Genomic DNA, 69,599 nt, shown 5'->3' with positions numbered 1-69,599 from the left:
AGCTTGCTGGGGGGTAAACGGTAATGACTGGGGAAGGCACTGGCAAACCACCCCGTATTGAGTCTGCCATGAAAACGCTGGAGGGCGTCACCCCAAGGGTCAGACATGACCCAGTGCTTGCACAGGGGATACCTTTACCCTTTGTGTAGCAAAACACCTTTCCTGATTCTTCCTTGCAAATTGAATCCTGGATCCTTCTTGCAAGGCATTGGGGCAGAGGGGGGGGGGGATTCCACATCATGCAATTCCTCCCCTTTGAGAACAGAACGCTTTCAGGGGTAGTCAAACTGCGGCCCTCCAGATGTCCATGGACTACAATTCCTAAACGCTGGCATGGGCTCATGGGAATTGAAGTCCATGGACATCTGGAGGGCCACAGTTTGACTACCCCTGGAAATCATGACCACTGCTCCAGCTTTGAACTTCATGCTTCTCGGGCCCCTGGTGTCTGTCATGCTTGGTTAGGAGTCACCCATCTCGCTTTGCTCTCCCATTAATGTCTCCGTCTCCTCTGGTCCCCTTTTCTTGCCCACCCGGTCCAGGTGCCAGGGCTGCGAGGTGGTCCTCTCCAGCATCGAGGAGCAGGTCAGCCGAGCAAATCAGCACAAGGAGCAGCAGCTGGGCCTGAAGCAGCAGATCGAGAGTGAGGTGAGCGCTCCGCCGTGCAGCCGACCCTCTCCTCTGTCTTCAGCCACCATTTGGGGGGGGGGGGTTGGGGGGGAACACATGGACTGCCTTGAGAGCCAGCGTGGTGTACTGGTTAAAGAGTGGCAGCCACTAATCTGGAGAGCCGGGTTTGATTCCACGCTCCTTCATGTATGGCCAGCTTTTTTGACCTTGGGCCAGTCTCATAGAGTAGTTCTCTCAGAGCTCTCTCAGCCCCACCTCCCTCCCAGGGTGTCTGCTGTGGGGAGAGGAAGGGGAAAGTGTTTGTGAGCTGCTTTGGGACTCCTTTGGGTAGTGAAAAGTGTGGTATAAAACCCTAGCTCTTCTTCCTGGGCCCATTCCACACAGGAAGGATAATGCACTTTAGGTTTTCCTGTTTGGTACAGAAAAATACATGTGCAAAAGCACATTGGAAGTGCATTATCCTACATGTGCGGATTGAGCCCAGGCCCTGCCAGGCACCCTCCCACCCACCTGCTTTATCCTGAGTAGAGCTCTGTATTTAGACTCCGAGAGCTCCATGCGGCATCTGCTGGTGTCCAGCTTTGCTCCCGGACCAAGAATGTTGCTTCCTTCCCAAATACAGCAAGAAGGGCCCATCAGCCATCTAGTCGTCCTTTGCTTACTTCCCAAAGTCAGTCAGCAGCTTAAAAACACAAGGCCAGGTGGTCTGTTTGCATGTCAGGCGGCCAGAGGGAACAGGGGCTTTGCAATTCCCACTGGCAGCGGATTGGGCACTCTTTGCATTCCTGCCAGGAAGTCTTTGTCAGCCGCACGGCCTGGGTGGCAGCAGATACAGGCAGCCCCATCCCTGCCCAGGGACGGGGCTGGCAGTCAACTGTGTATTTGGTCACTTGGGGAAATCTGCGATCAGACCCTTGTCTCGGTCAGCTGGTTGCAGGCTAAGGTTCTTTTTTGAAAAAGAAAGAAATCCCACGGCACAGTAAAGACTAAAGAGATGTATTGCTCTGCAAGCATTTGGGAACCACCGCCTGCTTCTTCAGAGAGATGGGGGATGGGGAAAACATACTGGGATACCTTTTTTCATTTTGCATTATGTATTTATCTGTCTTAAAGCTCACTTGAAATAAAAACTTGTTAGTTTTTAAGGTGCCACTATAGATTTTGAGCTTGTTTGGGAGACTACAACAGGCTAACACAGCTACCCCTTTGTGATCAAATGTTTTAAAGTGCTCACTCTCTCTCACACACACACACGAGAAAACGATGATATCATTAAACAGCTTCACTGAGACCGAAGCACCCAAGCCTCAAAGAAACTTGCCTGCCGCAACTCTGCTTGATGCCTTGTTCTTGCTTGGCTTTCTTCCAGTTAGCCTCTCCCTAGGGCTGAGTAATTTTCCCCCAGGTATGGCTAGAGCTCTGTCCTGTATTCAGAGGCACAGGAGAACGGCCCACCTTTCTGCAAGGCTGTCTCCTGCATCTCTGCATTGGTTGCTGCGCTGGACTGGTTTCCTTCCAGTTGGGAAGGGGAGCTAGAAGAGTCCCTCAGATGGAAAAATCCTCGGGATCACTTTGCTGAAGAGTGGGGAGGGGAAACGTGCTTGGGGAAACGGTGGGCATCTTTCTGCTGCCTCCATGAGGGAGTGCTTTCCTACTCAGCTGGGAAATCTAGCGAGATCTCCTGTGCCTCTCTTGCTCGGTCATGCGACTTTGCCCCCGATGTGACGAAGCCTTTTCGCCCTCCCTTTTTGTTCTCCCCTCTTCCCTCCCCACCGCCGCCCCCTTTTGGCCCCAGCAGGTTGCCAACCTGAAGAAGACCATCAAAGTGACAACAGCGGCGGCCGCGGCGGCGACTTCCCAGGATCCCGAGCAACACCTGTCTGAGCTGCGGGAGCCGGCCTCGGGCACCAACCAGCGGCAGGCCAGCAAAAAGGCTTCCAAGGGCAAAGGGTGAGGCGGAATCCTGGCTGACTCCTTGGAGGGCGGTGAGGAACGGCTTAGACCCCCCCCCCAGAGCGGGCGGAAGCCCTCGGGTGGGGCCGCTGGTGGTTTGGGCCTGCCCCCGCTGAAACTGAAGCCGCTTCCTTCTCCCACAGGCTCCGAGGCAGCGCGAAAATCTGGTCGAAATCCAACTAGCGGGACACTGGAATGGCTGGGGAGGACCAGCAGGTGCTCCCGCCCCCCCACATACAGGGCTTTCTTCTCCAACCACGGCGTCTTGGTCTGTGTGTCGCTCTCCCCCTTTCTTCCCTCTCCTGCCATGTTCTCTCCCTCCCTTGCTGTCTCACAACCCTTTTTACAGCCCTCCTGTTTCGAACAGCACTTCTCTTTCCCCTCCCTCCCCGCCTCTTTCCCTTGCCTCTCTCGCTCTGTACCCCGTCCCGCACCCCCTTTGTTATTTTCAGGGCGCATTTTGAAAGAGCCATAAAATGACCTCAAGTCTCTTGGTCGCATTTGCAGGGACGGAATGTCGTGGGGGCCAGGGGTAGGAAGGATCCGGGCGCTGAGGAGGGGCCTCGGTTTGGGGGTGTTTGTGTGTGTGACCCAGGACATCTTTGCTCCGTGAATGAGCGGGTGGGTGGGGTGATGCACCCTAACATCTCTCTTGTTATTTTTTTTTTCATGCTTTGCTCCAATCTGGAGGGGGCGTGCGTGTGTGTTTGGGTGGATTGTTTCTAAATAGTATAAATATATAAAGCGATTTTAAGAAAAGAAATAAATCTATGGACATATCGGATGGGCCTGTTTCTGCCGTGGCATTACTTTGGTTTCTCACCGGACGCTTCAGATGTGCCTCCCTTGTTCAGCCCTCGGCCCAGGAGAGGATTTCCGTGGGTTTCTGCAAAGCAGTGTGGTGTTCGAAGCTTCCTCAGGGTTCCCCTGAGTGTGGGATAGCAGTGGCAAGCTAGTGTGGTGTCCTGGTCGTGGCTGAACTAGGATCCAGGAGATCCAGGTTTGAATCCTCAGTCTGCCACGGAAGCTTGCTGGAAGGCCACAGGTCAGCCACAAACCCTCAGCCTAATCCTGCTTCATTGAATCATAGAATTGGATGTGTGACTCCAGGCATCTGGCTGTTTCAGAGGGTGGTGGAAAGCGGTGTCAAGTCGTAACTGACTTACGGTGACCCCATAGGATTTTCAAGCTGAGAGACCTTCAGAGGTGGCTTTCCACTGCCTGCCTCTGCTTGGTGGCCCTAGACTTCCTTGGTGGTCTCCCATCCGACTACTGACTAGGGCTGACCCTACTTAGCGTCCAAGATCTGACAAGATTGGCCTAGCCTTTGCCGTCAGGGTGTGGTGGTTACGTCCAGTGCCTTCTGTTTTCCTCCCCATAGTTTGAATCTCCATTCTGAGGTTAATTTCTGGCCCCTTCTGTCCTCTTTCCACACCAGGTGGATTATCTCTTGCACCTCTTCCTCTGCGCAGAAAACAATAGATTTTTCCATCTGTGGTTTTCAGGCTGCTTTCTTCGGGCATGCTGACTGATGGGATTTGTCTGCATCCACGTGTGGGTGGTGGTGATACCTGTGGGTTGCCAGAGACTTTCATGGAGGAATGAAAAGCAAGAAAAGCAAACCAGTTATGGCTCCATCCCCAGCAGGAAGTTGTGCATTGGACAACTCAGCCCGGGAACCTTTGCAGTAAAAACAATGTGGGTAGGAGGATTGCTCCAGAGCAAAATGCAAAACCGAAAGCCGTGTTGAATCAAGAGAATTCAACAAGCGACCGCCTTCTCCAGAGTACTTTGCGTCCTCTCCTCTCCTCTCCTCTCCTCTCCTCTCCTCTCCTCTCCTCTCCTCTCCTCTCCTCTCCTCTCCTCTCCTCTCCTCTCCTCTCCCCTCCCCTCCCCTCCCCTCCCCTCCCCTCCCCTCCCCTCCCCTCCCCTCCCCTCCCCTCCCCTCCCCTCTCCTGCCTGCCTTCATTATTCCCTCCCTTCCCTCCCTCCCTCCCTCCCTCCCTCCCTTCCCTCCCTCCCTCCCTCCCTCCCTCCCTCCCTCGGGGTTCTGGAGACCCTGATAGCTCCCCCCTTGGGTTATATTTCCCCACAGTCTTTTGTGGGAGGGGCTATGGTTCAGTGGAAGAGTCAGTTTGGCATGCAGCAAGCCCCAGGTTTGATCTCTGACATCTACCGTTAAAAGGAGCAGTTGGGAGGTGAGGTGAAAGACCTTTGCCTGAGACCCTAGAGAGAGACTGCCAATCAGAGCAGACACTCCTGACCTGGTTGGACTAATGGTCTGATTCAGTAAAAGCTAGCTGTGTGTGTGTGTTTGATAAACCTTGTTAGAATTTGGATTTAGCCATCGAAGACAATTCACTTGAGAGCTCACGGGTAACCTTTGAAACAAGTCCCAGCCCATGGGATACCCCGGCCAAGACATCCCACCTGACCTTTTGTCCTTTCTCCCTCAGAAGAAGAGTTGCTTTTTATACCCCACTTTTCACTACCCTATGTGGCTTATAATTACCTACCCTTTCTCTCCCTGCAAGAGACACCTTGTGACGTAGGCGGGTACGTTGGCTGGCTGCATGAAGAGGAGGAGTGGGGAATCAAGCCCTGCTCTTAACCGCTACATCAGTGGTCCCCAACCTTTCTGAGGCTGGGGACCGGCAGGGCATCGGTCCGTGCCCACGCATCGGGCCACGCGCCCCGCATCGGGCCGCGCCTGCGGGCTGTGCCCGCGCGAATGCGCGACCCGGCCCTGATTCCCTCTCCCTGCCCTCCCGCAGTAAGAAGCTTCCCGGGCCGCAAGCTTGCGGCCTGGGAAGTTTTTTACTGCGGGGGGGGGGGGGCGGGGAGCGGGAGCTGCGGCCCGGTGCCATGGCCTTCGCGGCCCGGCACCGGGCTGCGGCCCGCAGGTTGAGGACCACTGCGCTACATGACCGCTGGCTCCAGGTTAAGGAAGCTAAAAGGGTCCTAAGTAGGTGGTGTTGGCATCTTCCTGCTGGCTTCAGCTTCATCATTATTTTTTATTTTTTTTCCAGTTAAGTAAATAGACATACATAAAAAGGGGAAAAAAGGCAATTATGCATGAGATTTAAAGACCATTATTAATGATACATAATAAAACGATATGATAAAGGTCTAAATTATCCTCTTCAAATCTCCCCGTCTTCCAAACATCCTTAAACATTCGACATAATATTTAATATGGTTTATTACAATATCATCCCTATGCCGATACTTCCGTCATTACGGTTTATTTCCATACGTGTCCTACAAGCGCAGCCTATCGACAAATCTCCATCGACATTTGAACAAATACTGTATTTTGCGAGGATGCAAAAAAACAACTCGGCATAAATCACACTTCATTTTAATTGCCAAGAAAAGGAATTATCTGGATACGCCTCCTAATCCTTGATATAATTTTACATTCCCCCCCACCCCCCCAGCTTCATTATTCTTTAGTCCTTGAGAGAAACCTGCCGTTTCATTTTTTCCACATGTTCAGGCCTCATCAGGAGCCATTTCCCTCCCTGGCCCCAATACCACGAGGCTCCCAGTCTGGCCTCCTGAACAGTGCCCCCCCCAGAGCGGCTGTTGACATGGCGGCTTCGCCTCGCCTCATGAGAGGGCCACATTTATGCTTCGTTCCCTTTCTCCCTCTGTCCCGCTCTCCCCCTCGCCGCCTTCTTTCCCCCGGCCTGTCCCCCTTCAGGCCCTGCTGACTGGCGCGCCACAGTCCTCTTCCTCTCCCGACTTAAGCGTCTCCTCCCCGACTAGATGCCATCCTGAGGAGGCTGAGCGACAGCCACCCAGTTCCATGACAGGCAGTTAATTAAGCGGTGGCGCCAGCAGCTCCCAGCACCGTCTCTAAGCTCTGAGGAGCCACAGACTCGCAAGGTTTTGCAGGGGGCTTAATGAACCCTTTCCCAAGCGGGTGAGCGCTCGCCGGCTAATCTCTTCCCAGCCGAACTCGGCGGCGGCGGGAAAACGCGGCCCCTCACCCCGTCGAGCTGCTTTTTAATGCTGCAGTTACATAACCCCGTACAGCATGTGGAAATAAATTGGCCGGTTGGAAGCGTGCAAGCGCCTGCCCTGCGTGAACTGTCCTTCAGTACAAGGCGTTTCTCCATGCCAGAGAAACCGGGGGGGGGGGGAGGGGGGTGCTGTTCATAGGGGTACAATGCCCTCTTTTTCAGAAGATGAGCAGCCCGGCTTGCTCAGCACCTCACACACTGCCACTGACTTCCTGTGCAATGCCACCCTGTCTCCTGAGGTAATGAGCACATTTTAGGAGACACGTGCTCCGTTCACAGGGGCTGGAAGTGAGAAGGCAACAAGCCTGGCTTATGCTCTGTATCAGCTGAGCATCCGTTTTAGAACTTGACCCAGAATCTTCTGCAGGCGAACGGCCTGAGCCACAGGCAGCTGGTTCTCGAACCCACCCTGGCCAGCATGGAGCAATAACTAAGGTTTAGCCGAATCCTAGGATTGCCAGACCTGGGCTGGGCAGCTCAGGGATCCCTCTCCCCAAAAGGCACCACACTCGACTAACTCCAGCCGGCCAGTTTGGTGTAGTGGTTAGGAGTGCGGACTTCTAATCTGGCATGCCAGGTTCGATTCTGCGCTCCTCCACATGCATCTAGCTGGGTGACCTTGGGCTTGCCACGGCACTGATAAAACTGATCTGACCGAGCAGTAATATCAGGGCTCTCTCAGCCTCACCCACCCCACAGGGTGTCTGTTGTGGGGAGAGGAATGGGAAGGCGACTGTAAGCCGCTTTGAGCCTCCTTCGGGTAGGGAAAAGCGGCATATAAGAATCAACTCTTCTTCTAATGATCCCTGACCCCAAGGAAGTACATCTGGTCTTGAACAGGGTCAGGATATTTTCTGTCCTGGCCCCTACTTGGTGGAATAAACTCCCAGAGGAGATCAGGGCCCTGTCGGAGCTGGCACAGTTCTGCAGGGCCTGTAAAACGGATCTCTTCCACCATGCCGGTGGTTGGGGCCAATGAACCATTAACATCTACTGGGCCATGGATCAGAACTCCCCTTCAGAGATGCCCAGAGGAGAACACATGGGGTGTGCTGGAATTAATCAGTTGACCAGACAGCTGCTAACTCTAGTTTAAATGTTTTAAAATGTTACGTGGGGAAATGTTATTTTATTGATAGTAATGTTTATTATCGATTTATTTTTGTATTCGTATTGTTTTTTTACGATGTTCACCGACCTGAGCCATCAAAACACAGGAAGGCGGTGTATAAATTCAATAAATAATAATAATTTGGAGGGACAGAGCCTGGGGAAGGTTGGGTTTACAGAAAGGAGGGACCTTGGTGGGATATAATGCCATTGTCCACCCTCAAAAGCACCTGTTTTCTCCAGGGGAACTGATTTCCGTAACCCGGAGACCAGTTTTAAGTCTGGGAACTCCCCAGCCACCAACTGGAGATCGGCAACTTCACTCCCTTGTCATAATATATTGCTCCTCACAACCGTTTGCTTACTGTGGCCCATCCCTAGGAGTTATCGGTAGTTGAGGCAGCACCAAAGCTGCCCGAATCTCTATTGATGTTCACATTGGCAATGAGAGGGTTAAAACGAGCCCTTTGCACACCAGACAGTAGGAAAAAGCAGCCCAGTTCCACCATGAGGAGGGAGATCACGGGAAGAGAGAAGGGAAATGGCTGGAGGCTGGAGGGGAGCCTCTGGGCTTTTCTGATGCCTTACCACTGAGTCAGAGAACATAAAATATATCGCTCTGAGACGAAGCCGAAACCTCAGCCACATGAATCTTGAAGGCAAGAGCCCGCTGGGACAGCCTGTGCCGCTGTTCTGCCACCCCCGGATTGTGCATCTCCCAGCCTCTAAATTCCAGGGATGTTCCTGCCGAAACTGGTGGCTGGTGCAAGGGGATGCTGAATGACCGGCTTAGGAACACACAGGAACTGAGGATAACCCTCAGCTCACACATGGCTGAGTTCCATTCAAGCCCAGCCTGTTTGCTCTGCCACTTTGTGGATGTGCTTTCCTGTATCCAGTTGTAGCATGTATTTGAAAGGTTGTCACTTGGAGGAGGGCAGGATGCTGTTTCTGCTGGCTGCAGAGGAGAGGACACGCAGCAATGGGTTTAAACTTCAAGTACAACGATATAGGCTAGATATCAGGAAAAAGTTTTTCACAGTCAGAGTAGTTCAGCAGTGGAATAGGCTGCCTAAGGAGGTGGTGAGCTCCCCCTCACTGGCAGTCTTCAAGCAAAGGTTGGATACACACTTTTCTTGGATGCTTTAGGGTGCTTTGGGCTGATCCTGTGTTGAGCAGGGGGTTGGACTAGATGGCCTGTATGGCCCCTTCCAGCTATATGATTCTATGGCCTGGCTTGCTCCATTAGGGGAGATTTCCTCACTTTGCCATGCTCCATCCTCTTCCTCCAAATCTTTTCCTCTTGGGGGGAGAGGGGGGGCTTGTGCCCAATTTCCCACCGCCCCCCTCCTGCCCAGCACAGGGTGGAGGTGCTAATGGCAGTCTGATCCCTCCCAATCCCAGAGTCACCTGCCAAAGGTCTGGGCCACCTCCTGCCCTTTGAAATGCGCAGCCAGCGTGCCCCCGGTGATCCATCTGGCTAATGGGAGGCAGATGGCAGCCTGAAGCCATGCAGAGCGGTGGCAGGATGGGAGACCCGAGGTCCTTCCCCGGATCCACAGAAAGGAAGGATGCCGCTCCCTTTGCAGCTACTCCGGAGGCTCTTTGATCTCGGCTGTGGGGAGGGGAAGATCTGAGAGCCTCAGCCATGGAAATGAGCCACGGCTTCCGGGCGATGTTTAACCCAGACATTACCTTTCCCAATCCCTCCTCTTCTAGGGAGAAAAAACAGAGGCTTCATGGGGGGGAGGGGGGCAAACAAGAGCATTGCTGTGTCCGGCAGGGCACCCTTGTCCACGGCTGCACAAATAAACAAGAATCATGCTCCTCAAGAAGGCAAACTGGTTTTATTCTGGAGGAAGGTTGTGTGTAGCAGACCCTTCTTTGCCAGAATTGAGGGCTGTAGGTTTACCAAAACAGACACTCAGGGCGAAGCTTGGGTCGCCACCCTCCAGGTTAGGTCTGGAGGTCCGAAATCACCACTGTCTCCCAACTACAAAAATCAGGTCTAGAGCAGAGCCGGCCGAACTGTGGCTCTCCAGGTGTCCATGGGCTACAGGTTGCTGCATGTTGCATATGCCGGCAGGGGTTCATGGGAATTGTAGTCCATAGGCATCTGGACAGCAACAGTTTGACCACCCCAGGCCTGGAGGAAATGGTGGCTTTGGAGGGTGACCTGTATGGCAGTATATAGGTCCATTCATTAAAACATGTCTGCCTTTCCTCGTGGTTCAAGGCTGCTTACCATAACGTTTGTAGTTAGAACTATGACAAAACTACCCCCCACCTGCCCAGCCTGCCTTAAAATATGTTTGCTGAGTTGGTTTTCTTACTTTGGGAAGGGAAATTAGAGGTCATAGTGTGATGCTTGGGATGTGATCATTGAATCAATCCCCCCAAAAATGCCATTTCCTTCAAGGGGTCTGATTTCTTTAGTCTGGAGATCAATTGTAACCCCTCCCCAGATCCTACTCTTCATCCCCAAGTCTCCCGACCTCGAGTTGGCAACCCTAGCGAAGCTACATGCCTGGCTCTGTTGGAGGAAGCAATTTTGGGACGGCAACAGCTTGAAGGAGCAAGAACAAAGCTGCCTGGTCCAGAGGAGAATCTTCTGTCCCACCGTGTCAGAGCTCCTTTCATCCTCACTGCCTGGACCCAGAAAGCTTTCCTCACATTTCGCCAAATGGAAGGGCAAGACAGCCTTTGGCTTGGCTGGAAGGTGAACATTCAAGAATGCAGCCTAGGAGACAGGGAAGGAGGCCCACCCCATAGGCTTGCCAACCTAATGGTGGCACCTGGGGATCTCCTGCTTTGGAGGGTGGCATTGTATGGCATTGTATCCTGCTGAGATCGCCCCCCCCCATCCCAAATCCTGTCCCACCCCAAAGTCAACATGTATTTCCAACTAGAATTGCCATCCCTGGGTTGGGAAATACCTGGAGATTTTGAGGTGGAGCTGTGAGTGGGTGGGATTAGGGACAGGGAGTAGAGTATAATGCTATGGAGTGCCCTCCACCCTCCAAAGGGAAATTGCTCTCTGTCACCTGGGGATGAGCTGTAAACCTTGGGGATGCCCAGGTCCCACTTGGGGACTGGCATCCCTATCCCAACCCAGAGTTGGCAAGCCTGTCTCCTGTGATCCCCGTGGGCCTGAGTGCATTTGCCACAAGGAGAAGGTGGAGGTACGATGGCTCAGACACTCCTGTCCTCCCCCTTCCTTCCCTCTCATCACAGGGTCACGGACCTTGTGGGTATTGTGGACGCTTTTGGAATGTTGAGAGCAGGTGCTGCCACAAAATGGCTGCCATGAGAGCTGGAGCCATCACAAAATGGCTGCCAGGGTTGGTGAGGTCTAGGATTCCTAGCTCCAGGTCAGAAAATACCTGGAGATTTTGGGGGTGGAGCCTGAGGAACGTGGGGATTGGGGAAAGGATTGACTTCAATGGGGTATGATGCCATAGAGCCCACCTTCCTAAAATGGTCATATTTTGCTGTCAACACTAGTGGGGCTAATGACTAATTGCTGAGAGGTTGCAATCCAGAATGGAGTAGGGCAGGGGTAGTCAAACTGCGGCCCTCCAGATGTCCATGGACTACAATTGTAGTCCATGGACATCTGGAGGGCCGCAGTTTGACTACCGCTGGAGTAGGGGTTATAGTGTCAGACTAGGATATGAGAGTCTCATGTTCAATTCCTCACTTTGCCAATCTGAATGCTTGCCTAGCCTATCTCACAGGGTTGTTATGAGAATTAACTGGAGGAGAGGAAATCAATGTAAACCCCTTTGGGACCCTTTAGGGGAGAAAAGTACAAATGAGGCAACGAAACAACTGTGCACCACTTTCACTGCCCCCCCCCTCCCCAAGTCTTTGATTTGAAACTTGGTGTAGTGGTTAAGAGCAGTGGCTTCTAATCTGGCAAGCTGGGTTTGATTCTCTGCTCTTCTGCATGCAGCCAGCTGGGTGACCTTGGGCTCATCACAGTCCTAGATAGTGCTGTTCTCACAGGGCAGTTCTTCTTAGAGCTCTCTCAGCCCCACCTGCCTCACTGGGTGTCTGTTGTGGAGAGAGGCAGGGAAAAAGATTGGAAGTTGCTTTGAGACTCCTTTGGGCAATGAAAAGTGGAGTATAAAAACCAACTCTTCTTTAAAACAGTGCAGAATATATGCCTTGGAAACTACCTTTCATTAGCAGCTGGATTTTTTTTGCAGGTTTATTGCTTTCCGGCTGTACTCCAGTTGGAGGGGTTTTTATCTTCCTCCTCAGCCCCAACGTGATTTTGAATTTTATAGACAAGGAGGAGGTGGAGATTAATTAATTAGTTAACATTTGTAAATCACTTGGAAGATGGAAAGAGCCAGATAAGCGCTGAGTGTTATTGCTGTAGCTGCTGATTTTAATTTAAAATTTCTCTCCATTTGCCCCCCCTTTTCCCGTCAGCTAAAAGATAAAGCAAGACAGAACAGAGCTCAGAAATCTCCTGTTGCTGCCACATTTATACAGCAGTTCCATGTTCTACTAGACATTTGCCTTTAAAGTACCCCTTGCTCAAATCTTACATTTCCTGGTCCTACAGTGGCCAAGCATTGATGTTATACTGAAACGCCCAGGCCCTATGGGAAAGGATCAGCCAGCCCATGCCTGCCTTTCTACATAGCCCAATTTCGAAGAAAGAAATCTTCAGAGACTCTGGACCAAGGACGTAGTCGACACACTGAAAATAAACAGTCACAGAGCTCTCTTAGACTCACCTACCTCACAGGGCACTTGTTGTGGGGAGAGGAAGGGAAAAGTGTTTGTAAGCCGCTTTGAAGGCCTTAGGACAGATTAAAGCAGGGTATAAAACCCAGCTCAGCCTGTATCAAATGGGCGTCAGTTACAGCAAGCAGATTTGGGTTGAACATTGCAAGTAACTTCCTAATAAGAACGGATTCCAGAAGCAACAAGGAGAGAGGGGTAGTTCTCCCTCACTAGATGATCTGGAAAATGCTGGGCAGCCATCTTTAAGGAATGCACAGTTTCTGGACCTCTTACATTGAGCAGGAGGTTGGAACAAGATGGCCTCTAAAATCTTTTCCAACTCCAATATAACAGATCCAACTCTGTGGTTTGCACCATGGGGAATTATCAAGAACAAGCAGAGGGCAAAGCCAGTAAAAAGAGTGTGGTGACTCACATTGGTCAGAGTTGCGCAGAATCAAGACGTGCTGAAGAATGTACGCAAAACCTCCCCACTTTGCATATTTGGCATGCATACTTGGCATGTTTTATAGAGTCTCTCAAAATTATGCCAATTCAACTAAAAATACACAACATGAATTATTATACAATCTGATTTGTATTGATCAATGTATTCTGGTTTTGCTAGTCCTGGAGAGGGCAAGGAGCTTTGCTGGACATGGAAGTTCCAACCCTGCCTCCTGAAGATTCCTTCCTTCCTTCCTTCCTTCCTTCCTTCCTCCCTCCCTCCCTCCCTCCCTCCCTCCCTCCATCCCCCTGCCTTGCTCCTCAACAAAGAGCCTAAATGGCTTACATCATTCTCCTCTCCTCTCCTCTCCTCTCCTCTCCTCTCCTCTCCTCTCCTCTCCTCTCCTCTCACAACAACCCTGTTTGGTAGAATAAACTAACAGAAGGTGCTTGGACCAAGGTCACCCAGCAAGCTTCCCTGGCACAAATGGGGATTCAAACTTGGGTCTCCCAGATCTGGCAATCTTAACCACTACCCCACTCAACACTATTTGTCCACTCCTCTGCGTTTTCAGGAGGTGTTAGCTGAATGTGTTAAGCATCAAATGTATTCTCAGCCATGTGAATTAAAATATGTTGCTTTGCCTGTCTGGCTACATGCCTAGTGCCTCTCTACCCACCCCACCCAAATAAAAACTGGATTCTTCTGCATTCCACAGTTGCAGTGTATATAGGGTCTGCTGGACCCGTTATCACGAGGCTGAGGGTCAAGGCTGGATTTTAACCAAACACCACTTAAGGATTGTTCTGGAGACAGACCCCTTTGGTGTATCATGCCGGGAAATCTGGCCCTTCCGTTTTCAAACATTTTCAGTGTCTCAGTTGGCAAACAACAGCCTGGCAAATCAGTTTAACCTCTGCGTTGGGCTGTGTAGTACGCAAGTCGGAGACAGGCTGCGTTTGTACGGAGTTGATAAAACACACCGGCGAAGTACGGACACAGCCGGCTTCCTCGTTGCCTTTATCAGGGGCTGGCGTCTCGCAGGCAAGATAGCCTCTGATTGGGGGCATAACCCTCATTCTTTGCCTGTTCGCTATGCTACCACTGAATAGGTGGCAGACTCTCAAACAGCTGTGCCTCCTATTGTATTGCTTCACAAAAAAATCAATCAGGAATTATTTCTTCAGGCTTCTCGAATGAAAAAGCACTCCCCATGAGCCAATTCCAGCAGATGGACTGCATTGGGGCAGAAGTGGCTTTGGTCTCCTTTACCAGGACAAAAGCGGACATTTGATCTCATACACCAGGGGTGGCCAAACTGCGGCTCTCCAGATGTCCATGGACTACAGTTCCCATGAGCTGGCAGGGGCTCATGGGAATTGTAGTCCATGAACATCTGGAGAGCCGCAGTTTGGCCACCCATGTCATAGATCTCCCTGCTTCCATGGGAATCTGCCAAATAGAGCTTTTGGGGGACATTCCATCATACCCTCCCCAATCCCAGGATAGAATTGGGGAGGGGGGGAATATTAGAGTATTTCTATATTCTCAAATTTTAATGGAAATCAGTCTGTAGGTTGTATTTTAATATTTGTGTAATTTTAAGTGTGTTGAGTCAGCCAAGACAGGGCAGAATAGAACTCTAAAGAATAAATGCAAACCTTTACCAAACAACTTACAGGATCATGGGAGGTGAGGGTACCGCTGTACTCTGCTCTGGTTCGGCCTCACTTAGAGGACTGTGTTCAGGTTTGGTCACCCCAATTGAAGAGGGATGTAGACAGACTGGAGCGTGTCCAGAGGCGGGCAACAAAGATGGTGAGTGGTTTGGAGACCAAGATGTATGAAGAAAGGTTGGGGGAGCTCGGTCTGTGTAGCCTGGAGAGGAGACGACTGAGAGGGGATCTGATAACCAACTTCAAGTATCTAAAAGGGTGCCATGTAGAGGATGGAGCAGAGTTGTTCTCTCTTGCCCCACAGGGACGGATCAGAACCAATGGGATGAAATTAATTGAAAAAAAATTCTGTCTAAACATCAGGAAGAAGTTCCTGACAGACTGGTTTCTCAGTGGAATAGGCTTCCTCGGGAGGTGGTGGGTTCTCCATCATTGGAAATTTTTAAACAGAGGCTGGATAGCCATCTGATGGAGAGGCTGATTCTGTGAAGGCTCAAGGGGGTGGCAGGTTACAGTGGATGAGCGATTGGGATGTGAGTGTCCTGCATAGTGCAGGGGGTTGGACTAGATGACCCATGAGGTCCCTTCCGACTCTGTTATTCTATGATTCTAGGATGGTATTCTATAGCTAGGGATCTCTTGGTAGCTTTGGATATAATTTACCACAATATCCCTTAAAACACCTTGCCAATCGGGGAGGGCTGGTGGTATTTAGGCCATGTATCTGCTCCTTCTCAATGGGTCGAATCCCATCATGAAGTGTTACCTTGGTGGTTCCCCATGAGAGATGTCTGAGAAGTTTCCCCAGAAGACATTTTTTCCTCTGCTCTCGCTTGGGAACATTCTGGAGAATTGAGGGTAGAGCCTGGGGAGGATGAAATTTGGGGAAGGGGGGGATCTCAGCAAAGTAAAAGGCCACCAAGTCCACCTTCCAAAGCATCCGTTTTCTCCAGGGAAACTGACTTCTCTCATCTGCAGGTCAGAACTTGAGGCCCCACCTAGGGTTGCCTACCCTACCTAAGAGCGGATCCAAGTCTCCGGAGGACACCCCTCCCCCCCCATCCTGTTCACTCTACTGCTTCCCTGTGCTGAACGAGATCCTTGAAGGTGCAGGCTGGATGTACTTTTGGAGCCCGCCCCACTTACAAAACCATAAATTTTGCTTGCTTAGAAGGCCCTTTTTCAGATTTGGCTGCTTTCCGAGCTATATTCTATGTTGGAACGCTGGCACCGAGACACTGTTGTCCACGAAGCTCAAGGCTAGGTTACTGCAATGGGATGTACATAGGGCTGCCCTTGAAGACAGTTTGGAAACTGCAGCTAGCGTGAAATTTGGACGATGACATCAGCGACCAAGTTGGCAAATAAACAAATAGATCTAATTCAGTCTCAAGAGGGAGTAGGGTAGCTACTCTCTAAGTAGGATCCGGAGTTCTCCCAGAATGGCAAATGATAGCAAGCTCACAAAGTTCAGTTCTTCTGGAGGAAATAGCAGATTCAGAGGGTGGCCTCTCTGGCATTACAAATCTCTGCTCTCTCCTTTCACCAAACTCCACCCTCTCCTGGCATCAGCCGTAAATCTCCAGCAGTTTTGAGCTGAGGTTGCCAACTGTAGGGTGGGTGTGAAATTTAATCAAGTTTGGTCCATCAGACATTTGCCTGTGGCACCAGAATTAAGTCAAAGATGTAACTTTTCTACATGCCATCTGTTAAATCCGTGGGTTCAGAGGTGGACACAGACATCGGTAGGGACTTGAGCTCTTTATTGTGAGCCCAGAATGGTGCAAGAAGAACTGAACCGAACCACACACACACACACACCGAAAAACCCCAATTTATATACACAAGCATTGGTCAGTTTCGGTTTTTAACTGAGTGGATCTGGCAGAGGGGATCTAGTCGCACATTGGTCAATGACATTGTGAGCCACAATCCTGCCTTGGACCTCAAGCTCGGTGGTCTACAGACACAACACCCTCTGTGGAACAGTTTCAGCGTAATTCCATGCAAAACTACCCTAGTCCAAGCCCATTTGGAAATCAATGTCTTTATTTCACTGTAACTCATCACATTGTTAATGAATTGAAGGGTGGGGGAGTAATTTAGTCCTAGGTGGTACTCAGGTGGTGGGGAACTTTGAGATTTAAGCTTTGCTGAACCATCTGGGACCAGTGACAAAGGTATTAAAGAATTTGTTCACAAATTCCAATGGTTCACTGGGTTTCAAAAGAGGAAACTTCTGAAAAAGTGAAGAGATTAGTCCATAGAAACTTGAAAGGGGCAGGGAAGACTAAAGCTTTTCAGAATGCATGGGCGTTATTGAAAGTCGCAAGAAGGGCAGACCTGACAGAACGCATTCCACAAACCACTTAAGAGGATGCCAGCGTGGTTAAGCCACAAAGTAAAAAAAGAGCAAGATGGCTGCTTTACCCAAATGAGAAGAACAAAGAGGAGCACAGGCCCTTGTAGAACAAATGCACGGAGTTGCTACAGCAAGGGGAAATGTGAATTTGAGGAACAGGACTTATTCAGACAAGCAATCATGTGTTTAAACTCATCATAAGCAGGAAATTAGCCAGTTGTTGGGCACTTCAATGAAAGTGTCGATTTGCTAGGCAGAGGCAGTGTGGTGGGGCGGGGAAGGAAAATTCCATGCTAGGAGTTATTAGAAAAGAGAGCGAAATCAAAGCAGCCAGTAATTCCCCTGGACAGCGCTATGATGCAGTTGAGTGCGGAATTCATGGTACAGCTCCATCCCTCCCTCCTGAAAAAATGCATATCATGGAGCAGGCAACCCCCACCCTCCCCAAATTTATTTATTGAGGACATTTTTATGCAGCCTCTCCAGGGAACCTGCCTTTGATCACAGAGCTGGAATATCTGCCTTATAGCCGAAAGCAGGACAGTTTGAGAAAGGTTTATAAAATTATGTAGAGTGTGGAGGAAGAAGGCAGAAGGAACTTCTGCTCCTCCTCCCATAACACTAGAACTTGGGTGTACCCAGATAAATGGATGAATAGTGGACAAAGGGAAGTTCTTGCCACAGGTCATAGTGACCGTCGCTGACTTAGGTGGCTTTAAAAGAGGACCAGACCAACTCATGGGGGATCGATTCAGCTGTGATTGTGTGCGTCAGGAACTAGAACCTCCATAGTCAGGGGCTGTGCACCTGTTAATGTTGTCATAGGAAATGTTATCTGTTATTTTCAGTTATGGAAACCTCGGTTATTGTTGTTTACCTGATTTTATGAATTGCACTGTACTATCCTTACATTTTGTATAAACCGCCCTGAGCTGCAAGGAAGGGTAGTACAGAAAGGTAAGAAGATAATAAATAATAAATAAATAAAAGAGAGGTGCCAGCCTCTGTACCTTGAAGGTAGATTTTCTAGAGGCAACCACTGGGGGGAAATGAGGCGCTGGTCTGATCCCACAGGGCCCTTCTGTAGGGATGTAAATACAGGTTGTAAATAAAACCTCCCTCTCCCTTCCAACCTGCAGTTCTTCTGGAAAATTAGAGAAAGGCATTTCCTCTGTGGGGGGGATGTGAGGATTCCCGTCTCTCTCTGCAGGAGGTGGGCACAGCTGCAGACGGATTCAGGTGTGAGGGGAGGGGAGAAGTCACCTGTCAGAGAAAAACAAGGCTGAGAAGACACAAGGTTATCCCCCTTAGTGCCCATTTAGTTTCCAAACTGTCGTCAGTCTTTCCTTCAGGCCCTTCCCCAAAGGCTTGGGTGGCCAACAGGACTGGAGAAAAAAAGCATCTTTCCCTTTTTAGCAGAGCCCTGATGTGTGGAAATGGAATTTTTCCTTACAGGGCAGCTAACAGCATCACTGGGTAAAATATACTCTCATTAAGCGTTAGTTAAAAGGGTAGGTGCGCTTTCTCTCTCCAGGTGGTTGGCAACCCATGATGCTAGAGTTCCCAGTCCCCCACCACACAGCCTGGCCTGAGAATGATGCAAACCCTGAAGGTGTGCAGGGGCCATTTCACCTGGCTGAAGGAGGAGTCGTTTCTCACCTTTGGGGCTGAGAACAAAGGAGGCAGAGCAAGATTCAAATCAGATGCAGCAGATTAAAGGCAAGGAAGGGGGCGCAGGGGGAGGGTCTGAGAACCAATGTGGTGTCGGGGTTAAGAGCAGCAGCTCCTAATCTGGAAAACTGGGTTTGATTCCCCACTTCTCCATGTACAGCCAGTTGGGTGACCTTGAGCTAGTCATAGTTCTGTCAGAACTGATCACACAGAGCAGTTCTCTCAGAGCTCTCTCCACCCACCTACCTCACAGTGCCTGTTGCGGGGAAAGGAAGGGAAAGCCACTTTGAGACTCCTTCTGGCAGGAAAAAGCGGGGTACAAAAATTCTTCAGACTCTTGAAAAAGCGGAAACAGACAAAATCCTGTTCTTGCTTCCGCTGAGTGGGGCAGGGGGGAGGGGGCACCAGCGGCTGTGGGGAGACTTTCTCCACTGACTTGGGTGCGCAGAGTGATGGATGTGACGTCGGGCGCAACAGAACCAGTGGACAGGATGGGACCTTCTGCGAGGAACAGGAAGGATCCCGACAGCCTCTACAGAAAGGTAAGGCATCCTGGCTCTTTTTCCCTCTCTGGCGGCGCAGTTAGAGCCACCCGGCACAGAAAGCAAAAGTGGTCCTATCCTGAAAATGGGAGGACGACACAGCATCCTTCTTCAGAGCTAGGGTGGTCTCCAGGGTGCGTGATATGAAGAAGCAGGGAATTGACTGTGGGAATCCACAGCAGACCCCCAGTTTTGTTTGGAACCCAAACAGAAAGAGAGCTGGGGGAGAGGGGTTGTACCGCGCTTTTCACTTTTGAGGAGCCTCAACGTGATTTACAATCGCCTCCCCTTCCTCTCCCCACAACAGACACCTTGTGAGGTAGGTGGGGCTGGGAGAGCTCTGAGAGGAACTGTGACTAGCAAAAGGTTACGCAGCTGGCTGGCTGTGCCTTGGAGGGGCTTAGAATCGCCATCCCTTCCTCTCCCCACAACAGACACCCTGTGAGGTAGGTGAGGTGGAGAGAGCCCTATGAGAACTGTTCTATGAGAACAGCCGTACAAGAACTGTGACTGGTCCAAGGTCACCCAGCCTGTGAAGGAGGAGTGGGGGAATCAAACCCGGCTCTCTAGATTAGAAGCTGCTGCTCTTCACCACTATGCCAAACTGTCTCGTACACACAATGCCTGAAGCTGCCTTATAACAAAATCAGACCTTTGGTCCTTTGAAATCTGGTTCTGTCTACTAAAACTGGCAGTGGCTCTCCAGGATCTTGGTCAGAGGTCTTCCACATCACCTACAGCCTTGTCCTTGTCAGTAGAGAAACCAGGGTTTGAACCAGAGACCTTCTGCATGCCAAGCTGATGCTCTACCACTGAGCCACAGGCTCCTCCTGAATAATTTTGTCGTGAGCTGGGGATGTGCAGAGTAATGGGTCGTGGGTCAGACTAGGACCTGGGAGAATGGGTTCAGATCTGCCCTTACCCACCTCACCGGGTAACCCTGGGCCATCCAGTCTCTCTTGCATTCTAGCCTACCTCGCAGGGCTGTTGTGAGTATAAAATGGGGAAGAGGAAGCCATGTAGACCACTCCAAGCTCTTTAGAGGAAAGGCAAGAATAAAAACTACGAGAGCCATTTCTTTCTTCCTTTCTTTGTTGGGGCAGTGGGAGAGGGAGGGAAAATTGATGATTTTATCTCAAGCAAAGATCCCGGTTTTATCTGTTTGTTTAAATCTTTATCTGTGGCTTCGGGGCTTCTAGACATTATTTCTCAGTGCCCATCTGCGCACTTGCTGGGGGGGGGGAGCAGAATGTATAATTTGGAGTGGCGGAAATGGGGAGGAGCAAATTACTTGGGGATGCAAAGATAGAGACATCTCCGCCGACCCCCTTTCTGCGGGGGGAGGGAGGCAGAAGGACAGAAATTTAAGCTCCGCCAATCTCAGCGGGAGCCTTCTGAATAAACATGCTTCAGGCTATTTCCTAAAGGCACATTAAACGCTCAAAGTCCACAGCATTCACATGTTTTACCCAGTCCCGCTAGAGTGAAATTTCAGGGTCAAGAGATACTTCTAGTTGTTGTGTTTTGCCACCAGGATTTTCTAGGCAAGACATGTTCAGAGGTGATGTCACGACCCTGGTGTTTCCTGGAGGTCCCCCCATCCAACTCCTAGCCAGGTTCAACCCTCCTGAGCTTTCTGAGATCCGAGTTGATCCAGCTAGCCAGGGCCACGCAGGGCAAGGGCAAGACATCCTACCCACTGCAGAAAAGACTTCGGTTTTGCAACCCTTCCCTCCTTTCCTTACAAATATGGAACGCTTCAGATGCCAGATTCCAGTGAGGAGCAACGCTGCAGGAGAAGCCAAAAGACTAACACAATTTGTGACTTCCTCTCTCTTTTTAAATTTTAATTCAGTTTATCGACTGCACCTGCCCTGCTAGCAATCTCAGGGCGGTTCACGGCATTTTAAACCGGACTTTGGTAAAATGCAAAGTCCAGTGAAAATGATAAAAACTTTTATCACCACTAAAAAAAGTTCCTTCTTCCCCACGCCACCATTTTTTTCAGACGCCTTATCCGTATTTCAGCCATATTGATGGTAGTGGGTGGGTGGGGGTGAGGGGGGGAGGCCGAACTAGGGGAAGAGAGTAGGGAGGGGAGTTCTTCTTCTAAATCGCCCCAGCTTCAATGGAAGAGCGCCATTTTGCAGGCCCTGAGTTACTCGCTCACTTCTTCAATCTGCCCCAAATTTTGATAGTCTTAAAGGCGCTATTGCAATGGACTCTTGCTTCTTTCTACTGCTACAAACAGGCTAGCTCGCTCGTCTTGAACAGATTCTTGTGAAAGGGAGTCTCTTTGCTGGGCCCAGGGAAATCTAACCATCTCTTGTAGGATTGGCAATGATCCTAGAGGGAAATGAGTTCTTTAATTAATAGGATGTTATTTACCAGGCAATGCTCTTGATTTTCACACCAAATGCGTAAGTTGCCCATTTCCCACATGTTAACATTCTAAAAGGAGCCATCTTTTTCAGCCCAGAGACTCCCATGGATTAAGAAGGGTGTAACTCTGCCTATGAGGAAGAGTGCCTGCACTCAAAAGCCCACGCCTTGAATAAATCTTTGTTGGTCTTAAAGGTGCCACTGGGCTCTGATTTTATTCTGCTTATTAGGGTGGCACTAGAAACCTTGGCTAAAGAGAAAGGGTCTTTTTTCGTCTCCAGGCCTTTCGGCCATCCTCTCCTCGTTATCGTTTTATTTATTTTAAACATGGGCCTACCTCCTTTTGGACACCCCTTCCACCACCAGAGCAAAAGCAAAACAGCCAAAATAAAAACTACTCATAAAAATGAGGCAATGTTTAAAATGTCATTTCTCCCAAGAAAGGTTGACAAGCTCTCTGTGGTACCTGGAAATCTGACACCATTACAATTGATCTCCAGGTTATTGAGATCTGGAGAAAATAGCTGCTTTGGGGGGTGCCTGCTATGACATTATATTTCCTGAGGCCCCTCCCCTCCCCACCCTCTCCAGCTTTCGCTCCCAGAACCTCCAAGAATCTCCCAACCCAGTGCTGGCAACTGTTCTCCCAAGCAATCTCCCTAAAGAGAGATTCAAGTAGATAGACAAAAGGGGATGTTTCACCACGTCTAAATCAAAGCAAAGCGGAACAATTCTTTAAGTGCAGAAGGAGGCAGTTTGCATTGTGAACACAGAAGTAGGGCTTGATTTGATGACCGGACATGGCCGGAAGATGAAACAGGGTGAGACAGACGGAAAACAGACAGGGGAAGACAGGAGCTCCATAACTGGATTGCCCCCAGGATATTTCTGATATTTTCAGTCATGCAGTTCCCAACTCAGATTAAGGGAGGGAGATTAGGTTTGGAGAGATACACATTCCGTTAAGGCTACTGATTTCTGGCAGAACCCAAAGGATAGTTATTCCAGCAAGGTATTTGTGCTTAACATCTTCACAATGCTGCATGTTTGTGGGATACCTTCACGATGCCATTGACTAATTTGTTTTCTCCTTACATTTGTACTCTGATGACTCCCATTTAATTATCTGAAGGAGTGCCCATGCACCCAAATGCTCATACCCTGAATCAAAACTGGTAGGTCTTAAAGTTGCCACTGGGATGCCAGCCATGGTGGTGCAGCCAGCATTCTAGGGGCTGGGAAGACGCCACGTTACTTCTGGTTGTATAACCAGAAGTGAGGTCACAGTACTGGGTGACGCTCTAGCAAGCACTTCCCAAAGAACTCTCTTGTTTTACCATAGGGTTTGGGGGGCTACTACATATAGTTGACAGCTTTGGGTTGGGAAATTCCTGGAGACTTGGAAGTGGGTGGGATTTGGGGCAGGGAGGGACCTCAGTGAAGTCTAATGCTATGGGGTTCTCCCTACAAAACAGCCTTTTCCTCCAGGGGAACTGACCTCTTTAGTCTGGAGATGACTAAAGGAGATCCCCAGGTCAAACCTGGGGACTGGCATCCTTATTGCTGGAAGATGCTGTGGCAGTACTAGGCTATCACCTCCCTCATTTCTCCTGCGATGGGGAGCAGAGGGACCAGAGGTGGGGGGCAGGAGGCCTCCCGATCACAGTAGATTTTTGACAATTGGATGGAGAAAGGTGGTTTGCCTCTGCCTGAAAACTTTTACATCCACAATCACGACCAGTTTTAGTTTTGCGGACTGCCTCTGATGCGTCTTGCTTCTGACAGCTTCTCCCAGGTTTTAAGGAGGAGCCAGCTGACCTCAGCCAATGAGAACTATTGGACTGGGGCAACAACCAATCAAACCCAGGCATCTATCCCATTCCCAAGACCGGTTGTTTGTCCACTCCGGCTTGAGGAATTCCTGCAGATTTGGGGGTAGTGCCTAGAGAAGTCGGAGTTTAAGCAAAATCTGATCTCTGTGGTATACCATAGAACAGGGGTAGTCAACCTGTGGTCCTCCAGATGTCCATGGACTACAATTCCCACAATGCTGGCAGGGGCTCGTGAGAATTGTAGTCCATGGACATCTGGAGGACCACAGGTTGACTACCCCTGCCATAGAACCTATCCTCTGAAGCTGCCACTTCCTCCAGGGGAAGAGCCAACCGCCATAATCTGGAGATGGTTTCTAATTCCTGGAGAACTCCAGGCCCTGCCTTGAGGGCTGGTAACCCTGCTACCCTAGACGTGTGGGGAGGCTGTGCAGATGCCACTCGAAAGAGCTGGATGAGGGACCTCTTTCTCCTGCTTGGCTTGTAGGCTCTCACCACGTGATTCCCCAGGTTTTTGTTCCCTGGCAGCTAGGGAGGGGTGTCATAATACCAAGATGAAGGGCAGGGGTGGGGGGAGGAGAGATGAGTCAACTTCTGAGCATTTTCAAACAATGGGAGATCACGCATGGGAGGGAGGCGTGGACTCCAGCAGACAGAGCAATGGGGGAGGCAGTGTGAGGTCAAACAATGTATTGTAAGGCAAGCCCACGGAGGCGAATTTCGGTGCCTCGATCCCACATACTGTCAAATCATTGCATTCGGTAGTAATTCATCCAAATTACTGAACAAGCCCTGGGTTCGACGTTAGCAGATACTTGTGCAGCCTAGCATTTCCTGTTCGCTCAGAAGGATGCACTTCCAAGGCAAATCCCCCCTCACCATTCTGCTAGGAGGAAGAGCTGTTTTTTATACCCTGCTTTTCTCTCCCAGAAGGAGTCTCCAATCACCTCACATCCTCTCCCCACAACAGACACCCTGTGAAGTAGGTGGGGCTGAGAGAGCTTCTGAAATTCCTGCTCTGTGAGATCAGCTCTAACAGGACCGTGACTAGCCCAAGGTCACCCTGCTGGCTGTATGGGGAGGAGCGGAGAATCAAAACTGGCTTGCCAGTTTAGAAGCTGCCGCTCTTAACCACTACATCACACTGGCAGGGGTGGCCAAATTGTGGTTCCCCAGATGCCCATGGACTACAATTATTACGAGCCATGATAATTGTGGTCCACGGACAGCTGGAGACCCGCAGTTTGGTTACCCCTGGCCCAGAGTGTCAAACTGAGGGACTCCGATGCGGCTAGGTGTGGTCTTCAAGGTGCCACTGGACTCTGAATTTGTTCTGGGGGACTCCGGTTAGAATCCCTGCTCTCTGCCACAGAAGCTTCCAGAAGCACCACCTCAGCCTAACTCACAGGGTTTGTTCTGAGGACAAAATGGAGGAGAATGACCTCAGTTGGTTTGGGTCCTCGTTGCGGGAGAAAGGCCGGGTATAAATGAAGATGATTTTTTTTTTAAGGGCATGACTGGCCCATGTTCAGTGATATGGGAGTTTTCAAGGTGGTGGTTTGCTGCTGCCTGGCGAGTGTACCTTGGTGGTCTCTTTTCCAAATAACGTTTCTGCTTCCACTCCTGAGATCTGACAAGATCAGGCTGCACCACATAGGGATGCCAGCCTCCAGGTGGAATTACAGATCAGACTGACAGCATCGGTTCCCCTGGAGAAAATGGCTGCTTTGGAGCGGGGATTTTATGGCATTAGGCCCCAGGGAAGTCCCTGTCCTCCCCACACTCCATCTCCAATCTCCAGACCTGGAGTTGGCAACCGTTCCCCTCACATCCCCCACTGGTGGCCAGGGAAGACCTAGCAATAATAAAACGGTGGCATTTCCCTGCCAGTAGTCATAGCGATGGACAGCAGCAGGGGTGATTTCAAAAGGGGATTAGACAGATCCATGGCCGAGAAGGTCCATCCGTGGTTACTAGCCACGGTGACTCAAGGGCAATCCCCAGTGTTGCTGTGATGAAACACTGGAGAAGTACTCGGCCTCTCTGCCCTGTTGTTGTTCCTCCAGAGCAGGGGTAGTCAAACTGCGGCCCTCCAGATGTCCATGGACTACAATTCCCAGGAGCCCCTGCCAGCATTCGCTGGCAGGGGCTCCTGGGAATTGTTGTCCATGGACATCTGGAAGGCCGCAGTTTGACTACCCCTGCTCCAGAGGAACTGGTTGGACACTGTGTGAGGCAGGATGCTGGACTAGATGGACCCTCACTGGACTGATCCAGCAGGGCTCTTCTTATGTTCTTATCAGAGGAAGGCCTTGGCCTCTGAGCCCTGTTGTGGGCCCTCCAGAGGAATTGGTTGGCCCCTGTGTGAGGCAGGATGCTGGACTACATGGACCCTCACTGGTCTGACCCAGCAGGGCCCTTCTTATGTGTTTACGTCCTTGTGACTTTCAGCGATCTTCTGCAGGAGTCAGCATTAGTGACTCATGGTTTATTTTATGGAATTTGTTGGGCTGAGCAGATACTGTTTATGAATATGTATATAAGCCTGGCGGGCAAGCAAAACGGAAGAAAATCACCACAATATGCTAATGGCTTTGACACACGCTACCCGACAGGTTCTCATGAATACTTTTCGGTCCTGCAACCTGATTTGCATTTTGCGGCCTACAAATCTGCCGTCTCAGACGGTCCAGTCTGACGGGCGTTTTCAGAGAAACGGCTTCTTGGGTGGAGATTATATAATTGACTCAACTCAGATGATCTAAGCAGACGCTGTTGGCAGAAGTTTTCGAACAGCGGGGTTGGATTGCCAGAATGAGTTACCCTGATGAAGGGGGCTTTTGACTCTCAAAAGCTCATACCTTTGAAATCTCGGTCTCAAAGAGCCAGCAAGGTCTAAGTGGTTAAGAGCGGCAGACTCTAATCTGGAGAACTGGGCTTGTTTCCCCGCTCCTCCACTGCAGCCAGCTGAGTGACCTTGGGCTAGTCACAGTTAGAGCTGTTCTCACAGAGCAGTTCTCTCAGTGCTCTCTCAGCCTCACAGGGTGTTTGTTGTGGAGAGAGGAAGGAATGGTGACTGTACGCTGCTCGTAAGGTATCAGTGGTCTCAAATCTTTCTCTTCTACTACACAACACAGCTACCCACCTGAATCCACTCTAAGAAAGCCATCTCAGCCAAGTCCGTACTTCCATGACACACAGGATGGTATGCTCCAGAGTGGGAAATACCTGGAGATTTGGGGCAATGGACCCAGAAGACAGTGGAGTTTGGGAGAGGGGAGGGGCTTCAACATGATTGTAACACCATAGAGCAGGAGTGGCCAACCTGTGTCTCTCCAGATATCCATGGACTACAGTTCCCATGAGTCCTTGAGCTGGGCTCATGGGAATTGTAGTCCATGGACATCTGGAGAGCCACAGATTGGCCACCCCTGCACATAAAGCCTAATTTCCAAAGAGGCCATTTTCCCCAGGAGAACTAATCTCTGTCACCTGGAGATTAGTTGTAACGGTGGGAGCTGTCCAGCCACCACCAAGAAATTGGCAATTGACAGAGCCTTCTTTGTCGTGTGCCACATGGACTTGCCTGATGTTCTTTCTGTGAATTTCTGAATCTTCTGGGTTCATTTTGTTCCTCTTTCTGCGGCTTGTGTGTTTTATGTGTTCGGTTTTTCCCCACTGGGGCTGTGAGAACAAGTCCCCGGGGACAACCGCTCTACCTCGTGAATTATAATGCAGTCTCCCATTGCTCAAAGCCTCGGCTTCATTCCTGTTTGATGACAAATGAGTCTTCCACGGACACGGCGGCGCTTTTCAGAATAATGTCAGGGGGAGGGGACCAGGTCCTTGCCCCCAGGAACTTACAAATACGGATTTCAGCAGTGAGGGAAGACAATAAAGGCTGGAAGGTAGAAATAACTTAAAAAAAAAGAAAGCTAGAAATAAGGATAAAGAGACAGATGGGATATTAATGGTTCAGATGATCCTTTTTATGACACCATCTGTGGTGGCTACCCAGCAACAAGCTCTGCCGGCAGTCCCAGAACCCTTTTGCAGGCAGGAATATGACGGGGAAAGCTAAAAGGGGTGTAAATAAGAGCTAAGCTTACACTCTCCCAAGGTAAATGCCACCAACACAAGCTAGCGTGGGCCCCTATGAATTCAGAGCTCTCTGCATACCCTCCATGAATGGAGGTCCACCTTCAGCCTCAAAGCAGTCTTCCAAGTCTCGTCTATTCCACGGGGACAGATGGGGCATCAAGACTACACAAAAGGAAAACGAGACTTTTAGATCTAGATCTGAGTCCAGCCGCACCTTAAGAGAGAAGATTTTCAGGGTAGAAACATACGAGAACACGTGGAGGGAGCATACGCATGGACACTTGTTCTGTGGCCAATGGAAGCACATGGATGTTTCACTGTCTAGCTATGCATACAAACACACACCGTTTCCATCTCACCATAACTGAGAGCCACCATAGCTTAGGGCTTGCGTGTCAGGTTAATCCAGGCTTTCTCAGACAAGGTTTCGTGAAATCCTGGGCCTAGTCTGCACGCGATAGATAATGCACTTTCCAGGTGCTTTAGAAGTAGATTTTCCGGTTCCGTACATGTGTGCGGAATGGGCCTTGGGTTTTCTTGATGGCCCTGGAAGGGTTTCCTGAGTTAATTTTTAAAATATATTTTAAATTGGTTAAACATTACGCTGGAGGGCGTCACCCCAAGGGTCAGACATGCACAGGGGATATATTTACCTTTTACCTTTATGACCATATATGGTCACGTTGACCCCCTCCCCCTCTCAAAATGGCCAATGTTGGGCCTGGAGGGGACGGGAAAGGGAGGGGCCCCAGGTGGGCGTGGACAGAGCTCTGCTTACCAACCATATTCTGCATGGTCGTGCCACTTCTGGAGTTTCTCGAAGCCTCAGTGGTAAAGCTGAGAAGGGTGGAGCCAGGGTCTGCCTTGGAAATCTGTGGGATAACTGTGTACCTGCCACGCTCTTAGCTTCACAGGTTTGTAAGGATAAAAACTGATCAGGGAAGAGAATTGTAAGTATTGATGCGTCCACAATGGAGGAAAGCGGGCAATAAACACACTACAGTACCATATTTACTTAATATTTCCTCCTCCTCCTCCTCCTCCTCCTCCTCCTCCTCCTCCTCCTCCTCCTCCTCCTCCTCAACAAAACCCAGTCTTCCTTTCAGGTAAATAGAGTAAAGGCTGCTGAAGGTATTTGAAATGGAGTTAACTTTAACACCAGATTCATTGTGAGATGAGACGTTTTGTTACAGTATGCATTTTTATCCCGTCCTTTTGCCGAGGGGGTCCCAAAGAGTTCTTCCTCGTTATCCTCACAACAATCCGGTGAGGTAGGCTAGAAGAAGAGGTCAGCCACTGAATGTCATGGGGAAGTGGACCTGGGCCTGCAAGATCTAGTTCTATGATCTAGGCCAGAGGTGGCCAAATGGTGGCTCCCCAGATGCCCATGGACTACAATTCCCATGATCCCCTGCCAGCACATGCTGGCAGGGGCTCATGGGAATTGTAGTCCGCAGGCATCTGGAGAGCCACAGTTTGGACACCCCTGTATCTAAGCAATTGCAGTCCTCAAAAATTCCTGAGACATGTTAGGTTTGGTTCACAAAGACATCCTGTGAAGAAGAGGCTATTACCAATTGAATAACTACAGGGCACGGTTGGCCAGGAAACAGCAACGCATTTTAATGGGAGGAGAGGTCTTCAGGCTTAGTATGCGACGTGCAACCATTTTCAGATGCGAAAAGTTGGAGGCAGTGGCGGTGATTTAGAGAAGCGGGAGAGTAACAACAGAATTAGCCTCGGGTGGGCAAGAGCCAGGAGTTGGACATGGTGTCCTCATTGCTATCGCCCTGTCCTTTTCAACTGGGTTCTCCCATGGGTGTTTAGCGTCCACCCGAAATCTGGATCTCTTTGCCTCTCAGAAAGTACATCATATCCTGGGGCAAGAAGGTCTTAAGACAGTGCTTCTCAACCTGGGGTTCAAGACCCCTTTGGGGGTCGAATGGCCCTTTCACAGGGGTTGTGGCAGGGCGAGCAGCTTGGCAGGGGGGGCGCTATCCACACAACAGCCTTGCGGGGTAGATCGAGATAGAGCGTTCATCTGTCTGGAGCAGCAGAAAAGGGCGAGATTGGCATGGTGGGACAAGAGGCAGGACTGAACTGAGAAACCCCGGAAAAAAACCAATTTATATACAATCCTGAACGATGGATCTTCACTCCATTGGCCAGTTTTCGGTTTACTTTCTGTGAAAGAACACTTGCAGAATTTTATGGTTGGGGGTCACCACAACACGAGGAACTGCATTAAAGGGTTGTGGCATTAGGAACGTCGAAAACCACTGTCTTAAGAGGACGATGACCCTAAAAAATCTACTTGTTTTCTCTTTTGTTTTGTAACACCTGGCCTCAGTGGAAGAGGTCTAGGGAGTGTGAATTACACGTTATTGGGGTGCTCTAGTCAAAGGTAAGGCATGCCTTTGTAACTTTTCTCTATCTTTTTAAGGGACCGACACAGCTGGAAACAGCTTACCTACAACTGAGAGCCAGTTTGGTGTTGTGGTTAAGAGTGGCGGCTTCTAATCTGGAGAACCAGGTTGGATCCCCCACTCCTCTTCCACATGCAGCCAGCTGAGTGACCTTGGGTTAGTCACAGTTCTCTCAGAGCTCTCTCAGCCTTACAGGTAGTGGGGAGAGGAAGGGGAGGTGATTGTAAGCTGCTTCGAGACTCCTTTGGGCAGTGAAAAGTAGGGAACAGGGTAAGTGAGCTGGTTTTTAGAGCCCAAGTAGGTAAGTAGGTCAGTTTATTCAGTCATTTGACGTGAGTAAATAATATTTCTACAAGGACGAAGAGCAGTAAAACTATTTAACAAACAATGAAAATGGGTAAGGTTAAAATATCCCCAATGGATGCAAAATTATAAAATGTGAATATTAAAAACAGATATCAAAACTAATAATATATGATTCAAATGAGTAGCCGTGTTGGTCTGAAGTAGCACAAAACAATCAGAGTCCAGTGGCACCTTTAAGACCAACAAAGATTTATTCAAGGTGTGAGCTTTAGAGTGTAAGCACTCTCCCTCAGACTATGAACTGACGATCATGACAGTGGGACTTATTAGCAAAAGTTAATCCTGTAGCATTATTATTATTTATTTACTCTCATTATTTATTATTAAGTACCCAGTACTCTATGGACAGGGAAATACAGTAATAACTACAGAAATAGAAGATCAAATTGTAAATGATATTTACCTGTACTTTTCTATCCTTCTTAGTCTTATTCTAGTCGAGATACAAAGAAATGTTGCTGCCTTACAAGAGGTGGTTGGAGCCTTATCCCTTAACTGAAATCTTACTAAGGTGTCGCTATTATATGAGGATAGAGATGAATGTTTAGTATAATGTGCTGACAGAGGGAGAATGACTGTCCCTCATCCTGCTATCAAGTGAGGATAGAGATGAATGTTCAGGTTAATGTGCTGACAGAGGGAGAATGACTGTCCCTCATCCTTGGGCAAGACAAAGGTATCTGTGAGATTGTCTCAGTTTGATGAGTCTTGCAGGAGCATCAACAGGTCTCCAACACGTCTCTGGAGCCTGCCCTCCAAAAGCGCTGAAGGAAGTGGTAGAGGCCAAGGAAATCGATCAAGGGAGGCCTACCTCACATCAGCCCAGCCTAGCTCAGTCACAGAAGCCTTGGGGAATATTAGCATGGGAGGCCAGCAAGGATTTCCAGGGTCACTATGCCGAGGCAGACAGCAATGGCAAACTACCTCTGAACGCCTCTAGCCTTGGAAATCCTAAGGGGATCACCGTAAATCAGCTGTGACTTGACAACACACAGGCACCCCTGAGAGGATTTGAGGAAGCCTTCGACATGATACTTGTGCCCCCTAGTGTCCTCTGAGCGAGACACTATCCCTCTTGCAGTTCCTCGCGACTCCCTCGGCACTGGCCTGAAGAAACCGCTGGTGTCTCAGCATAGGGTCTTTCTGGACCGCTTTCTGTAAACCCACTAGGACCCCTCCCGGTTTTCTCTGAAACGCAGCTGCCTTGCCGTCCCCTTTACGGATCAATTGCCGGGGAGCCCAACGGATCTCGATCAGGGTACCTGATCAGTCAAACTGTCCTCAGACAAATTCAGAGTCTAGTGGCACCTTTAAGACCAGCAAAGATTTATTCAAGGCGTGAGCTTTCGAGTGCAAGCACTCGAAAGCTCACGTCTTGAATAAATCTTTGCTGGTCTTAAAGGTGCTACTGGACTCTGAATTTGTTGTGCTACTTCAGACCAACCGGGCTAGCCACTTGAATCTGTCCTCAGATGGTTAATCTATGACGGGGGGAACCAAACTGTGGCTCTCCAGATGCCCATGGACTACAATTCCCATGAGCCCCTGTCATTTTTTGCTACTGCCCAATGTTTACACACATGCAAATGTTATTGACTTCACAGTTGGGGAAACCAAGCCTAGTCTTCCTTTCGGGTGAACTGGGTAAAAGTTGCCGAAGGCATTTGAACTGTAGCCAACTCCAACACCAGATGGATTGTGAGATGAATGTGCTAGCTGGGGCTCATGGGAACTGTAGTCTGTGGACATCTGGAGGACCACAGCTGTTCACATCTCCCCTCTGACTAGAGAAGAGGTGGTGGATTGGGCATGATTTTTTAAAAATGGAATGTAAATTAATGTATGATGATTATAATGTTTATGATGATATATTGTGTTATTTTGTTGTTTATTATTCTATTATGTGTGCTGTTACCTGACCTGAGCCCCTTGCGGAAGGGAGATTATACATAAAATATTATTATTAAACACGAATGTCATTGATTCAAATGGGTAGCCGTGTTGGCCTGAAGTAGACCTTGATCCTTGGTGGAGGATAATGCTGTGTAGTCCCCCCTCCAAAGCAGCCATTTGCTCCAGGGGAACTGGTCTCTTTAGTCTTGAGATGAGCTAGAATTCCAGGGGATCCCCTGATCCCACCTGGAGGCTGGCATCCCTATGTCTAGCCTCAATATGCAAGACTGGAGTGGAAGAAGTTCTCCCTTTTAGAGAATTGCTTTTGTTCATACAGAGCTTTTTGCAGGTATCTCTTGGGCCACTCCCACATTCTCCGTGTAGGCTCCCTCACAGAGCTGGGTGGATAAAATGCAGGAAAGGAGTCCAACATAAGCCCCGTAGAGCCCTCCCTGAGGGCAAAGGCAGGGTACAGAGATAAAAATTAAATAAATCCAGGAGGGTGAACATCTAGCAGTCAGACCCAGGAGACCTTTGGATCATTCTCAGCCCCAGGGCCAGTTGCTCAGCGAGAAAGGTCTTTTACAACAGGTGGCTTAAAGTAAGACCGGGCATTCCGGCTTTGTGTGTTCCCGGCATGAATCCAGATGTTAAAGGTAGGGCTTCGGGGCTAAGCGGTCACTGGCGGTCACTCCATCATTCAAAGCAAAGCAGAAATTCAAAAAAGCACTCCGGAGTGTTGAATCCAAAAAAACAGGTGGAAAACAAAAGCGGTAGGACTTCACTCGGGCAGGCCCCCCGGGCCAGAACCAACTGGTTCGTTTTGTTCAAAACCACGCTTCTGCTCCTGTCTGCCTCTGGGCCGGGTTACTGCCTTGGCTTTCTACTTGCTCATCTTCTTCCTCCTCCTCTCGTTGCCACCAGTCCATCAAGCCCTTGGTTGAGAAGCGGAGACGGGCCCGCATCAACGCCAGCCTGGAACAGCTGAGGAAGCTACTGCAGACCAGCCCAGGGCCGCAGGTAAGGGCAGAGGTGGCCAGATGGGTCCCTGCAGGTGCCGGCTGACTACAGTGGGCAGAGCCATGAATTCCTTGGATTGGAGGCTTTTGTGTATTTACCAGGGCAGAAGGAGGCAAAGAGCAACCCCCCCCAGCAGAGTCCTCTGGGTTTTTTTTCTAGAGAATATATTGCCATAAATAAAACTCCAGATCCGCAGTTGCAAGAGCCTCCTCAAGCTTATTACGATAAGGGATTCTTGCCAGAGCTTATCCAAACAGCAGCTTCCGGTGCTGTTGGGTAAACCCATTAGCACTAAGCCGGAGCAAAGAAAACACACAGCCTATGACCTTTCGGAAAGGCATGGTTGCGCATGTTGCTGACGGCAGAGTATGAGATGGATGCCCAAGTCTCTCTCTGGAGACTCTCTGCTTTCGTTTTAAGAAGGGCCGTCTCTGGAGGCAGCGGGGCTGCGAAGGTGCGCTTCAAAAGGAGGTGGGCTATGCCGGCTGAAGTTTTCAGTGCTAAGTTCCCAGAGGTTTAAGGGAGGGTCTCCACTTCCCACAGGCTGGTCCAGGACAATGGTCCATCTAGTCCAGCATCCTGCCTCACACAGTGGCCAGCCAGTTCCTCTGGAGGGCCCACAACAGGGCACAGAGGCCGAGACCTTTCCTGACGTTGCCTCCTGGCTCTGGGATTCAAGGGCTGACTGCCTCTGAACATGGAGGTTCCCCTTTATCATCAGTCTAATCCTTTCCAAGACATCTATGCTCACGGCCATTGGTATGACTGGCCCAGACTAGTGCACAACACGCTTAAAAGGCAACTTTTCTCTTCCTGTGAAACTGGAGCTATACTGCACATCTAGCAATGATAGCTAACTAATCTATTTCTGCCAGGAATTACCAGGAAGCCGGTACAGTAAAAAGACATCCGTACACACATAGTGAAGAAGGTATCTGCAACTCTTCCAGTAAAACTTAGCTTAGATAAACTGAGAACCAGCGTGGTGTAGTTGTTAAAGAGCGGCAGCCTCTGTTCTGGAGAACGGGCTTGATTCCCACTCCTCCTCCACATGTAGCCAGCTGAGTGACCTTGGGCTAGTCGCAGTTTTCTTAGGGCTGTTCTCTTCAAGCTCTCTCAGCCCTACCTACGCCACAGGTTGCCTTGTTGTGGGGAAAGGGAAAGCTGTTTGTAAGCTGCTTTTGGGGCCTCCTTTGGGTAGTGAAAGGCAGGGTATAAAAAAGCTCTTCTTCTAAATCAAGGCTCCCGTCTTCATTTTTGGCCTTCCGCAGAACTCCGGAGCTCTGTCCCGTTTGGAGAAGGCCGAGATCCTGGAGATGACAGTCCAGCAGCTTCAGCAGTACAAGCAGCGAGGTAAAGGAGAAGCCTAGACCCTTTTTCCCCTTGCCCAGAAAGTGCGGGGAGCATAGAAGAAACAATGGGGGTAGGGGGCTCCACTCCCCAGTAGGATCAGAGCAACCGACCTGGCTGATTTTGCCTCCTTTCTAGGCGCCCCTGCTTCTCCTTCCCGTAACAGCCCCGATTTTGCTGCCGGTTACTGCCATGGCATCAAGGCGGTCAGCTCTTTCCTGAGCTCAGCCAGCTCCTCCTTGGACCAGGAGATGAAGACTCGGATCCTGTGGCATCTGGAACACACACCGGGCCTCAGGCCTTCCCTCAGCACGGTTTCCAGACCCTGCTGCCCACCAAAAGCAGCCTCTGCCCTCTGTCCACCATCTGCCTTCTTGTGGGCACCACCGCCACCTCCTCATATGCCTGCCTGCCTCACACCTCCTCTTCCAGCCTCCTGTACGATTGCTGAGCAGGTCCTGCCCGTCTTGACCCCATCACCCCAGCCGCCTGGCCCGTGGACTCAGGCAAGCTCCCCGGCCGCCCCGACCCATATGTGGCGGCCGTGGTGACATCCAGGAGATGCCAAGCCTTCCTCAGAATAGTTTCAGCCACCACCACCACCCCCGGTTGAATCTGTAAACTGAGGTGTTGGGCCAAATCCACTTCAAGGACAAAGAGGCTGCAATCTACCTTCGTTGGGGGCATAAATTCTTGGTGCAGCGGTTAAGAGTGGCAGCTCTGATCTGGAGAACTGGGCTGGATTCCCCACTGCTTTTCCCCACGCAGCCAGCTGGGTGGCCTTTGGCAACTCAGTTGTCCAGAGCTCTCTCAGCCCCGCCTGCCTCACAGGATGTCTGTTGTGGGGAAGAGGAAGGGGAGGCAATTGTAAGCCCCTTTGAGACACACTTGCCATTGTGACTGGTTTGTCAACAGGGGGAACAGACCTCAAGGCCAGCTGCTCTAGGATTCACAGCTCCGCCCCGAACCATCTTCCTCTCTGTCTCTCCCCCCCCCTCCCGTAGTACTGTCAAAGAAAAGACAGACTGCATTCGCTTTTACAGGTTCTGTTTCTTTATTCAATTCAGTCAACATCTAGTTACAAGTTTCGCCGAAACAAACAAAAAAAAAGTAATCAAATTAGATTTTTATAAGATGGGGGAGAAGTGACTGGCCCGGTGCGGAGAGAGGTAGGGCTTGTTTGGTTTGTCCGCATCTCACACACACACACCCCCCTTTGCAACTTTTCACACAAACCCCACTTCCGGGGTGGGCTGGTGGGACAAGAGCAGAGGCAGCTAGAAGGTTAATTCTGAGTGCTTCAAACTAATTGCAAGTCAGTAAGCTTCGCCTACGGGGCTGCTGGGGGTGGGGAGAAGGGGAGGGGTCAATTAAATACAAACTCCGGAACCAGCCAAAACATGGAAGCAGGAGACGCAGGGGGGACGCCGAGAAACCTGAAGGGGAATCATTTCCTGCATCTCCTCCAAAACACTAAAAGGCGAAGGGACGGACATGGGGAGGGCGATGAAAAGGTGGCGGGGTGGGGAAGAGCTGAGAGGGAAGAGAGCCAAGTAAAATCACCGCGTCACTCATTCACGGACAAAGTCCCCGACGTCGTTCCCCCGCGGCCAGACGCTCTAGGCAAAGAGCGTGACTCTGCCGCGAGACGGTTAGTCGCGTTAAATCTTAGGTGGGAGGGGGCAGGAAGCTAGTTTTCGACTCGTGGAAGGTCCAAAGTGATGTTTGGTAGGGGCTTCGCCGGCAGAGTTTCACTGTCTGTACCTGAGCAGAAAGGAAGGGATAGGAGGAGAGAAACAACAGAAATCAGGAGAAGAAAAAGGAACAGAAAGGAAAACGCAAGAGGAGTAAGAAAATGAAAAATTCAGGGCAGGAGGCCTGGTGGTTTGAGCTTAGTGGTTAACTCTGAAGGGGCTATACCACTTCAGGGAGGGAGTCTGGAGATGGGGGGGGGGTCTTCCCACACAAAAAGTTAGCATATCAGCAAGAACAGTAGGCTAGAATTGAACTTCCCCTCATCTACGTTCATACATATATATACACATAAATTAATTCCACCATGCGAATTTTCATCCGTAGCCTGAAGTGGTAGAGTCCAGACACGTCAGCACCAGCTGGAAGGAAGCCCTCTTGTTAAAATCCAGCTTCAAGACGGTAGTGCTTCTTCTGCTGACAGAATCACATCAGCTTTTTTGGTGTTTTATTTATTCAGTCGTTTAACCTGTTAGTAAAAGCTGAACCCATGGTCGATTTGCCAATTCCCAAGTGGCTCAGGTGCTGTGCTTCAGACAAGCACACTGTCCTCCTGACACCTTGTGGCTCGTATCCTGCACGGTCCGGGATTGGAGCTCTGCACCCAAGAAGATCTCTTTGCCACAGCTTCATGAAGTTATAAATCCCAAGAAGCGGTGACCACCCCCTCTGCCCACTTCCAAGCCATAGAGGTGACAACCCCATGTACTCATAGATTCATAGTTAGAAGGGGCCTCCAAAGTCATCTAGTCCCACCCCCTGCAGGATGCTGCGCTGAAGTGCAGGGTTAAATTCGGTACAAATATGTTATGTCAATCTTAGCTATGGGAAAAGCTGGCTCAACAGAAGTAAAGAAAAGGTATGGGGGGGGGGAGATATGGCAAGGAATGTTTAGGAAAAAATTCTAGTTAGGGACAGTTTCCGTGGTACAGTCCTGCCTGGAAAGAATACAGAACCCAATTGGCCCTACGCCCACTGCTGTAAAGGGCCATGGGCATCTGTATAGTGCAGGGGTGGCCAAACTGTGGCTCTCCAGATATCCCTGGACTACAATTCCCATGAGCCCCTGCCATGGACATCGGTTTGGTCACCCCTGGTATAGCGTATCAGCCATAAAGAGCAGAGTGATGTCCAACAGCTGCCTGTCCAAGGATCACGAGACCCTGACATGTTTAACTTCTGCCATAGAATTACAGGAGTTGGCAAGTGAAATCCATCCATTGCAGGGGTTTTCCCCCCCTCTCAAAAGTTTTATTTCGTTTCATAAAAGGCCTTCTTCCCCCAAACAAAAACTTCCAACCCCCATTATCACTGATTCCCCATACATCTGCACAAAAAAAACAAAAACCCCTTAAAGAGCCACCACCCTCTTCTCACAGAATTGCAGCATTCCATCCATCTTGATGCATTCAGGCAGGTTTGCTGGAAAAACGCTCAATCCCTCCTACTGTACAAACAGCACCAGTCCTGAAGCTCAGTTTTCGAGTGTGGTGTGCGTGGGGGAGAGAGGGGGTGTGTACATAGGCGCTGTTTCTGCCCCACCTCCCCATGGGTTGGCATGATGTGACAAGGAAACCTAGAAAGCAAAACTACGGGCAGGCGCTGAAATATAAGTCACGTCAAAGGGGGAGTGGCCACCCCAGTAGTGGGCTGGGGAGTCATACACTGGCACAGCGTGCGCGTGAGGGGTGACCGTTAGGACTTACAAGAACATGAAGGTAGATTTGGGGGTGACCGCACTGCACCCCCCCTTAAGTCTGCTCTGGATTCACCAGTCGTACCGGCGGGACTGTCTGGTGGGTGACTCCTCCGGTCCTTGAATGGCAAGGCGTGTCCCCTCGGCCCTGCGGCCGTTGCTGCCCTCGTGACGCCGGTAATCCAGTCCTCTCTGCGTCCGGAAGCGGGACGTCTCTCGCCTCCATTCATCGTCGAAGGCGGCCGCGTCGCCTGGAAGGGGGAAAGGGGGCCGATGAGCCAGGCGGGGCCCGCAGGGCAGAGAAGTGGTGGAAATTGTCCCCCCGCCGCAAGGGGGATGTGGAATACTCACTTTCGTCCAGGTTGATGTAGTCTTGCCTCTCCTCCTGGTCCCCTGTGCGGTGATTGCGCGAGCGCTGCATGATGTGCGCCCTTTCCCGGATGTGGTGCCCGATCGACATCTGCTCCAGTCCGCTGTCCGAATCTCGTACCGTCCGCCTCGTCTCCCGGATCTGAGCGCAGAAGAAAAGGGTCACTCGTTTGGATACGCTACGGCAGTGGTCCCCAACCTGCGCGGCTCCCTCTCCCCGCCCCCCCCCCGCAGTAAAAAACTTCCCAGGCCACAAGCTTGCGGCCCGGGAAGCTTCTTACTGCGGGAGGGCGGGGAGAGGGAATCAGGGCCGGGCCGTGCATGCGCACATGTGCCATGCACGGCCGAAATCGCGCATGCGCTGCACTTTTGTGCATGCGCAAAAGTGCTGCGTGTGCACGATTTCGGCCGTGCTTGCGCAATGCGCGGGCATGGCCCGCACATGCGCAACGCGCGGGCGTGGCACGCGCATGCGCGGAGCAGTTGCCCTGTCGGTCCCCAGCCTCAGAAAGGTTGGGGACCACTGCGCTACGGGATTCCGGCGGCCTGAAATTGCAGAGTTTTGCAGGGGGAGAATCTTTTCTGTCTCGAACTTGGCCAGGCCTGCAAGCCACTCAGTGAGTGGTCTCCCCCCCCCCCTTCTAGCTCCTGTGAGATAAATGAGATTGAGACTCTCTGTGCTCAAAGCCACTCGGCCTGCTTCATGGCACGGTGGGGACGGAGCCCGCGTGGTGTCGTGGTTAATAGCAGCAGCTTCTAAACTGGCGAGCCAGGTTTGATTCCCTGCTCCTCTACATGCAGCCAGCTGGGTGACCATGAGCCAGTCACAGTGCTGCTAGTGCTGTTTTCACAGAGCAGTAACAGCAGGGATCTCTCAGACCCACCTACCTAACAGGGTGCCTGTTTTTGGGGAGTGGAAGGGAAGGAGATTATAAGTGCCACTTTGAGACTCCTTCTGGTAGAAAAAAGCAAGGTCCAAAAAGCAGCTCTTTTACCACTATGCTACACCAGCTTACAAACCAATCTTCCCACCCGCCAGAACTCATACTAAGGCAACTCTAATACCTGCAGTACATTTTTCTACAATAGGATTAATCCCACACAACTGAACCAGATTTATTGGCTCCTGCTCCTCCAAATGTAGCCAGCTGGGGGACCTTGGGACAGTCCCAGTTCCCTCAGAGCAGTTCTCCCAGAGCTCTCTCAGCCCCACCAACCTCTCAGGGTGTCTGCTGTGGAGAGAGGAAGGGAAAGGTGTTTGTAAGCCACTTTGGGACTCCTTTGGGTAGCAAAAAGTGGAGTATAAAAATCCAGTTCTTCTACCGATACTCAGAACCACTTTAAGTTATACCCCCAACCTTCCTCTCCAGTGGGAACCAAAGCAGCTCTTCACAGCATTCTCTTTTCCCACATCTTATCCTCACAACAACCCTGTGAGGTCGGCGGCTAGGCAGAGGGTGCACCAGACTGACCCAAAGTCACCGAGTCAGCTTCCGGAGCAGGAGACACACTCAAAACTGGGTTTTCCAGATCCTAGGCCGGGCTTTCTCAACCAGGGTTCTGTGAAACCCTGGGGCTTCTTGATGGCCCTGAAAGGGTTTCCCAAATGGGAATTAATTTTTAATCTATTTCTTAATATATTAAAACAATTAAGTGATGTGATCATATATGGTCATGTTGACTACCCACCCCCGCAATAGCCAATGATGGGCCTGGTGGGGGGGTGGGAAGGGGAGGGGCGGGGCAGCCCCCAGGTGGGCATGTCCACAACTCCCAACCATATTCTGCACGATCATGCCACTTTTGGGGTTTCTCGAAGCCTGAGTTATGTTTCAGGGTAAAAAAGTCACATGTAAAATTTTGGCTGATTTTCTCACCCCGCCCGGTGCAGAGCGCATCTCCGATGTCTCTTGATACACCTTAGGCCCTTCGCCTAGGTTGGAGTATGATATGACAGTCGAGGAGGTAAACGTCTGGCAGTTGGCCCCACTGGTCATGTGCTCCTAAAAGCGGGTCGAGGGAAACAAGTGAGCCATCCAGCGGAGAGGCAGGGCTCTTGCCCAGACTTTCAGCCCCCTCCCAACCAACCATTTCTAGTTGAACATTTGAGAGAAGAGGATAGGACTCTTCTTTCTCCAGCACTCTGCCAGAGGACTCAATGAAGGACACAGCAACATGCAAAAAAGGCAAAGTGCTGGAGAAGAACCAGATGGCTGAATTATTTCTGTCTCACCACAAAATGCTACTCTGGGTTGGAGTGGGGGTTGACAGTCCAGTTCCCAGGCAATTCAGATGCCGGGCCAATTAAAAAAAAAAAAAAGGAGTCCTGCCTCTTAAGTGGTCGGTGTTTGCTCAATTTCAAGCATGTCTTAACAACGATAAGGACTAGCAACTTTATTTTTTTAGGCAAGAGATTGTCAGGAAATTAAATTCTATCCCTAATATGACATCATACACAGCAAGACTCTCGGGACAGGAAGAAGTCTGGTTTCAACACAGCATGTTCATAGCTGTGGGGCTTGTCATGCGCCTCACATCAGGTAGCCAGGAAATGCTGAAGACGATGCTTCCATTTTGCAGCACATGCGCATGGGGCCAGCCTTTTTGCCTCCTATATCTGACACCCCCTTCCCCCTGCGGCTGTCCCTCAACCCAAACTGCCACTGCAAAAAGAGCTTGCCATTGTACAGCTAAAAGTATTCCCCCTTCCCCCAAATCACATGCATTACTGTGCAACCCTGCAGGGAAAGGAAAAGCTAGCATATAAGCTTCTTTCTCAGATGATTGTGCTTCCTCTCACCCTAAAAGGAGGGTCGGGCAACATTTCTTGTTTGTTTTTTTAAAGGAATGAAAATAATGCCTTTCTGATATCTTCCTTGCCCTCCCTTCTGTCTCCAGGAGGCAGTGATCTGATCTAGAGGTCAGGCAAGAAGAGGGTTTGGGGGACAGGGAGGCGAATGAGGGGGACTTACCATGTTCCCAATCATGTCATTCATCATGCCAAACATGTCCATAAAGCCGCCTGCCTGAAGGGAGAAGCAGATTGAGAGAGAGAGAGATGAAACAAAGAGGAACCAGCCAGCAAAGGCGCAACAAAATGGCATTCAAGTGGGACAAATCATGTTTCTAGTCCTTTTACATGGACCAGAGGCTAGCCTGCCCTCAAGCCCTCACAGGTGCCTGATACTGACAATCCCAGGGCCCAGGATCACACCAGGTGTAGTTCTCCTTTCTCACTCACTCACACACAGACTGGTCCAAGCTTGGCCAGTCAAAAGAGGGATTTGAACTTGAAGAAGAGCTGGGGGGGGGAGGGTTGCATTCTACTCAAAGTGTCTGACAACACCTTCCCTTCCTCTCCCTGCAACAGACATTCTGTGAGAGCTCTGAGAGAACAGGTCACCCAGCTGGCTGCATGGGGAATAGGGGTGGGGAATCAAACCCAGTTCTCTCTTAGCCATGATCCCACGCTGTCCAAGTTCCATCTCTACAGCTCAGGGATTGCCAGCATGCAACCCTTGCATTGTTAATTCTGTTCAGGGACATCACAAAATTCTCAAAAGAAAATGAATTCAGTTCTATTTGAATGCATGTATATATTCCCAACCTTTTCTGAACTACTAATAAATGGACACACTTGACTTCTGAACTACTAATAAATGGACACACATTTTCCATTGTGCAAGTGGCCACTGAATCCAGGAACTGAATTTCAGGAAATTCTGCACGTGGAGGCAAAAAACTGGAAAGTTTGGCTCCATGAAAATATTGAATTTAGGTGTTTGTTCTTCCTAATGAGAACCCAAAGCAAGACACAACGTGGTGTAATGGTTAAGAACGGAGACCCGGGCTTGATTCCCTACTCTTCCTCCTCATGTAGCTGGGTTAGCTTGGACTGGTCACAGTTCTCTCTGAGCTCTCAGCCCCACTTACCTCACAAGGTATCTGTGGGGAAAGGAAGGGTAGATCATTGTAAGCCCCTTTGAGACTTACAATGGGTATAAAAACAAACTCATTTTGTTTTCTCCTTCAATTCATTCTCCCAAGCATTGTTTGAGGAAGGAGAGGCTGTCGGCAACCCAAAGATCACCCAGAAAGCTGCTGTGGCAGAGGGGAGATTCAGACTCGTGTCTTCCGGTTTTAAGTTCACATTTTTAGAGTACAATACTACATGGAAGTTGCGGTCCCTATTGGTTCGAACATAATTCTATTTGGTTTTATATTTCAAACAGCAACAGAACATCCCTACTTCCCAAAGGTAGGGAGTCAAGTGCCATGCCACAATACACCACACTGGCCCTGTCCAGTTCTTAGTACCCCCCAAGCCAGTTTCAGCTGCTATTCTGCACGGATGCTTCAAACAACAGGGGGTTAAACCCACCCCTTTGCTCTTCTTTAAAGTGACCTGGACTCATTTCAGGATAACGAATCCAAACTGGTCTTCCATACAGGTTCCTGAAGCATACAGGTCCGGTGTGCAAATATTCCCATTCGCACCACCAATCGCTTGCCTCCTCCAAAAAGAGCATCACATTCACTCTGGCAAGTTCTGCAGCATTAACTGGGCTATTCAGCCTGCTGGGGGGAGTGAATGGCCAGAGCCCAAATTATTTATGGCATAAAGTATCTCCAGGATTCCACAAATCTGCTGCCAGGTAGAAGTGTCCTTGCTCCAGTGATGCACTAAGCCAGTGGCTCTCAACCTTCCTAACACCGCAACCCTTGAATACAGTTCCTCATGCTGTGGTGACCCCCAACCATAAAATTATGCCAGTGTTCTTTCACAGAAATTAAACCAAAACTGACCAATGGCATGAAGATCCATTGTTCATAATGATATATAAATTGGTTTTTTTCCCGGGGTTTCTCAGTTCAGTTCTGCCTCTCTTTCCGCTGACCTGTATTGCCGCCTGGAGCACCTGGCGGGGAGACTGTGCTGCACTGGAGACACTGCTGGAGTGGCTGACGGCCGAGTGCGGGCACCTACAGGAGGAGCGACAACACTGGCAGCGCACCCCCCCCCCCCAGCTAAGCTGCTTGCCCTGCTGCGACCCCCAAAGAGGTCCTGACCCCCAGGTTCAGAACCACTGCACTAAGCAATCCTCCTCTCTCCTGCCAAGCTGAAGGGGCATGGAGGATCAGGATCAGGATCAGGAGGACATCTGTGTTGTGCACAGAAGGGCCCAAACCCAAGCCACAACTTCTCCAGTAATGTGGACTGGGTTGCAGATGAGAAAGATCTCTGCTGGAGACCTACTGAATTCGATTGACCGAGGCTCAGATTCAGTTTAACAAGTTTCGTAACAAGCGTGACAAGAGACCTGCTCCGTGGCCCAGGGCAGCAGGTCAAGCTTCCCTTCTACAAGCGAGGACTCAGACGATAGAGAGGACCAGCTGGGATCACAGGATGTGACACGACTCTGAAGCCAAGCCAAATTTGGTCCTCCACCCCCTCTCTAAAGTCTGGCCCTTTGAGAAGGCTTTTTAAGGACCTGCTCAGCTTGGCACACGTCCTAAAGACAAGGAACAGGCTATTACTCCTCTTGCTCATTCCCTCAGACTAGCCTAACTAGTTCCCATTATCCAACTGGGCAGCCCAGCCTGTCTTTTGGAATAGGCTGCCTAAGGAGGTGGTGAGCTCCCCCTCACTGGCAGTCTTCAAGCAAAGGTTGGATACACACTTTTCTTGGATGCTTTAGGGTGCTTTGGGCTGATCCTGCGTTGAGCAGGGGGTTGGACTAGATGGCCTGTATGGCCCCTTCCAACTCTAGGATTCTATGATTCCGACAGCACAACATCCAGGGGCTCAACATCTCTCAAATCACTAAAAATCATGATCCATGAAGGCTCAAAAGCCATTTCCCTAAAGGTTTTCTGTTCTTCGACTTCTTCCTGTGCTGAAAGAGATGCCAAAGAGATAAAGGTATCCCCTGTGCAAGCACCGAGTCATGTCTGACCCTTGGGGTGACGCCCTCTAGCGTTTTCATGGCAGACTCAATACGGGGTGGTTTGCCAGTGCCTTCCCCAGTCATTACCGTTTACCCCCCAGCAGCAAGCTGGGTGCTCATTTTACCGACCTCGGAAGGATGGAAGGCTGAGTCAACCTTGAGCCGGCTGCTGGGATTGAACTCCCAGCCTCATGGGCAAAGCTTTCAGACGGCTGCCTTACCACTCTGCGCCACAAGAGGCTCTGCCAAAGAGATGCCCAGAACTAAATTCTATCTACATCGAAAGAACCAATAGGCAATCCGTATAAGATTACACAATTCACAACAATAAAATAATGATTTAAAAGCATATCTAACAACAAGCCCAACACTAATTAGATATGTTCCCGTCATCAAAATCTAGTGTGTTTAACATCTTCTCCATTCTTAATAGAGTGCATCCCCAAATCCTCTCCAATCTCCAGATTTTTGTTCTGCTGATATAATGCCAATTTAATCAAAGTTTAAGTTTCTTCAACTCTATTGCCAAAGGTATTCACCAGGACTTTTTAAATCATGGGACCCAGTACCTCCCTTGCTTGCTTCCGGAGAGCGCAAACCCTCCTGTGGGTAGATTTCGACATTGATTTTCTCATTTCAGAACCAAGCGACATTCTACCACGGAAGGAAGCCGCGGTCTTGTTCAGTGGAAAAGACCCTCCCTCAACTGGAGAGACACTAAGGGGACCGGGAGGCGGGGGGAGAGAAGAGGTCCAAGGACTTACCATTCCCAGCATCCCAAAAGGCGAAACAGCTCCTGCCTGTAAAAGGACAAAAGAATATAAAGCAATTAAAATTCTAAGAAACATTGCATTTCCCCCACCCCCATGTAACTACACCCTGGAATAGAAAAGGATTTAGGGGATTCTTTTTCATCACTGAGAAGATAGGACAAAATTATTTAAGAGCAACCTAGCCCCATGGCAGAGATACTCAGGAGTAAAGAGTTCAATGGGACTTCTGTCCATGCAGCTACAGAGGGTTGCTGCCCTAGCTGTGGAGCCAATGAGATCAGGGGCAGCTGCCACTTTGGCCTTGAGCGGGGCCGAGGAGCTGGCTGAAGAGAAGACGGAATCTCACTTTACTTCTCCAACCACAACGCTGTCAAATCGATACATCAAGGGGCACAAAACTGCCGACTGGAGTCCAGCTGTATGGAAAGCCAATTTCTCGAAAGTGCAATTAGTGAAAAATTAGATGTTCGAGTCAATCCCTTGCAGCAAACTTGGATGCTATTTAAGACTGCACACGAAGGGCCCAAATAAAACATATCCCACATCTTGGAATGGCCTCTCTCAACTTTTTTACCACTGAGAAACCCCTGAAATATTCTTTCAAGAAACCCAAGAAGTTGCGGAATATGGTTGGGAAGCGGGGCTGTGCACACGCCCACCTGAGGCTCCTCTCCTCCAGGCCAATCATTGGCCATGGAGGGATGGGTCAACATGACATATATGGTACTATCACCCGATAAACGTTTAACGCAGAGGTAGTCAAACTGCTGCCCTCCAGATGTCCATGAACTACAATTCCCAGAAGCCCCTGCCAGCATTTGCTGGCAGGGGCTTCTGGGAATTGTAGTTCATGGACATCTGGAGGGCAGCAGTTTGACTACCCCTGGTTTAACGTTTAAAAAATATCCAAAATATTAACTAACTCCCACCCATTCGGGTAACCCCTTCCAGAGCTGTCAAGAAACTCCAGGGTTTCAACAAAACCCTGACTGAGAAAGCATGCTGTAGAAGTATCACACTCAGGACTCCAAACCATTCCAGCACAGTTAAATACTGAAGGCTTTCATCCAACACAAAAAAAGTGGGAAGAAGAAAAAACCCGAAGAAGAGCTTTTTTATATATTGCACTTTTCACTACCCGAAGGAGTCTCAAAATAGCTTACAATCGACTTCCCTTCCATTCTCCACAACACACACCTACAAGGTAGGTGGGGCTGACAGAGCTCTGAGAGAACAGTTACTGGCCCAAGGACACCCAGCTGGCTGCATTTGGAGAAGGAGTGGGGAATAAAACCTGGTTCTCCAAAGTAGAGTCTTCTGCTCTTAGCCACTACACCAGGGGTAGTCAAACTGTGGCCCTTCAGATGTCCATGGACTACAATTCCCATGAGCCCCTGCTAGCATGGCAGGGGCTCATGGGAATTGTAGTCCATGGACATATGGAGGGCTGCAGTTTGACTACTCCTGCGCTACAGCATGCTGGCTCTCAAGCTGGCGCAAATGTAGGGATGCTGAAATGCTCTGAAACCAATGCGCTTAAATCCTTTATTATGGCCCAACTATGGTTAAAATAAGGAACATGAATTCAAGAGGACAAAAACATTTGAAAAAGAAATGGCTAAAAGTGTAAAAGTGAAAAACAAAAAGGATCTTTAGTCTTAGAAACAATGCCGGACACAAAAAACAGGCAGAGAGGGCACAGAGCAGTTAATAGGAAACGGGGCAAGTCCAAGAGGCAGGGGAACGTTCATTTGAAACCAAATGAATTCTGCACATCAGACTTCACTGCGGAAGAGGCTGGTGTGATACTCATCCCAAAAGCCGCTAAGAGATAAAGTTATATAACTGGCTGACAAATCAAGAAGATGCACCAGGGACAGATGACAGTCGCCTCAAGGTTGTTGGGAGAACGCGAAGCTGATGTTTTATCGTATATGATGATGAGGATATTATTTAAACAGGGTCTTCTTACCCGCAGATAGCTGATAATTCTGGCATCTCCATTCCTACAGTTCCCCTAACACCCATTGCCTTCAGCAGGTCCCCATCAGCCCCACCTTCACACCTGACTTTCTCCCTTCCCTTCCCTTCTTCTTTCTTCCCTCCTCCCAAAGATCTGGGTCTCCACCAGCATGGCGGAGAACGAAGAGAGGTGGGCATAGGAGAGGGAGGTGGCGGGGGCACTGCCAAAGGAGGGGGAGGCCCAGGGCACATGCGCATTGACGGGGAGGTGGCTGACTGTAATGTATGCGGGCCCAGTAGCGCTAATGGGGACACTATGCAAAACAGGACTTGAGAAACCAACCAATGAACAATGAGAATACCTGGAACTTATGGACCAAACAGTGGGCTCCGTTAAGGGCAAATCAGGGCTCTTGGTGGGCTGTCTAAAGCAGGGGTAGTCAACCTGTGGTCCTCCAGATGTCCATGGACTACAATTCCCAGGAGCCCCTGCCAGCATTTGACTACCCCTGGTCTAAAGCAGTGGTCCCCAACCCGCGGGCCTCGGCCTGGTGCCGGGCCGCGGCTCCCTCTCCCCGCCCCCACGCAGTAAAAAACTTCCCAGGCAGCAAGCTTGCGGCCCAGGAAGCTTCTTACTACGGGAGGGGGGGGGAGGGAATCAGGGCCCGCTTTAGGGAAAGTGCTACACATGCGCGATTTTGGCCACGCATGGCACATGTGCGGCGCGGGCGCGCATGCACAACATGTGCGGGCGGGCAGTTGCCCTGCCGGTCCCCAGCCTCAAAAAGGTTGGGGACCACTGGTCTAAAGGATCTACAAGTTCCCTTGTTTCTTGGTCGGTGTTTGTTGGAGTTGACTGCTGTTACTTCTAACAGCAGTCTCTGTCAGGAGGAGGCGAAGGGGCAGGGGCCGTACATGCACAGCCTAGCCTGAGAAGAGACAGGAAAGAAGGGATGGTCCTTTCAGCTGTTTGCCCTGATAGGGATCTTTTCAGGGCTCTTGCTTCTGCTACTGCCACCCTCCTTTTCCTTGGTTGCTGGCCAGAGAACCACCTGGACGGGCTGGTTTGACACCCCTGCTAAATACCTCCAGGATGGACAGGTTTAACAGCTGCTATTAGCCCAGATACCTAAACTGTAGGGGACATTCAGAAGCAGGGCTCCAGAAGCTGAGGAAACAATACAACCCCCTTCGCATATTGCTTGTGAGTTTCGTCAAGATACGTGGCTAGCCCAGTGGGTCCCCAGGTAGCCCCCCAAACAACCCCTGAGCCTGTGGATACCTCAGAGATTTTGGGAACGGGAAGCGAGCACCAACACAAAGATAGCTGACCTACGGTAAAGGAGTCAATCGCAAAAATTCGGGAGTTGACAAGCTGAGAATCCTCCAATAAAGAGAAACAGCTTCCCACCCGCGGACCTAAAGATCATACCTCTTTGTAGGTTTTTTTTTTTTAGTACCTCCCACTCCAGAAAGGCGGAGAAAAGCATAAACTGGATGTCTGCTTTGTGAAAGAAGCACGTGGTTGCTAGGAAACCTAGCAATGGGTGCCCAGAATCAGAACAAGGGGGGGGATCCCAGGGCTAGCAACTCTGCCCACAGGATAATTCTTGCGGTCTGCAGTCTGGCAGGTCTCCTCGCTTCCCGCATCAAGAAGATACACCCACCACACGATCCTCCTTTTGGTTCGCCGATGCCTATTTTGTGCTCCCAACCACACTCGAAAACCGATGAGGCTCACAAAGGGAAGACAGGGGCCTCCTGCCTTGCCCCGCACAAATAGTCATGCTGGAGCGAACGCAGCTCTGCTCGCAGGGCTCCCTTACCTGCATCCTACGGCTGGCCTGGCGAGCTGCAGGTACGGTCCCGTTGCCGATGCTGAGGAAGGGGCTGTAACCGAAGCCACCCGAGAGCACGCGGTTGACGTGCTGGTGGTGGATGGCGAGAGGATCCCTGCAAGAGCGTCAGGAGAACGTCAGCCCTTTCCCTCTCGACACCGCACTCCCTTCCAAAGCCCTCCAGGGCCCATACTCACATCACAAACATAGGATCTTCTGGTTCCCCATCTCTCATGAACCGGAACATGCTTCCCTCAGTCGCAGGACGGGCTGTCCGGAATATAAAAGGCAGAGGTGAGCGTTACACAGAAGCCAACAGAGGTGGTAGTTTCACCCCCCCCCCCAACTCTTCTTTGTCAAGGGAACACTGCACAGCCCTCGTTTGTAGCAGCAAACCATCCCCATCACTCACTACACAAGCTAACTGCAGGCCAGGGCTGACCAAACTGTGTCTCTCCCGATGCCCGTAGCCTACAATTACCATGAGCATGCCAGCAGGGGCTCATGGGAATTGTAGTTCCTGGCTCCCTGGAGAGCTGCAATTTAGCAAATCCTTTTCTAGACCATCCCACATACATTGGATAATACACTCTCAATGTGCTTTCGCGCCTGGATTTTCCTGGCCAAACAGAAAAATCTATTAGTCCTAAAGTGCATTAAAAGAGCATTATCCATCCTATGCAGAAGGGGCCTAAATGTTTCCTAAGAGCAGACCCCCCAACTTGCTGCTTGCTTTCTAAACTAGGAAACAACCCACTGCCGGGAACCCATTTATGATGAAGCTGCACCCGCCTTCACCCGATCCCACTTGCTCCCCCCCCCCCCGGGCCCCCTCAGGTGCCGGAGAGATCCAGGCTCAGGAAAGGACACCTGGGCAACCAACCCTTCGCCACCCAGCCCAGACGCTTTGGCCGGCGCCTGCCTCCCTCCCCTCTCCCCCCCTCCTCAGGGGCTCCAGAGACCCCCCGTTGCAAGGGCAGGCTGGAGGAGTCCCGGCCGGCGCAGCCGCAGGGCGAGGGGAAAGGGGCAGGGCCCAAAGGGCGTCCCCGGCCGGCCCCCTCCGGCGGGCCAAGCCCCGCGCCCAGCCTCTCACTCCCCAAGTCTTCCCCCCGCCGTGCCCGTCCTCAGCCCGGAGCCAGCCGCCGCACGGCGCGGACGGAGGGACGGACGGACTCCTCCGGCGGGGCCCGGAGGCCCGGCAGCCGCAGCCAAGGCGATGCGCGCCTCCCGATGAGGCTGCAAAACGCCGCGCGATCCCTCCTCTCGGCGCAGCGCCCCGCACCCCCCCTCCAGCTGCGCCCGCAGCGCCTCTCCCGCCGGCCACCCTGCGCGGCATCCAGCCGCCCAAGAGGGGAGGGGGAGGAGAGGCAGCCGGCTCGCCCCCTCCCCAAACACACGCGCCTTCCCTCCCTCCCTCCCTCCCTCCCCCCCCAACCCGGGCTCAGCTTGCTCACCCCCCTCGCGCAAGCCTTTGTTTCCTGCGCCGCCGCCGCCGCCTCTCCCTGCTGCGCTCGCCCCGCCACGAGTCCTGCAGGGGAAGCGTCTTCAGTGCTGCATCCCTGCCTCCCCCACTGGCGGGCGGCTCTTTGTTGCAGGCGGCGAGGGAAGGCAGGCAGGCAGGCAGGCAGGAAGGGGGAGCCTCTTTGTTCGAGCGCTCGGCTCCTGCCGCCGGCCAGGCTCCCCCCGAGGCGCGGCCGCTTCCCCCGCGCCCTGCTCCGCAAGATGCAAATGCCGGGCTGCGCTCCCGCTTTGCAGCAAGCCCGCGATTCGGCCCTCTTCGCCGAAGAAAAGCCCACAACAAGGCCCGAGCAGGATGTGATGTCAGGGCAGCCCCCGCCTCCCCGTCCGCACCCCCCAAGCGCCGCCTCCCTGGGAAAGGAGCGACGTAGCGAGGCTGCGGGCTTGCGGGAAGGCGGCGCACGGGCGCTTTGAGCGACCTGCACGTTTGCAAAGGGGGCCAGGAACGGCGGGGGTGCTCAGAAGCCGCGGTGGGTTTTCAATTAATGTTTTTTTTTTTTTTGCACGACTCTCGACGGGCAGCGGCTTCAAGAGGGAAGGGCTGCCATTTTTCTTCAGGGCTTGAGGGACTTTGAAAGTCAGGAGATGGACCCAAACCTTGGGCGAGATCTCGACGTTGTATTTGCTACCAAGGAAATGGCCGCCTCCAGCCCGGCTTCATGTCTATCCGTGACAACGGGGAGAGGATGCCCTCTCCTTCATCCCCGGTGGGAGCTTGCCAGGCCTTGCTGAAGCTGCCGTGCGACCGGTCCAGCAGCAGAGGGCGCTCTGGCCTCAGGAAAATAAGCCGGATGGGTTTGACAAAGACGGTCCTGCGGCGGAGGGCATTTCGGATACGGGAGCCCTGCTCGATCCGACCGGAGGTCCCTCGAGCCCAGCATTCCCTGCAGTCTAATTTGGAGGTTGTGGCTCTTCAGCTTCCCATGGACTACAATTACCATGAACCCCTGCTGGCAGGGGCTCATGGTTATTGTAGTCTGTGGATATATAGACCCATTCTGCACATGTTGGATAATGCTATTTCAGTGCACTTTAGAAGATTTTCGTGTTCCATTAAACCCAGCTGCAAAAACACAGTGCATTATCCAAGGTGTGTGGAATGGCCCATGGAGAGCTATTGGCCTCCCCTGGCCTAAAACGTACGTCCATGCGCTGCTTGAAGGCTGCCATTGAGGGGACTTCATCTCCACCTGTGGCAGCACATTCCAGTGCTGAATTACTCTTGGCTGTGCAAATTTCCCCCTGATATCTAGCCAGTTCTACCCATAGTTTGAAGCCATTACTTCGAGTCCTCTCCTCTCCTGTCAGGAGGAGCTGCTTCCTGCCCTCCTCCAAGTTGTTGTTAGTTGCAAAGTAGTGTCCGACCCATCGCGACCCCATGGACAATGATCCTCCAAGCCTTCCTGTCCTCTACCATTCCCCGGAGTCTGTTTAAGCTCACACTGACTGCTTCAGTGACTCCATCCAGCCACCTCCATCCTCCAAGTTAGTAAAGGTAAAGGTATCCCCTGTGCAAGCACCGAGTCATGTCTGACCCTTGGGGTGACGCCTTTTAGCGTTTTCATGGCAGACTCAATACCGGGTGGTTTGCCAGTGCCTTCCCCAGTCATTACAATTTACCCCCCAGCAAGCTGGATACTCATTTTACCGATCTCGGAAGGATGGAAGGCTGAGTCAACCTTGAGCCGGCTGCTGGGATTGAACTCCCAGCCTCATGGGCAGACAGCTTCAGACAGCAGTTCTGCTGCCTTACCACTCTGTGCCACAAGAGGCTCTATCCTCCAAGTTACCACCCTTCAAATACAGCAATCATGTCCCCTCTCAAATACAAAGGCTGTGGGTCCAGAGGGAGCAGATACCCCGTTGTGCCTGGTAGCCATTGATTTGCCCAGTCTCCTTTTAAGGCCCTTCTGAGTGGCCAGCTGTTGCTGCATCCTGGGGCAGCTGGTCCCACCATTCAAATATGTGCTGTATGAAAAGGAGTTCCCTGGGGAATCTCCCACCCTTCACCGTCACTGAATGACACAACCCCAAAATGGCCTGTTACCATCTTAAAGCAGGTCGCAAATATGGCTGGGGCTTCCAACAGGGCTCCCAACTATGGTGGCCAACTCCAGCCTGGGGAAGCTCCTGGTGATTTGTGGGTGTGGCCTGTAGAAGGAGGTCTGTCGGGAGAGACTTTGCCTAGAATCTCCATGGTATACCATAGAGCAGGGGTAGTCAAACTGCGGCCCTCCAGATGTCCATGGACTACAATTCCCAGAAGCCCCTGTCAGCATTCGCTGGCAGGGGCTTCTGGGAATTGTGGTCCATGGACATCTGGAGGGCCGCAGTTTGACTACCCCTGCCATAGAGTTTGCCTTCTGAAGTTGCCATTTCCTCCAGAGACATGACCTCAGTGGTTTGGAGACAAATTATAATGCTTCGTGACAGAGCGTCTGCTTGGCATGCAGAAGGCCCCAGGTTCAAACCCCGACATCTTCAGCTGAAAGGATCAGGTAGGAGGTGATGCGAAAGACCTCCCCCGGACATCCTGGAGAGCTGGCTACTGGCCATCTGAGCAGACTGGACTGGCTTAGATGGACCTGTGGTCTGCTTCAGTGTAGGCACCCCTCAGCCCTACTCATTTAGCCAATCCCAGGCTCTAACTACCTGCACAAATCCTCCCTGCCACTGACATCACCAAGTTGCAGAACAGAACTTCTTTCCTCTCTGGTTTTATTCCCCATCCCTTTCCTTCCCAATTGCACACGGCTTGTCTCAGATCTGCGGAGGTACACCTGGGGTCTTCTTGGGGCTAATTCAACCACACGGGTCGAAATCCCCAGGACTCCTGCGTCACTGACATGAATATCTAAGGACAAAGCAGCAGAACTGCAGGAAGGTGAGGCGGGTCTCTATTTTCTTTTCTTATGAACTACTTTCCCCTCCCGTGGGGACCCAAAGTAGCTTACAACATCATTCTCCTGTAAGGTAGGCGAGAGAGTGTGACTGGGGCAAGGTCACCCAGCAAGCTTCCGTGGCAAAGGAGGATTCAAACTAGGGGTTGATATTAGATTTGGGGTTTTGGGTTCAGTAAAGGTTTTAGATTCTGCTGTGACTGAAGTTGTTCTGGCTTTCTTGTAGTTCGGAGACTGACAGAAAGCCTGACGCACCTGAACAAACCTCTTAAAATTTCTGGTTCCAGGTGGAAATTGAATACCAATTTCATTACGCTGCTGATCTGCCTGTGTGATAAGGCGGTTAATATGGCTGCGATAATTATACCCTAATCTTAATACCAGACTGTAAAATGCACCAGACAGAAAAGTCAGCGATTATCTACAGGGGAGTAAAAGAGAAAAGGAAGCACAAAGCAATTGATTTGCTGATCCAGGAGTATTACTTCATGCAATTAAAACAACACCATTCTTTGTCAGGCAAAAGTGGCCCGCATTCTGTCAGATCCGCCTCCCCCCCCCCCCCCCCCGGTCTTTAGAATGGCCTGTCAGTCAAGGTAGTGGAAGATCCCTAATCAGATCTTCAGCATTGCTCACAACAACCCTGTGAGGTGGGTTAGGCTGAGAGCATGTGACTGGCTTAATGTCTCCAAGCAAGCTCCCATGTCAGAGTAGGGGTTTGAACCTGGGTCTCCCAAACTGTACCCCTACCTCTAACCACTACAGTCAAACACCTTAACACTTCGGAGTGAGTCACAGAGGATGGGTCTACCCCTGTGGTCTCCACCCCGTGAGTTGGGAAACCTCAATCTGGTTGTAGATTTCCACCTGCTGGATCTCAAGCTGCTAGGGATGCCAGTCCTTGGGTGGGACCTGGGGAGTCCCTGGTTTTACAGCTCATCTCCAGTCAACAGAGATCAGCTCCCCTGGAGAAAATGACTGCTTGGGAGGGTGGACTCCACAGCATTGTGCTCCACTGAGGTCCCTCCCCACCCACTCCCAGCTCCACCCCCAAAGTCTCCAGATATTTCCCAACCCAGAGCTGGCAACCCTAGCACTTGCCATCTTGTTTTTTTGCTGATGCACAAGCATATAGTAAGGGTCTCGCATCCCCTACCTCTCTTTGCAGTCATGCTTAGAGGACCTCTCTCTCTCTCTCTCTCTCTCTCTCTCTCTCTCTCTCTCTCTCTCTCTCTCTCTCTCTCTCTCTCTCTCTCTCTCGTTCTCTAGGCCCCATTTGGAGGTGGCCAATCCTGGTGCAGCCTCTGAATCTTCGTACCACTCAGAGAAGTCAGAGTGCAACATTGGAACTTCAGGGTAAGATTTCAATTAGGCAAAGTGCTGGAGCGCAGATATTCAGAAAGTGCCAGGATCCCAGAACGATCCGTCCCTAATGCACAGCTGCTGCTAACAGGAGGGAAATGACAGGCAGTTGGATCACAGATCTCCCACCGTCTCGCCTACTTAGCCCTGCCGAGTCTGATCTCTGGCATGGTGTGTAACTTGGCACTGCAGGCCTAGCCCCAACCTCAGCAGGCAGGGGCACCCCATCTAAAAATGGAACTCGCTATTGAACAAACGCCTCTGACTAGTGCTTCGGTCAAAGGATAAAAAGAAAAGGCTTCAGATGCTTTAAAAGCTAAAGAGACTTGCCAAGTGGGCAAGATGAGGGCAGGGTGGATTCTGGTGCTGCCTCCACCTTCCTCTGCAACTGGAAGCAAACAGGCCTTGGTCCTGTTCAGGATGGCAGAATACAGTGCCCAAAATGTATCAAAATATTTTGGGGAAGAATGCTTTTGTATGCTCAGGAGTCAGTCAGGGTTTTGAAATTTCAAATCTGAATGGATCTGGGGTCACTGTGGTGGGTAGTTGTGAATTTACTGCATTCTGCAGAAGGTTGGACTAGATGACCCTGGAGATCCCTTCCATGATTCTATGATTCCAATTCTGAATCAATAACCTCATTTGGGGAGGGATGAAGGAGTAAAAGATTGTTAGGGGTTAAGCTTAACATAAATTTCCCGATTATAGTTCTGGTTCTGTAACTGATGGGGAGGGAGAAATACCCAGAGATTCAGGTCAACTGGGCTCCCTGTTCGAAGCTTTGAGTCCCTACCAGGGAGACAGCTAGGGCATAATTGGAGAAATAACTGGAAGACTTTGTATGAACTGAAACCTCCTAAAATAGTTATGTTCTAAACCACCCTGCCCACCCTCGTAGGATGCACCCCTTTTTCCCTCCAACTTTGCCCTTCCCCTCTTTGTGAGAAAGCTTTGTCAATAAAAAACAGAAGCAAAGTTATTAAAACTGCCACCAAGTCAAAGATACCTTAATTGCATGCCTTTTGACTGAAGCTGACATACATCTGCACATGAATAAAAACAATAGCTCTGCTGACAAAAAGCATTCTTTGTTTTTAAAGTGACACTCCTTCCTATCACAGCAGACCTGTCTTAGAAAAGCAGCCATTCCTACATTGAAGAGAAAAAGGCATGCTGCTTCTAACTTACGTTAAAAATAATTTTTAAAATGTCTGAATCTTGCCTGATTCAAGGGCAACATTTTAATCTACCCAAAGGTTTTCAGTTGCTTATAACCGTTCAATCATGCAGCCCTTTTTATTCTTGAGAAAATCCACAGAGAAAGGGAACAAGATCATTCTCCCCCCCCCCAGACTATTTGCAAAGCATCAGCCAAAGGTTAGGCTACTGCAGAACAGATAAAAAATATTAATTATTAAACTCTACAAACGCACCAGAAGAACCGCCAAAAAGCTGGGTTGAAGCAAAGACTTGGCTGTCTCCATTGGCCATATACGGATCACCTGACATGCGATCAGTGAAAGCTGTTCCCAGATTTTCTGCAAGGCTGCAGCTCCTGTTTGCTGTCAGGTCAGGCCTGCACCTGTATGCTGCATATTGTAGGGTTGCCACCTAGGAAATATCTGGAGTTTCGAGGAAGGGTATGATGTCATAGAGTCCATCCTCCAAAGTAGCCATTTTTACATCTGGTATCTGAAGAAGTGTGCCTGCACACAAAAGCTTATACCTTGAATTAAACGTAATTGGTCTTAAAATGGCCTAGAAGCAAACTTTGTTCTGTTGTTTCGGACCAATACGGTGACCGCCAGAATTGATGTCTATCACCAGTCAATCAGTTGTAATCCCAGATCTCCAGTCCTACCTGGAGCTTGGGAACCGTATGCACATGGCCTATTTTTGCAGCCCTTAGAGGAATCTTGAAGTTGCATTATGACTCAAGGGTTCTCCCTGGCCCGGGACTTTTTTGGTACGCTGCAATTATTTTTTAATTTCAAAGTGTGCGAAGAGACTTGCTAACCAACAGCCAAGGGGAAGAGACCTTGTGCCCCATGAATGGCTTTCTGGCAACTGTGGAGCTTTTGCTGGCCAGTTTCTTGGGGTGCCAGGCTTCCCTTCCGCTTGACATGCCATGGCACAGTCTGCAGCGAGGGAGGGAGCCTGCGTGCTCCATACTGGCATTTTGCATCCGCTGCTAGGCAGCAGAGAGAGCTTGCTGGCTGGCTCATCCGCTGGCTTGCTTGGAAGGGATCGGAAACTTCCAGTTTCTGCAAGGGAGCACTCCCTCGGATAATGAGTCAAGCGGAGGCTTTGGATTTGTGCAGGTTTTATTTGTTCTTAAGAGGCAGGAGCATGCAAACGGCTGGGGCTCAAGCCCGGCTAGATGAGGTCTGGGATGCTGGGGCTCAAGCAAGGCTAGATGAGGTCTACCAGTTTCCTCCATCGCCCCAGCTATGTGGTCTGCGGCTTGGTGGGGAAGGGAAGTCCCGCCATCCGAGGTCCTGTGGGTGGGGCTCCCATAGAACACGCTGTCCCCTCACTGACCAGCAAGATGGGGTAGTGGAACCCACTATCAGAAAATGTAATTTAATTATTCTTGTTAATCACTGTTCACAGCTTTCACTGCTTTCTGTCACATCCGACTAATTGCCTTGCTCTAAGAAATAGAACAGTGGGCTGGAAAGGAGAGAATTGTGCTCTCTAATGCCTAGAAATGTTATTTCATGTTTGCGTTTTGGATGGGAGAGAATAATTCCGCCCCCTCGCCTTAAAAATATTTGTTGCTTCTAAAGTGAGAGGAACTTCTGGAAAGCTTTAAAAAAATCTAAAGTAAACCATAGTTTATTTCTTTCACCTTAGCAGCCCTCATCTATTACTACACACATAATCTTACCTATTATCTCACCTGTTTACATGTAGAATCTTTGAGAAAGCACTGCTGCATCTTCTTTGACCACCAGCATGCTTTTAAAACATTTCTTGCATAACCAATTTCATTTCATGACCTTTGCAATGTTAATAAAAGAGCTGACTAAAGAGACGAAACCTCTCTCTCTCTCTCTCTCTCTCTCTCTCTGACCTAGCCTGAAAGCGGACTCATTACATGGAACCAACTACTTCATCTGTAGAACAGATGGATGTGTGTTTTCTTTCTGACATGTTTGAAAGAGGAGATCACTGCAAAGCCCTTCTTCCACAGGGTGACTCTGCTTGCTTACTCATGTTGCAACATACAGTTTATCTCAGTACTAGCAAATATGTACATATATACCCGAAAATGTATTTGCGTTAGGGTACTGAGCCGACCCTGCTAATGAACGTAACCTTCAGCACAATGCTCTTCTTGAGGAGCATCGCATAACTTCATTAAGCCACTGTGAAAGTAGAGTCTACCACAGGTCAGACTAAACTGGCCAGCTTCCAGGTGGGACCTGGAGATCTCCCACAATTACTGCTGATCTCCAGACTCCAGAGATCAGTTTCTCTGGAACAAAAGGCTGCCTTGGAAGATGGGCTGTATGGAATTATATCCCACTTGAAGTCTTTCCACTAACCAAACCCCACCCTCCCAGATCTACCAAGTCTAGGAATTTTCTAGCCGGGAGCTGACAATGTTAGGTGTAGATGGGCCTCTTCAGGGCATAGTTACACCACAAGCATCAAATTTCATCCAAATGAATTGTCATGGCTTCTCTCAGTGAATCTGAGAAAGTGTCATTTGGTAAGGATGCAGAGAATTCTGTATTTGGGATCCCAGATAGCCCCATCAGAAATCTGCAGTTGACAGGGTTGCCCACCCAGAGACAGTGTACATTAAATCAGTTTAAGACTGGAGTGCATAGGTATCGTCAAATGCATGACTATGCTTTCCCCTGAGCACTACCTACTTGTGGGCATGGCTACAATTTTGCTGGCTGGGAGTAGTATGGGTCTCATGCAGGACTGCCCAACTCCAGGGTTAGAATTAGAACTCATCCTCAGGCAACAGAGATCTACTCCCCTGGAGAAAATTGCTGCTTTGCATGGTGGACTCTGTGGAATTATAGTCCCCTCTCCTCCCTAAACCCTGCCCTCAAGCTCCACCTCTAAATCTACAGGAATTGGTTGGCAACCCTATAATGCAAAGGAATGTTTGTTTGTTTTTTGTAATTATGGTCCTAAAAGGCAATACAGATCTAAAGCCACGCCCTTTCATGTCCTAAGCAACTCTGTCGCTTGATAATGAGCAGGGAAGGAATACACTCCCAAATCCATGCTACAGAAAACAGCTCTATCAAAGAGCTTCCAAACATGAAATATTATTGCCCTACATCTGGAACAATGGAGAAGACTGTTCCTCCACATCAATTGAGTAGGAAATAACATTTCTTTATAGGGAGATGTATTCCATACTCTAGGACCCCCAAAATATCTGCTACGTATTTGGTTACCATTCTAGTCTAGTCAAAATTAAGGACTTTCCATGATGGACAGACAGCCCTATCTGTTTTAGTGCACCTGAATAAATATTGTGTCATTCATTCATAACCACTTGAATTTGAAAGTCTCACCTTGTTCCATGGGCTTCTGACAGGGAAGGACGGGCTATAGAAATAAAGTGTTTTTGTTGTTTTCAGTCTTAAAACGGTTTAGTTCATTTATTTATTTAGATAATTCTACCCCATTCTTCTGGGGACCCATAGACGTTTACATCATCCTTCCCTAGTGCATTTTATACCATTTATAGATTTATAGCAAGGATGGTTATAAATATTTTACGCTAATGTTATATCATCAGAATTTGATATTTTGTTTCCAAATAGATACATGTCTGTCTCTTGCAGCTGGGAAGTACCTAATGACTGGTGGTAGAAAGTGCCTTCAAGCTGCTGCTGATTTATAGCGATGCGTGGGGGTTTTAAGGCAAGAGAGGAATAGGGGCCGTTTCCCATTGCCAGCCTCTCTGTTGCAACTCTGGACTTCTTCGGCAGCCAAGTACTCCAGCCAAGTACTAACCAGGGCAAACCCCCTTAGCTTCTAAGATATGATGGGATCGGGCTACCTTCGCCATAACTTGATCCCAGTATAAATATTAGGGGAAAATCCCCAAATGAATGCAAAGTAGATAAAGGTAGCCACATAAGAAAGCATGAATAGCCTTGGTCAAAGGTTTAGGAAAAGTAGCACTTTGTCTACAATAGTGGGTTTCGTAGACTTTGGGAAGTTTACAAGCCTGTCAGGAGAGAAACAATCACCCCCAATATTTTGACTCAGACTTGGGAATATATTATTCTTGAAGGGGGGGGCCATTTTAAAATATCATAGCAAACATCTTTAGTACTATTCATTAGTTATCTGGCACATCTCATTAGCCCCTGGAAGACAGAGTCACATAAATATCTCAATATCAATAACTGCATTTATACAATATTTTCCTTATGCCTTGCATAGGTATCAATCTTTCCAAGGCAAACTAATTAGTTTAAGTGTTAAGCTTTCAATAGTAGCCTAGCATTTGGTTAAAACTCCTTTGTATGAGTCACATTCACTGGCTAAATACTGTAGCTCCAGTGCTACGCAGGCTTACCCCGCTGAACAAAATATAGACTTTTGGGGAAATGCATTCAGAATAGCACTCCACGTGCAGCAAAATGAGCAAGAACAAGGTAGACCATCAGGATTGGCTGCTGTTTTGATGGCCAGGAAAACTTACCAACAGCACAGCCAGTAGCCGTTAGCAAATGCCCATAAAGCTGTGACAATCAAAAGCGGATCACTTATAAATCCCATTAAACTGAGATATGCAGTACAGTTTAAAAATACATTAACCCATAGGACAGATTATGGTTTTTCAGCAAGTGTAATGTTATAAAAACAAAATTCTTCAGAATTCATCATTTTTATGCAACCCGAGTGAAAGCTGTTGCTTAACCTATCTCAGTAGATCATTTTTATCTCACCTTTCCGTCAAGTTCATGGTGGAATAAATGGTTCTCCCAACACCATGTTATCTTCACAACAGTCCTGTAAGGATTCCATGGGGCTATCTCATTCTGCTGTGGTTGCAAAACAGAAGTGATCTTTTCACTAATGTCCACACTGCATTGTCATTCATTTGTACAACTTCTAGCCCTCTCCTCCCCACTGAGCTGCAAGCTATTCATACCGGCTTTCCCATATGCTACCAGTGGGTTTTTCTTGCCTTTTCTTTTATAAAAACAGTTATTAATGCTATAGTGATGTATCAGTTACTGATTTTTTAAAAAAAGAAAAGCTACTTGTGAGTGTGCCATTGCTACTGTGAATGCCTCTGCATTTCAAGTGGTGAAGAGAGCCACATGGAGCGTGTCCATGGAGAGAGAGACACACACAGTCAGACTGATTGACTGGTTGTCCAGTGCCCTTCCTAGAGTGGGGATCTGAATCTGGGTCTTCTGAATTCTAGCCTAACCCTTAACACAGCTTTCTCAACTTTTTTACTGTTGAGAAACCCCTGAAACATTCTTCAGCCTTCGAGAAACCCCAAAGTGGCACGATCATGCAGAATATGGGTGGGAAGCACAGCTGCATACGCACCCACCTGGGGCCCATCCCCATCCCCATCATTGACCATTTTGGGACAGTGGGGTGGGTCATATCACCTGACAAATGTTTAACACATTTTTAAAAATATATAAACGATTAATTAACCCAAACCTATTCAGGAAACCCCTCTAGGGCTGCTAAGAAATCCCAGGGTTTCAGGTTGAGAAAACCTGCTCTAACATCTACCCACTGCCCCACACACTCCCTTTCCTTTAAGGGCAGCAGTACATCAAACAGTTGTCCCCAGAGCTGAATTGGGCAATGGGGGGTATTTAAATAGAAGCATCCGGTTGTGAAAAGTGTCATTAACCCTTCCACAGTCTCCAGTTTTTCCATGCACCCCCCTCCCCCCATTTTCTGGTTTCCTTTGAACCAACCTGACTTCATTTTTGAGCTTAGCTGTGAAACAAATGTATGGGGTAGGGGGTGCTTGCTGATAGCATTCACAAGGAAGGGGAAGGGTCAAGCGCCCTCTTCCTCCATGCTGGTACTCCCTTACAAATGTGTCTGCTTCAGCATCCATCCATCCATCCATCCATCATATGGCATGTATGTAATATAGCCAGGAGATTGTGAGATTTTCTGGCTGCCAGGCAAGAGATGTCCGGGGGATTGGCGTTGCCTGCCCCCCGGTTCACAATCCTACTGTTCCTTGGAGGTCACCCTTCTAAGTGCTAGCCATTGCCTGCTCCCCGGTTCACAATCCTACTGTTCCTTGGAGGTCACCCTTCTAAGTGCTAGCCAGAGCTTCGCTTCTGGGATCTGATGGGATTGGGCTTGCCTGCTTCAGGAATTATGAGGGGAAAGAGTAGAGACAGTGGTATTTCCCTAGTGATGTTTAATTTTGCCCTAAAATGCAATAGTTAAAGGAAAGGGGGAAAGCACCAGGATGCTTTTCAGCAACCATATGCTCTAAAGTAAGAAAAAGTGTCTGTCTTAGGTGGCAGATGTTTGGTGCCATTAAAGGTGACAAAAGGAGGTGACATATCTAACCCATAGGACATAATCCCTTGGGAACATCTCCTGTGCAAAAATACCATTGAAATTAATGGCAAGTACGCTTTTAGGTTTCCTGCCCCAGGCACTAGATCTTGAGCCAGCCGGTCCATGTAGCGCAAAGTTTGAAAACACATCCATATTTTTCTTGGATTAGAGCTTTAAATTGCCACAAGTAAAGGCCCTTAAATAACAAAATAGTGGGCAAGAAAATGTTGACGAAGACATTGGGTGAAGAAAAAGTGGCAATTAGAGCAAATTTGTCTATTATATAAATAATCTGGTCTACAAAGCTATTACATTTTTGTACAGATTAAATTAATCCTAAAACAGAAATACCATATCTTTACTCAGCAGAAATATTCTGCTTTCCAAAGGGACCTCACAGAAATTACTTTAAGAATAGCTACATGTTATCTTCTTTCAAACAGAAACGATCCCTACCTCCTGTTTCATTTAGCAACAAGCCACTCCCTTAGGTAAAAAGAGTATTCCATCAATCAAAGAAAGAATAATTTTGCTGTATCTTTACATAACTTGGGGGGTCTGGGGAAGAGTTCCAATAGGGGAAAATAATTTTGAACACCCCCCCCCCTGCAATCTTTCTGTACAGGACTGTATATAAACTCTTGGGTTCTTGAGCAGGATTATTTCCACCCCACTCTAACCTGTTTTCAACAAGTCTGTGTCCCTTAGGGCGTATTCAGTTCTCATCAGGCTCATTTTAAGTATTTTTCTTTTTCTTAGGTTAATTTACACAGTAATGGTTGTATTTATACTAACGAAGTCCTGCATCTACCGTATGTAGGAGCCCCTTTCTTGTCTCTGTTTTTGTTGCTTTAGTGACTGGCACAGGGAGATGTGAACAACGTAGAGACCTGCAAGGAATCACAGGAGGGAAAAACAGCTGATAAACATGACATGTAAATCATGTCTCTATTTCATTAAAGGTATGAGAGAGAGGATTAACACCGAGCTTGACGTACAAAACTATTCACCAGAGCTATGAGATTTTATCAACAAGTACACAAGAGAATTTTTCATCCCATTTATATTAGGAACTTCCATCTTAACTCACATTTCCCTCTCCCACCCCCCACAGCTATACCTCCTCCCATCATACCTGCACAGCTAGGTTGCTTCTATGTTTTTTTGTGGGTGGGCGTGCAGACCGTACCTGGGGACCCCTTCTGTCCATAACAAGGGCCCTGCTCGTGACTTTTGTGAATGGATACAATTCTCCTCTCAATACCAAACTTCAAAGCAAGGGGGGGGAGAATTTGGGAGAGGTTCCCTGTGATTTCAATGTGTCTAGCTTGCACATAATCCATTTTATACACTCCTGAACCTGTGCCTGTCATGTCCTCGGAAAGCACTTTCCTGGGAGCACCTTTGGGTGGCCATAACTGGGACCCCATTAATTCAATCCTCACCAAACTTGGAAGACAGCTAAAGGAAAATCAACCAAAAACATCCTGCAGTGTCTCTAGCATACTATGGGATTGTTCTGCCATGAAAAGTTTGTGATGGTTCATGGTTCACGAAGTGGGCATTATACAAACTGAGCCATATATTCCAGGTTCGTGCCCATCCCTAGCCAAGGCACAAACTAGGATATCCATTCAACTAACTTAGATAGATACTAACTAAGCCAATCACAGTACTCCTAACCCATGTATAAACGACAACAGATGACAGAGTGGTAATAGGCACTTTTTTGAAAGGCAGTTTACACAAATAGCCAACAGTGTTCTGTTCAGAATGCTTTTAGGTATTCAAAATCAGGATTTGAACACCAGCCTGGACCCACTGCTCCTCCAGGTGGGGATATTAGGGCAAGGTACCCCACCAAAGTCCTACTGTATTCCTCAACGTGGTGAGGGGGCGAACTGCGGAGGTCAGAGCCTGCAGGCCAATTATAGACGCACAGAGAAGGACCTTGCAACACACCCCGTCTTTCTTGCCAAGAAAATTCTATGGAAAGTACGTCAACTATGGTATGGAGTAGTAGGCCCCCCAGGCCACGAAGCATCATCACCCCACCAAGATAATTGAAGGAGAAGGGAAATCCTGCCTCAAACTTTTCTTCCATTCCTTCTCAGAGCAACATGTACCTACTGGATTTGCAATTCCCCTTCTCTCAACAGTTGTTAGCAGTGTCTCCCACAGACGGGAAACAGGGTTAAGTACGCACAGCACAGAAAGGATCCCATCAAGCAATGCGCTGTCAGAAAATTACCGGAATATTATGCCATTGTGACTCCATATGCAAGTGGAGGATGTCTACCAAGTGCCCCAGCTGTTGCTGTTTCTGGTTAAATCTTCAAGATGGCTTTTGCCTTGCAGGGTCACAGTCCTATGAAGCAGCCCAAGCAGTGGTTTAGCAAGCACAGTTGTGTGTGTGACATGGCATGCACTGACAGGGGTTCTGTTGTCTTCCACCACCACTTTCAAAGGTACAGGAACATTGCTGAAATGTGACAGCTGGCAACCCCATCAATCTGATTTCCTTTCAGAGAATTCCATTCCTCATTCAGGTTGGTAAATGTATGGATTGTTTCGCAGTCTATGGTAGATGGGTGTTTGGTAGATAAGAAATCAGTTTTAAAACAGTAATAGGATATCAACGTCAATTAGAGAGCTGGTTCTTTTTAATACTCCACTTTTCACTACAAACCCTTTCCTTTCCTCTCCCCACAACAGACACTCTGTACTGTAGGTGGGGCTGAGAGAGCTCTAAGAGAACTGTGGTAGTTCAAGATCACTCAGCTGGTTGCATGTGGAGGAGTGGGGAATCAAACCAGGTTCTCCGGATCAGAGCCCACCAATTTAAACCGCTACACCATGCTGGCTCTTACTAATTTAGGATTGGGGCAAAGGTAAAAGGGTCCCCTCAGTGGTGTGAAGCTGTGGGGTGGTTGCTACAAAGCACGGGATAGGGAAGATGTAGTGAGCCCATGTGGAAGCCCCATTGCGACTGTGCTGAACAGGCATCTCCAGCAACAATGAGGAAACCACTGAAGATCATAAATAACTTAAGTTTTTCCTTATTCCCAGACCACCACCCCCGCCCCGGATAGATTTGAAGCCAATTCCCATATCTGTGCCTTGGCTAAGGGGACAACAGCAGAGCCTCTATTACGTGGTCTCTTGTTGCATCCCTAATGTCTGTCTCACCCCCTTTCCTTGCCTTTAGGGTACTCCACGGATGTCGTGCCTTCCCTCCAGGATCTGGCCCTTTGTGTGGGAGAGGCCATGGCTTTTCAGTGGGAGTGGGATGTGTGTGGAGGGTCTCTTCCACCTAATGACTTTTGGAAGTGTCTGTGTGATATGGCTGGGCTATCCATGCTTCCTTTTCTGTTTTGGCCTGTTGAAAGGTCATGCTTGCAAGAGGGGATTCAAACTCCCATCTGTGGAGCTCCCAAGGACCTCCCTGGACCTGCCAGACTCCTAGCAGGCACCCTTCAGTTTTCCCTGCAGAGAAGGATGCTATGTTTGCTTCATTCCTCCCTTTTTTGTTGGGCATGATGTGAGGGGGGTGTGCTGGCATGAGTGTCCATTGGTTGTCTGTTCCTATCTATAGCTCACACAGGGGACAGTGTCACTATGCCACTCGTTGACCGGTTAGCATGGCTGGTGACTATGGACTCTACTGCACTTTCTGTGTTCTCAGGGCCTTGCGGTTGTTTTAAGAAATATTGCTTTCTTTGCTCAGAGAGAACATAGGATGTGCCTGGTACCACAGCAGCATCCAAAGTTTAGGTCCGAGCTCCATATTGTCTAAAGAGTTCTATAACTGATTTACTTAAATTTGGGTCACAATTTCTGCAAATAGAACAAAATGTTATAAGGATCAATCAAGGCCAAAAGCAATTTGGGAATCTGGATTTATCAACAGGAAGAAAAATTACCTACGGTAGCACTTCCAGACATAAATCCTGTCTATTCTCTGAGTATTATTTGCTTACTCGTTGCTCAGACTTTAGATAACAGATATTTGGAATACAGCTATCCCATTGTATCCAGAAGGCCAATTGATCTGTTGTGACATTGATAGTTTCCTTATTTTTTAAACCACTGATTTTCCTAGTTAGCCCTGATGAGATCTGGGAAGCTAAGCAGGGTCAACCCTGGCTAATATTTGGATGGGAGACCTCCAAGAAACACTAGGATCATAATGCGGAGGCAGCCAATGGCAAACCCCTCCAAACATTTCTTGCCTGGCTGCCAGATAATCCTAAAATATGATAAATAAATAACAATCCATTACAGCAGAACTGATTCTGTCTCATTTTTATAGAGAGAGCCCACCTTGAGGAACTGGAAAGTTATATTCATGTCAGTTCAGAAGCTAGGCTAGGGGTGAAAATTACTTGTATTTCTTACTTTGAGTGAGAGGTCAAAGCAGAAGACGTGAGGCATCCGCTTTCTTCTTAGTTATCTGAACTGGCCTATATGCTTATTTTCATGCCTCATAGAAGGTTAAAGGTTGGAAGCCGATTTCACCCCATAGCAGAAACACTGTTGGAAGGTGGGTCCATACACAATTTTAGTGAGTTTGGAAAAGGATACACTTTCTTGAGCAATAATTACCAAGGCTAAAGTAAGTCTCAAGAGAGAGTCTTTTTGGTCATTTGACTGATAAACACTTTCTAAGCTCCTAATTGAAGGAAATTTCAGAGTTGATCATATAAGATTCCAGCCTATGCTGACAATTTTCTAAAATTCAGAGGAATATTCTTGCATAACTATATGGGGCATCATTCTATCAAATGAATATATTTCTTCTTTTAAATAAGTAGCCTATCACATCTCTCCTTTGAAATTTGCAACTCTGTTTGCAACTGGAGTTCAAAAGTATAATTCGAAGGGAATCAGCCATGGTGAAAAAAAGTGGAACATAATGACATTATCGAACAAAAACATCTCCGTCAAATATTCACTCTCTGGTCTCTTCTTTCACAAAACAGTGGGTTCCATTTAATATTGTGCCTACCCAACAAAGAAACTGGGCATTCTTTCTCTCTGTCGCATAAGATGCTGACATAATTGAGGAATCAAGATGGGAAATCTTCAAAGGAGCAGGCTAATGATCACCTTCTCTGACAAGCACAAGTAAGGTACTTTGAAGAAAGATTCTTCTTCTGCTGCAAGCATATATTCTAGTTTGCATATGCAAACGTCTTTGGAAGTCAATTCTGAGTATGAAATCTTTTGAGTCAGTGTGTGTTGTAGATCTCAGTTTCTCCCTAACTCAAAGGGATGCAAAAACTTAACAGGAAGACATTTACAACATGGCGACTGTCAAGGCCATTATTGTTGCCTCTGACTGGCAACAATGCTGCAAGGTCACAAGCATAGGTCTTTTCATATCTTACAAAGCTTGGAGCCATGACTCTTCTCTAAATGCACTCTACTGAGTCAGACCCACGGTCTAGCAAGGTCAGCATTTTCTACTCTGCCGGGTGGCAGATCTCCAGGGTCTCAAACGGAACTCCTGCACCTCACTTTCTACCGTATCTTTTTAATGGGAGGTGCTGGGTTTTAATTCTGAAACTGTCCGCATGCCTAGCAGATGTTCAGCCTCTGAACTACAGCTCTTCTCCAAGGTGTGAGGGATGCATGTGCTCCATGTTTCAAAAACGTGTCACTATCAATACTTAAAGTATATTACAGCCTCTGCCCCTAAAAATTACAGTAGCACTAGAACACCACTGCCTGCCTATTTGGATGTTCTGTTCACACTTTTGACAGGTCTTTTACACCCCCCTAAGATATTACTAAGTGCACATGAGTGAGCCAATAAATAGTGAATACACATGAGATGTGCCAGGCCAGAAATCCCTCCTTCACAAGGGTTTATCCCATCTTTTCCTTAGGGAACACTCCCAGCCCAAAATGACCAACAGGTCTCGTCCTTGAGGAAAAACTGAGGGCGAACAAGACCTATGTTTCAAATTCAATGTGTCTTTTAAAAAACTGACACTTCTTATGCTTTTGTAACCCAAAGAAAGAATGGCTATTCATGTGCCTCGAGCATCATCCACCCCAGGTGCCTGCATAGCTGTGTCATTTTTATTTATTTATATTTATCCCCATCTCCCCCTCATCACAAGGATAGATCAACCTCACTTACAAATATATATATATATATATACTGAGGTAACCAGCAAATTAAAAGCCCACCAACCCCTTAATTTCGACGAGATACAACCCCCTTCAGGAGGCAAAATTCCACCCCACCATTTTTTGTGAGGGGAGAGAGGAAAAAACCCTCCCCTTCGTTGCCACGGAAACCCATTGCCCAACTCCCTCCCCTATGGCCTCATTCCCATTCCCTCCATAGCATATAGCCCTCTTTTTTTCTCTCTCCCCCACTCGACCAATAAGATGCCTGTTGCTAAGCGAACTGCTCATTTGAATGATCCAATCGCATGCCTTCATTCTCCTGCCCTCCTTATAAGGGGAGCAAAGCTCGGCATATTCCCGTTTAGCCCACATGGGCGCCTCCTGCTCCCGTTTAGAGCGCGGGAAAAAAAGGCTCCCCTCCCTCCCTCCCCCCACCGCGGCTCTGGCAGGCGCATTAGTCCCGCCCTATTGTGAATATTGGCGGGAGGAGGGGAAGGGGGAGGAGCTCGAGGGCGGCTGATTTGCAAGTCCGGGAACGATGGCGGGGCGGGGAGCGAAGGCAGCTGGAGTGGAAAATTCCAGTGACGGGCAAGCAGGAGCCAGGAGCGGTCTGTGCAACTTCGGCTCCGAAGCTTGACCAGACGCCTCGCCATATTGTGCACGCCAGAGAGCAGCATTGCTCCCCGCTCCCCAAGTTAGAGTTGCACGCGCAGACGCTCCTACATTTTAAAAATTCTTACGATAAAGGTCATGGCAACACGGACAAAGCGGTTTCCCGAGAACAAGCGTCGAATACTTTTTTAAAAAATAGCCCCTCCTGCAGAAAGAGCAAGGCAAGGGGCACAATAAAATCAGAGTCCAGTGGCACCTTTTAAGACCAACAAAGATTTATTCAGGGCGTGAGCTTTCAAGTGCAAGAACTCTTCTTCAGACCTACTTGACTGATTTTATTGTGCAACTTCAGACCAACACACAAGGCAAGGGAGTTAGGTTTTATAAGAAAAGTCCACGATCTAGCTATATTTATGAGGCAACCTGTACAATAAACAGATTGTAATGTTCAGTCAGACTCTGGTCCCTTAGCTGCTCCTTAATGTTTGATTTATTTTTTTATTTATTACATTTTTATACTGTCCTCTCTGGCGGCCCAGTTTGGTTCGCCAGCACTGAAGTCCATGTACCTGTTCCAGTATAATATGATAATATTATAATAGTATGAGGTACAATATGCTCTGAAATTAAACTCTGTACATTGCTTCACCATC

General features: G+C 49.3%; 3 protein-coding genes and 1 long non-coding RNA gene across 8 annotated transcripts in view; 2 read left to right on the top strand and 2 right to left on the bottom strand.

Moving 5' to 3' along the window:
- The window catches only part of COPS7A (COP9 signalosome subunit 7A), an 11,422-nt gene extending 8,055 nt beyond the window's left edge, over positions 1-3,367 (top strand). Inside the window, exons 6-8 of the mRNA XM_077345786.1 lie at positions 543-648; positions 2,429-2,580; positions 2,727-3,367. Coding sequence (XP_077201901.1) covers positions 543-648; positions 2,429-2,580; positions 2,727-2,766 — 298 coding nt within the window. The 3' untranslated portion in view covers positions 2,767-3,367. The remainder of the gene's footprint in view (positions 1-542; positions 649-2,428; positions 2,581-2,726) is intronic.
- A 15,703-nt stretch (positions 3,368-19,070) lies between these two features.
- Positions 19,071-35,411, top strand: LOC143841940 (transcription factor HES-2-like). The gene is made up of 4 exons (XM_077346489.1): positions 19,071-19,160; positions 33,085-33,180; positions 34,452-34,533; positions 34,669-35,411. Exons 1-4 carry the CDS (start codon positions 19,071-19,073, stop codon positions 35,079-35,081), a joined length of 681 nt encoding a protein of 226 aa, XP_077202604.1. The 3' UTR covers positions 35,082-35,411.
- A 149-nt stretch (positions 35,412-35,560) lies between these two features.
- Positions 35,561-50,758, bottom strand: MLF2 (myeloid leukemia factor 2). Of its 3 annotated transcripts, none has more exons than XR_013232695.1 (9): positions 50,323-50,748; positions 49,066-49,138; positions 48,857-48,983; positions 45,060-45,095; positions 41,320-41,373; positions 40,225-40,350; positions 38,330-38,489; positions 37,989-38,229; positions 35,561-36,294 (listed from the first exon to the last, which is right to left on the bottom strand). XR_013232695.1 is itself a non-coding variant. In XM_077345785.1 (9 exons), exons 2-9 carry the CDS (start codon positions 49,113-49,115, stop codon positions 36,282-36,284), a joined length of 732 nt encoding a protein of 243 aa, XP_077201900.1. In that variant the 5' UTR covers positions 49,116-49,138; positions 50,323-50,758; the 3' UTR covers positions 35,561-36,281. The 3 variants fall into 3 exon arrangements, 2 of the variants coding, with proteins under 2 accessions (XP_077201900.1, XP_077201899.1); XM_077345785.1 differs by having other exon boundaries at positions 38,064-38,229; positions 50,323-50,758; XM_077345784.1 differs by having other exon boundaries at positions 35,561-38,229; positions 50,323-50,753.
- Positions 50,759-55,493: 4,735 nt separating this feature from the next.
- LOC143841462 (uncharacterized) lies at positions 55,494-68,530 on the bottom strand. 3 transcript variants are annotated; one of them, XR_013232693.1, is made up of 6 exons: positions 68,396-68,530; positions 64,445-64,771; positions 63,005-63,083; positions 60,585-60,680; positions 59,196-59,229; positions 55,494-57,214 (listed from the first exon to the last, which is right to left on the bottom strand). It is a non-coding gene; the product is annotated as an uncharacterized LOC143841462 (long non-coding RNA). The 3 variants fall into 3 exon arrangements; XR_013232694.1 differs by lacking the exon at positions 64,445-64,771; XR_013232692.1 differs by lacking the exon at positions 68,396-68,530 and having other exon boundaries at positions 64,445-65,089.
- Positions 68,531-69,599: the final 1,069 nt, after the last annotated feature.

The sequence above is a fragment of the Paroedura picta genome, chromosome 7 (assembly GCF_049243985.1).
Source record: "Paroedura picta isolate Pp20150507F chromosome 7, Ppicta_v3.0, whole genome shotgun sequence".
Classification (NCBI taxonomy): Eukaryota; Metazoa; Chordata; class Lepidosauria; order Squamata; family Gekkonidae; genus Paroedura; species Paroedura picta.
The sequence above is the reverse complement of the archived record's forward strand: the minus strand, read 5'-3'. Positions and strand labels throughout refer to the sequence as shown.

What these genes read in the sequence shown, in the direction of transcription:
- LOC143841940 (XM_077346489.1), top strand. Translation starts at nt 19,071, where the DNA reads ATGGATGTGACGTCGGGCGCAACAGAACCAGTGGACAGGATGGGACCT. An exon ending in CCGACAGCCTCTACAGAAAG is followed by an intron (nt 19,161 to 33,084) that starts GTAAGGCATCCT and finishes CGTTGCCACCAG; the next exon opens with TCCATCAAGCCCTTGGTTGA. An exon ending in AGACCAGCCCAGGGCCGCAG is followed by an intron (nt 33,181 to 34,451) that starts GTAAGGGCAGAG and finishes GGCCTTCCGCAG; the next exon opens with AACTCCGGAGCTCTGTCCCG.
- MLF2 (XM_077345785.1), bottom strand. Translation starts at nt 49,115, where the DNA reads ATGTTCCGGTTCATGAGAGATGGGGAACCAGAAGATCCTATGTTTGTG. An exon ending in GAAGATCCTATGTTTGTGAT is followed by an intron (nt 48,984 to 49,065) that starts GTGAGTATGGGC and finishes ACGCTCTTGCAG; the next exon opens with GGATCCTCTCGCCATCCACC. An exon ending in AGGCCAGCCGTAGGATGCAG is followed by an intron (nt 45,096 to 48,856) that starts GTAAGGGAGCCC and finishes GTCCTTTTACAG; the next exon opens with GCAGGAGCTGTTTCGCCTTT.